Source organism: Dreissena polymorpha, unplaced genomic scaffold (assembly GCF_020536995.1).
Source record: "Dreissena polymorpha isolate Duluth1 unplaced genomic scaffold, UMN_Dpol_1.0 chrUn003, whole genome shotgun sequence".
NCBI lineage: Eukaryota > Metazoa > Mollusca > Bivalvia > Myida > Dreissenidae > Dreissena > Dreissena polymorpha.
Window position 1 is genome coordinate 1,313,789 of NW_026273317.1, and position 72,089 is coordinate 1,385,877.

Genomic DNA, 72,089 nt, shown 5'->3' on the forward strand with positions numbered 1-72,089 from the left:
TTTTATGGAACCTGTTTCATGAAAGTTGAGTAAACGGAGACGGCTTTGGTTTAATGAATTTAACTCAACTATACGCTTTGAATACTAACTGTTCCTGTTTATAAATGGTAACATAACAGTAAATAGTATGAATGAATATATTTGAAAAACATATTTTTTCCTGAGAGAGAAGTTCTATTATTATGTCACGGTTTACGCGGTTGTCATGAATCCGACAGGATCCGGCTGATTACAGACAACGTCTGTATTGCTCTCGCGTCAGGAAGTTATTCGGGTTTCCAGTGCATTCGCCTTAGACCGTCGTTGCACTTTCCATCCAAGAAATTCCGATTATGAAAGTAGAACATTCAACAAATACTGTCGTCAGAAGGACACGCTCGTCTTTTCTCGTCTTTTGAGGTAATAATGTAAGGTAATGTATTTTTATTATCAAGTAATTTTAAAACATTCCTAATTTGCACAATATTGTCACCATGATTTTGAACTGTATTTTGTCTATATTTACAAGCAGTTATCCTTAGCTAAGCTTATGACCTGGCTATAGCCTACAAGGATGCAAGTAGACACAAAACATGGAAACATCATACATACTGGTGGAGAGAAAAACTGTGTACAAAACAATATGTGTTATAAACCAAAGCAAAAAGCAAGCAAAATAAAAAGAAAATTACAAAGCAAATCAGGTATGAAAACCAAACAAACAAACAAAAGCAAAGCATAGTAAATACATACAACTGGGAATGCAAAATAAAGCAAAATAAAGCAGGGTATGCGCTACTGGCGATACAAAGAACATTTACATGTTGGGCCTGTGAAGGTGCGGACCAGTCTCCTGAACTCGTTGTAGTTGTTCTGACGCCTAAAATCTGGGGGGGGGGAAACTGTTCCACACCCGAGCAGCCTCAAAACGGAAGGAATTTGTCCATAACCTGTTGTCCTCACCGTAGGCACCTCTATCATATGATCATACCTGCATTTGTAAACAGAAGATTTGAATTTTGCTAGGTCTTGGATATATGGTGGGGATATTTTGTGCAAGCATTTGAAAATCTCAATGGCAATGTTTTATAACCTGTTTAAGGGGAGAGTTTGGAGTTTAAGCTTTTGTAGGAGACTGTCATATGATGATATGTAGTCATTGTAGACAATGCGCAAGGCTCTGTACTGGAGTTTTTCAAGCTCGTTTGTGTCGGCCTTGCTGCAGACATGTAACACAATAGGACAGAAATTAAAGTTTGACTTTATAAAAGACTTAAAGATAGTGAGCCTAGTTGGGACATTAAGGAAGAAGCTTGATCTGTTCTTCACATTGTATGATATTGCCGCTTACATCAAAGGACTTAATTTCTTTATCAGATTTAACCCATACTGAGATAGCCTGGAACTTCTCAGGGTTGGCTTGCATTTGATTGGATTTAAACCAGTCTATGAGGATGCTACTTTCATATTCAAGGGTAATTTTGACAACATTCATATTTTTATTCCAGAAAGATAAGGTGCTATCATCGGCATAGTTATATAGTTTGGACTTATCAATGAAATAGAAAATGTCATTCATAAAGATGTTAAAGACAAGGGGCCCGAGTATGGAGCCTTGGGGTACCCCTTTGATTATGTCATCCCATTGACCAATGCAGTCACCTAGTTTGACCTGTTGTTTCCTATTTTTGGAAAATACTGAGAAAAAAATAAATATTTAGATACCACGCTTAAACTGGCTTTATGAGGCTATATCATGTGAATTGCAAGCTATAAGGAGATGTAATGCAACTAATTCTTGCTTCAGTTAACTAATAGTATATCCACCGGTTCATTAGCAAACCGCTCGTAATAAACTTTTGCGGCAGTAATCAAAATTTAACTGATAGTTAATTGTGTTTTTCTTACATACACCACAAATAGGTGCTGATAAAGAGTTTATTCATGTGGACATCTATGCTTTTTATGATTGTACGTGTAGTGCAGTGTTTTGTGTATAGAGAATGTTTCATAAGGTAAATGTGTCACCAAGTGGCAAATGTAAAGAAGATATTACTTAGTTAGAGTTCAACATAGTATGCTTGTGCGCCAGTCTTTAAAATGGTCCTTTATCATGCGTTTGGTGTAATTAGACGCCGTGTGTTACTTATCGACGAAGATGTTATAGGATTATATTTATTGACGCTAAACGATGTTATATTTTAAATCCCATGCTTTCAGTCTTAAAACTCTATCAATATGCACGTTTTAAATCGCCATATATATCTGCAAAGTATGGAATTGTATAACATACCTACACGTCTCTTATGAGCGATGAAGAAAAAAATTGAAGCAAATCGTTTTTCTTGATGCTTTATTATAAGATAGCCTTTCATGTACAAGTGACCAATGTCCAATGCCACACAGAGCTCAATAAATATACATTATAAGATTTCAGTCCAATCAGATTGCAAATTGTAGACATTTCTATGTTATATATAAAGCGCGCATTCAATTATGTTGAACAGTCAGCAATCAAATTAATGTTGCTCATTTGAAGTTGTTCAAATTCTGAAAATTGGAATTAGTTTGTTTTTGTCCAGCATGATACTGGGATGAAATAGTATTGTTCATTGCTAAAAAAGTATAACCACAGTTTATTTTATTTGCTAATGTCGTTTTGTTAATGCTATATCTTGTCCGCACACCCCGCAAGTCTGACTAGAATGGACATTCTCAAATCCCGGCTGTTAATCACGGGCGCTATTTCTTTTTTGAGATGCATAATAAATGAGCCAATACTACTTTCAAGGTGACGCTCAGGCCCGGATATTTTGAAAATTAACGGCTAATTTTACATGGTGATTACTTCTAATATGTTTTTCAACACATTTCGCATAATTTATTAAAAATCTGCAAATGAAGTGCGCTTCAGCGATTATAAATGCATCTAAAAATATACAGAAACATACAATCACAACCCACTTGGAAACGCAAGGACCTTTACAAGTTATGGCATGGCAGAATTCGTAAAAGCCAATCAATTTCTTTTGCCTGTTTGACGACCAATTCCCAGCAAATTAAATTGCTGATTACATAAAACGATTGCTTTGAACCTGTACAAGTTAATGCGTCCACAAAAAACATCGGCTTCTAGCCGATATATTAGATAATATTGCATATTGCATTCCAATGAGGTGGCGCTCAGATAAGGAGTTGGCTCCAATGCACTTTTAAAGCTATTTTAACTTGAAATAATTTATGTTATGCTTACTATTATACTTACAGGACTTACATTATGTTTTGTAAGTTGACTACTTCAGCACAGTTGAGTCGCGAGCGTTTTTAATTAGAAAAAGTAGTTTTTTCATAATGTCTTGATGGATTGAAACGTTCGTCTTTGTAAGATAACAACATGTAATATTTATACATACAGAAAAGTTTATCGAAAAAGACCGCGCTATCTTCATTTTTTGGAGTAAATATTGGGAAAAACAGCATATATGAGTTTTATTAAGATTCGTTGAAATTGGCCTTTTAGCAAATTAGGCATTCGGATTAAGGGCCACAAATCATCGTTTCGAGAAGAAGTATTATTTTATATTTATATCGTGAATTATTAAAGTGTATACAAATTTCTGTCAATTAATTAGTTGGAAAATGCTGCAAATTAAGTTATTGGTTTTATTGAGTTTTACACATTTTTAGTATCTATCGTACAATGTGTTTTATTCATGTTGGTGTGTTGATCACTTATATATTTAAAAACTACATCTTATTTATTATATATTGTGTTTATGTTCTGTAAAGATTAGGGCCTTCTTATGTTCGTTGAAAAATAAATGAAACATAACAAATAACATTATCTATCAAATGTATGTGATAATGTCATTGCGGTACGACTGTTAATTTATTCATCCTGCATTGACGCCACCTCCTATCATTAGCGCCATCCCCTAAGCATCGGCTCCATCTGTTTTGGAAAAATGCAAAATTATCTACGACGTCGGCGAGAAACCAATATTTTTGTGCATGCAGCATATAATGTATGTTGTACACAATCGTTTGATGTCGTTAGCGATTTGATTGGGTGGGAATTTCTCGTCACACAGGAAAAACTAATTGAAACGCTCGGAAACCTCCACCATGCCACAATTTATAAAGTTCCTCATGTTTTTAATTGGGTTGAGAATGTATGTTTCTGTACATTTGTGGGTGAATTAATCTTCGCTGAATCGCACTACATTGTCCGCTTTAAAATACAATGCGAACTATGTTGAAAAAAAACTAATCACCTTGTACAATTATTATTGCATAAACTCTATCTATAATGCCCTCTTGCGGGGTGCAGAAATGTTGACAAAATGAGAGCTTGAACGGGAGAAATCGTGTATTAACAATACGATTCACGTGCCGTTCAAGCCCTGTTATGTGTTTTTCATATCCATAATCTGGTCCACGCGCAGTTACTTCCCTTCTCCAGCCTTCGACGACTTTCCAAGCATAAATGGGGAACTGAATAAGCACCAGTTTCTTATGCATGCAGGGATAATGACTATTTCAATCAACCTTTCAAGTTATACCATCTGCACTCTCTTGACAACAGCTTTATTTTATTGGCAACGTCAATGAAGTTAAGGTTATTTACTCAACACTTTCAAAAGACTATGCTGTAAATGTAAGTGTTAATGTACCTTCAACGTTCTTAGCTGTAAATTCCAAAATAATTCCTCATTTCTTACTTTGCGCGGCTGCATTTCAACTTTGCATTAATCCACTGTTAAAACACATTTTAAATCGAAAACTGCCTATCCGAAGGTAAAGCCTCGTCATTTCGGATGATGAACGAATGAGGCATATGTAAAACACAACCTTGAACTGTATTGAAATAATCGAATTATTTTGTCGATGTCGAATGAACAAAACATATTGTTTTCAATGTTATTTAAAATGATTTTGGTATGTGTGATTTTTTTATGCAATAAAAGCGAATATACACATTTTCTCCGACATGATCATCTGCGGGCGCTCTCAAAATCCGTTCCTGTCCTCGAGCTGCGCACTCGGGCAGGAACGGATTTTTCGAGCGCCCGCAGATGATTATGCCCTCGAAAACGTGTATTATCCCTATATCCATGACATGTCAAAACAGTCGGGCCTATGCGCGTGATTAACGGCCGTGCAAATGTATAAAAAACATGTTCATTCAAATCAACCGCTGCATATTAAGAACCATGTAAAACGACGACGGGACTCAAATACCACCAAATACCACCAAACACTCGTGTTTTTATCATTAGACATGCAGTTCAAGATGCATTTTGTTTGGTATGCATCTTCCGTCTGATGTTTGATTTTACAAAATATGTATTGTTCCAAAACTTTCGTGCATATATATGCAATTGAACACCCAATAACATGGGTTTCAACTTCTCCTTGTTATGTTAAAATGAATAGTTCACTCCTGCAAAAGCATGTGTTTCTGTGAGGTATAAATGTAATATGTGTAGGTTTTTATTTTTATGTTTTACTTATTATTGATATAAACACTTACATAAATTATTCAAGTAAATTACTTCAAGTATTTTCTTCAAAATTGGTCCGTTGCATAAGGTATTTACCAAATCGGTTACCGATGCAGTTGCATATAATAATTTAAAGATAAATAAGCTTTGAATTAAACACCAAAATACCTAACGAATATATGTATTGCATGTTTTGATGTGTATTTTTTATGTTTCTTGCCGTGACCATCGCATTATGTTAAAAGCAAATTAATGCGTAAATATCAATTTTTTCATATCATTGGATAATATCTAGATTATCTGTACCGAGTCAGAAGGATCGCTACATGATCCCAATGAAAATAATCTTAGTAATAGAATAGATAAGTGTTACTTTGTAGCTTTACACGAAGTTCCCCAAGCGAGATCACCTGTACCAAGCAACTAATATCGCTAATATTGTTAAAAAATTAAGACGCATTTCGTTCATAATAAATAATTAGTTTTTAAAAGTAAATAACTGTAAGTCATTTATTACATCGATAATATAATTTTTATTAAGTTGTATGAATATAGTATAGGTAAAGTTAACACTAATTTCATAAGTTTTATAAAAATGTTACTGTATTATTTACAAAATTGTAAATGAACGCGGAACTGACTTGCTGTGCGCCACATGTAAATTCGGTATAAATACTACCCTAGTGTATTTGTGGTTACAATCAACTTAGATTGTTGTTTTTTTCTGAACGTGGTATTTAACGCTGCAAAGTAGTTGAATGAATAAATGATAGTTTTGAATGTTTATTTTGACTCATGTTATTTTGTTAAAACATCGTGCGATAATGAAGTACCGGTTTACCTCTAACCAGAGTTGCGTACCAATATCACTAATAGGAATTGACTGTCGAGAGTCATGTCGCTGCCAGTCGTTAGATCCGCAACCATCTTGTACCATGGCAACCCGTTCAGGTCGATCTCGCCATGTTGATCTGCCAAGTATAAGAAGACAACCTTGCAATCTTCGTATTTTAATGCGTGTTTGTTTATCGATATAAATGTACACATGATAAGAAATAGTTTCATAGATTTAAATGTTATATCTAGACCGTGTGTGTACCTTTAATGAAATACTACATATTTAGGACAATTTATTTTGATCTATACAGTCATTTTTGACACGGTAAACGATAGCGTATCATCCGTGTATATATCATCTTGTTGTGAGTTGTTTTCTGAAAATACTTTTCATGCTCAATATCCCTTTGCAAATAATAAGTCCGCGTGTAATACATGCGTCATTGAATTACACATGGAAACTATGAATTACGACGTTCATAAAAAGGATACTCACGTTAATTCTTTTAAGACAATTGCCAAACGCGTTTTTAATTACAAAAACATATATTTAAGATGTTCTACGCGTTTACACGTACATTTTAGCATTTATATTATATAACATAGTTACTTTGGTTGAGCTGGACGGTTCAGCATGTGTCCCTGTACAGTTGAAAGTCGAATTGATTCAGATCACACGTTTTTGTATTGAGCTTGCTTCGCCATAATTGCTTAAATAAGTATTCTTTTTTTCTATATTATTTTATCTTTAAAACGCTTACAAGGAAGATATATCCCGCTAAAACTGCCTCCCTTGAAGTTGGTAAATTGGAAATAAAGTAATGGTGATGTAAAGCTTAACTAGCGTGAATTTATACAAAATTGTAAACAGGTGTCAATGAATTTAGCATTATCTACAAAATGCTTTACAGCCAGATTGATTGAAAAGATAATGGATAGAATTTTCCTAGTAAAACATGTAATTTTATCAAAGACGTTTGTGGGTTTTGAGGGCAATGACACACCTGGACTGACACGTAGCCATTTAGCTGCTCTGAACTTATACATGTACATAGACATTTAACAGCCGACTTGTCACATTGGCAATCGAAGCATTCTAATAGAATCAATCGATTTTTTAAAACAACGTTGATAATATTATTTATGTATACATCTGCATGTATTCTATTGTATTTTGTTATTGTCAACAGCAAATATCCACGATTAAAATACGAAAAATAAAAGGTCTTTGTAACTGCTTATCAAATACTTTTTTTAATGCATGACTGTTTGTGCCTCCTGTTTTGTATGGCAGTGTCATTTAGTTTGTATGAAAAAAAAACTCTATCAAATTGAAAAGACAATTCATGTTTGTGAAGGAAGTACAATAAATAAATACTAATTTAATCTATAGAGAGTGATCATAAAGACATTTAGGTTTGCTAACTGGTGGATGGGTGATACCGCCGTATTTTACCACTTATTTCATTTGAATCGCACGTGATTGAATCAGAATCGATGAGTTATATAATATGGATGAAACCCTAGTGAAAACAGCTTTCCTATCATGAGAATGCAGCAACACTTGGGATAATTAACATGACAAACTCATAAAGATCGATTTTGTTTTGTAAACACCGATAGTTTTAGCGAATTACCATGTGTACCTTATGTTTATCTTTACCCAAGGACACGAATATATGCATCCCGGAAAAGCAAAATTTAGGAAAAAAACAACACAAACCTGCTGGTACAAATAAAGCTGACTCATTTATAATCCTTTCAAAATCACACACCGTTTCAACCGTTATTATTTAAATCAAGCTATCATCGGCTGATAAAATGGACCAGCGTTGTTTGTACCGATGGATGCGTGGGTTTTCTAAACTCGAGCAAAGTCCGTGATCAGTCTATTGTTGGGGGGATGGTTATTTCTGTCTTACATAAAAATGCGTAAACGTTCAAGCCGATACTGATTCTAAGTATATATATATATATATATATATATATATATAATATATATATATATATATATATATATATAGTATATAGAGAGAGAGAGAGAGAGAGAGAGAGAGAGGAAGAGAGATAGAGAGGAGAACGAGAGAGAGAGAAGAGAGAGATTCCAATATATATATATATATTATATATCTATAATATATATCACTATATACTATATATAGATATATATCTATAATATGAGAGCGCAGACGAGAGAGAGAGAGAGAGAGAGAGAGAGAGAGAGTGAGAGGAGAGAGTAGAGAGAGAGAGAGAGAGAGAGAAGAGAGGAAGCGACGAGAGAGAGAGAGAGAGAGGACGAGAGAGCAGAGAGAGAGAGCGAGGAGAGAGAGGAGCGAGAGAGAGAGAGAGAGAGAGCGAGAGAGAAGCTAGAGAGAGCGGCAGAGAGAGAGCGAGAGGAAGAGAGAGGAGAGAGAGAGAACAAGAGACAGAGAGACAGAGAGAGATAGATAGAGCTTACATCTTCCCAACATCCGCGCATAGGTATGACTGGTTCCGAGCATAGATCTATCATGGCTCTACCTCCATGGTATGGTGATGGTCGATTACACTACTTTTTTACTTTGGAATTTCACACGTTGTTCATTGAACGTTGTTTAGTTATCTATAAATCATATGTAAAAATTTCAATTATTTATTAAATGAAACGGATTTGAACAAAATAAGAAAAAAAGTAACAAAATGAAAATACTTTCAAATGTTTTACGTGTTATGCTTTGTACACCGTTCAACCCTAAGTTTAATTAACTAAGTTTAATAAACACTACGAAGGAAATAAGACCTATCACATCTCTGTCACTATTAAACATCATATGCTTGATTTAACTTTTATGCACCTATAATATAATTAAGAGCATTATATATATAATTCTTTTCTTTTCCGTCGATGGTATCCTACCAATTAAAAGTTACATTATGTAGAAAATAAAACATTTTCGTATAAAATTAATACAGAAGACAGATAGGACATATATATGGATTGATTTTTGAGAATGAGTGTCTACCGTTTAACCTAAAGGGGAATCAACACTGCGAGAAGTTTGCAATTTTTATATTTATAATTACTGTGTGACATGAGTTATTGGTTTAATTATATAGCAATCTGAGCACGATATTGACATGAGAAAATAATATTATTTAATTGAACTCAAAGTTCATCTTATGTGATATGAGCGTGTTGTAAAGTTTATATCGATAAAATCGCAATAATTAAAACATGTTAGCTTCTTTAGATTATCGTTGCTCACAAGGGAATTATTTTCTGTATTTCGTATTTTGTGTAGAAATTGCATTTAATGTTTTTAGTTTAACTCTTTAAAATATGTTTAAAATCATAATTATACAAATACCAGAACAAAACACGATACTCGTTGACAGCAATAATAATCATACCAACACGACCGGAAGAAATAGTTTATATTAACAACAATCATGCTATGGTCGCTCGTCATTAGATAATGTGTGGTTGATTATATTAACTGGAAAAACGTATAGTTTGCATAACAGTAATAATTCAATATTTCTGTATTATACTACGACACATTTTCTAGTATGCTTGAGCTCATTGCGCATAGGAATGTGTGTGTGTCATTCTGTAAAAAAGCTTTGAATGTATAAACATAGCAAAACTTAGCGTGACCTTACTCTGTCAAAATGATTGCAGTGTCTCGGCAAACCCACACAAATACTTCATGTATGTGGTAAACATTATGCGTAACACCCGTGTTATTATCAGGGAAGAATTATAAAACAATGTTGTAAACATTATAATGTAACCCAATGTTATTACCGGTGTTTACGACTCTATTTTGAGAGAGTAGCTAAACACTGTAAACAGATAGCACATTCTTGAACGAAAACTGGGTCAATAAGAAAATATCGCCGATAAAACGGATAAATATACGCGTTTTTCGTGAGTTTGATAAACAAAATATTGACGGTACTTCGTATTCGTTCACATTCAGTCAACGGCTGTTATATACGTCCATGAAAACTCAGAAATACTCGGATAGTTTATTTTCCTGTCTTTTCCTGTCTGACCCTTGCATACATATTTGCGTTGTCTTAATCGTATTTTAATAATATATAAACTAGAAACATGTCCTTATGACTGGGATGGCCGTACGTTCAGCTTATTCCTGAAAACACCACTTATATATCTCAGAAACCAAAGTTAAATAAGGAGGTAATCTAGATCACACGCTGGTGAACTTGTTTGTAAAGTTTTAGTCTTCAGCAACAATTACTGAGATACGAAAGACACAATTTGAAATAGGATATTTTTCCCTTAATGCGAACGTTATAACGCCGGTTAAATATTCTTACCTAAACATAAATGTGAGCAACTGCACATGCTTATAAATATTTGCGTACAGTTTTAGCTCTATATAGCATTACGTTGTCATTTATGGGCATACTACGTGACAATATAATTATTTGTTTAAAAGGGGATCACAACAACAGTATTGACAAAAATATCCCAAGCAAAATATAGAATATAGATGTCTGTAAAGTTTCAGCCGTCTATCAAAAACACTGTTTGAGTCGCCGGAAACTTATGTTTTTCTTATAAAAAACAGCCGTAACTACATTTGTGTCGAATCAAAATGCAAACCAAAATATTGAGGTGTATACTTTCACATGCTGATTACTATTTTTTTTTCTCAAGAGGCACTAAATTGTAAGGTACATTTGACTCAATTAAAACGTATATATTGTGCTGAAACGGGACTATAACTTCGCTTATGCATAAGATCTCAACCAACAAATGGATATGCGCATATATCGCGATTTTCAATTTGCATTTTTCTACTGTAATTGAGCTCTAAAATAGGTGCAATAATAATTTCATACATCTCCTATTGTTCTACTTGTATCTTGTGCTTATGATTATTTGATATATTTTATACTTATGTTCGTTTTGTGCTTATGATTATTTGTGATATTTTGTACTTATGTACGTTTTGTGCTTATGATTATTTGTGATATTTTGTAACTATGTAGATTTTGTGCATTTGCTTTTTGTGATATTTTGTACTCATTTACATTTTGTGCATTTGCTTTTTGTGATATTTTGTACTTATGTACATTTTGTGAATATGATTATTTCTGATATTTTTACTTATATACATTTTGTGCATATGATTATTTCTGATATTTTGTACTTATGTACAGTTTGTGCATATGATTATTTCTGATATTTTGTACTTATGTACATTTCGTGCCTCCACACTCTCTGTCTTATCAACAACGTGCTTAAAAATGATGACCTCCCTTAAGTAATCATCAACCTGTTTGTTACTTTTGGTGCATTCCGAGCGTGGCTGTTTATGCATTTTCTATGCGAAACTCTGCATACTGTAAAGGGCACACAGCAAACCCGCGTATGATTTGAAAGCTGTGCCATTAGCTAAAACACGACGATAATCTACAACTCATGTTTCCCACGTTTAACGAGGCATGTAATTATAATCCAATCAAAGCAAAATGATCAGCTCATGGTTATAATTAGGCATAACATATGAGCATTTTAACAGTGGGATAAATAGAATAATAGATTAGTGTTGATTATAGATCAGGTTTATCCTGCTCGGCACGAAAACGAAAAAGCACTCGCCAAGGCTCGTGCTTGTTGTTATCTAAGCCTTGCAGGATAAACCTGATCTGTAATCAACACTAACCTATTATTCTCTATTTCCACTCTACCTAAATGATATAACTCGGCTGTACATAAAACCTTTTTTAATTTGATATCTCGAGTGTGTATTATTAGCATTTTATTATTAAGACAAGCTGAATAAAAACCTTTAAATGATTTGAAGAATATATTTGAAGAAAAAGCAATTTTTATTCTTTTAACCGCTGCAGTTTCTACAGCCTCTGAACGCATGCACTAGCAAAAAGTAGATACGCTATTGAATATTACCCCTTGCAGAAAATTGTTTTCTTTTAAGACTTAGTATTACAGCGTATGTTGCGTATGATCAGCTCAGAATATTGCTGATTTTCTGGTAGTTTGTTCCGTGGTATGCCGGGTCATGTCCATGTGAATATACATAACGTTACATATCTTTATTTACTAAATAATTCACAATCAATTTTTTTTTGGATTTATTAAGACACGCATTTAACTTAACTTATAACCACAAGAAACATTTAAAAAATAACGTTAACGATGATTCTAGCACATATCATTTAAACGTCACAAGTTAACACAATTTGTGCAAACTGATTGGATGACGATTACTGTTTTTAAGAAGACCTTTAACCTGACCTTTAACCTTACTGTGGAAAACTATCTCATTTAGTTTCAGCTGTATTAAAGTATTAGTTGTGCATTGTTCCGGTTGATCTGTTTTTGGTTGTTTACTTAAAATTGCGTTTACAAGTACACACATGTCGTTTCAAGCATGATTTGTACAAAACATGTGCAGTTGCGTACTAGTATTCTCAATACAAAAGTAAATTAAGATTGTAAATAGGCAAACTTTTGCTTAAAATTGTTTAATACACCACTTTTCTTTGAACAATAAGTTTTATTGGTCATGGTGACATGTATTTACGATTGTACTAACACATTTAATCGTATCAACCTCTTTAATATAGTTAAAAAATTAAGATCATACACCTTTAAGTGAAAATAGTCAAACTCAATCCAAAAACACATAACGAAAGAACGGCATATGTATATTTGTGCGTAAACTTTTGATGCGAAATCTCCACAGCACCATGATAAAAGTTTTAGTTTACACTGCGATGTAGGCTTAGTTTGGGAGGTTGTCATATGTTGATACCAAACACAATCTTCTTTAAACACATTGTTTATATAAATAAATCGATTCTGATTGCTCGATTTCGAAAATGATATCGAAAAGAATAATCAAGCCTTACGACAGCAATATTTATTGTGGAAAGCTTTCTGGATTTGTTTAAACTAATTGTAGCAAATTTACGATCTCAAATTACAATTCGTTGACATTTGTTTATTTAACTTTATTGTAAAGTGATATTTTTCTCATTCGATGTTCATAAAAACTTATTCAGCTTTGCTTGAATTATTGCCAGAATTAGACCAAAGTACTTTCTCCTATTGTTTCTGGAGAATCATCTTTTCATGTTATTTACTGCAACATTTAAATGCATTTTACAAACAAGTTTGTATAAGCAAGAGTTTTTGTCTATGAATGTCTTTTGTTAGTTGCATACATGATTATTTGGTGTTTTGTGGTTCGATTTTCATTCCAAAAACATTTTATAATGTGTAGGTTTGTTGTATTGCGTGTACACAGCGCAAAGACTAGGTTCAATGGACTGCTTAATTATGGTACATTTGTCATCATTTTGATCGGATTACGATTTTCGAATTAGTAATTACCTGATAGTTTGGCGGCATGTGTTACCTTTACAACTTTGGGTCCATATTAATAATATAAACCGAACGTTATAACGTTTCATTTGGCGAAGTAGCATTTTACAGAGGTCTTCACTATTTACTGTAAGTTTTACGCATAATCATTATATATATAAGATAAAGCAATGCTTTATACGGACCTAGTATTCTTAAACTTAATTTAAAGTTATTGAGAAAATGCAACGTTTTTATAGAAATATATACAATATGTATACTTCTTCACACAAATTAATATATGGGTTCGTTAAATCTTTGGAGTTATGTATATATTAGTAGTGTATATGTAATTTTAAGACCGGTTTGAAACAAACACACAAATATATGGATCTCAGTTTTAGAAACCGTTTCAGAGCCGGAAAATACGCAATATGTATCATTTAATGATCGTTGTGTGGTCATTACTGGGCATATCGGTGGCATTGCCAATATGTAACGAGTTTGCCACGACGAAGGTGGACATAAGTGAGTTTCAAACTTATGTAAGTACCCTTGGTTATTACTGTAGCATTCTCTGGATGTGCTCGTTATCTAAAGAGTCGACCGTTTAAGATAATTGACAAATTTATTGAGGTTAAAGTACTGTCCATATATTCGTTGACATTGAATATACGGTATATTTTAAAAGGGGTTAACGGCCCTGTCAGACGACAAGTATTCAATGCAAGATAACATGACTTACGTTTGTATGGATAAAAATTATAATGTTTTTAAAAGTTTGACAGCTTATGAAATGTTTTACCTTCAGTACATTTTCTTCGATTGTATTGAATTAACACGATTTACTCCAGATGTATCAAACGCTTTCACTATGAAGAAACTATACAATTATGAATAACCAAATCGTTATTAACCGACCGGTTTACTTGCGTTGTTTTGTATATTTGTCAATAACGTTTACATTACAAATGTTAACGTAAAAAATCCCAAATGATTTCTGACAATACATTTCTGCAATGGGCACTACGCATCGCAAGATTATACTTATTTCGCCTTGTTTTTCAATTAAGCTTAAGAGAAACTCTCTGAACGTTAGTAGTGTGTTAGCTTACCATGCCGCGAAAGCAAATGTATGCTTTTCATCCTGTAAACTGTTGTTGTTTTTTTCAACGTTTTATTGAAGTAGGCAATGTTAGTGTCGTATATAACGTGTATCAAATTATTGTTTCTGTTAATGTTGTATTGACGTTTAGTGATCATCATAGTACCGTATTTGTACATAATTATTTAAGATAAAACTTTAGAAAGCATTACAATTGCATGTACTCCACCTTTAAGTTAATCAACATATTTTGATAGTCATTCAATCCAAAATCACCTTTGCCACACAATACGTGCACACGTAATTTATCTGGCACATGAGTGTTCAATGTTACATAATTTGTCGAGACACAAAGAGATTAAATTCTATTGCATGAGCACAATTTACATAGTATAATAGCAACTCGCGCTAGTTAACTACATTGCATAAATACACAATTTTCCGTAATCGTATCAAAAGAAGTACTACGCGAAGCTAACGCTTTTTCAAATAGTGAAACTAAATAAGCACACAGTTCAGTTTTCTACATGAAATAAGTAAGTCAAGGTTCGCGTTTTTGAAGTCACGTTGTTTTCTATTACATTGAGTTTCCCGATGGAGACACATGTTTTTTTACATTGTTTTAAGGTTGCCAGTGGAGACATGCTATTTACATTTGTTTTAAGGTTGCCAGTGGGGAATGGCTTGGTGTCTGGTCTGTGGAGATCGGATCTTCCTCAAATTTCGGAAAAACCCACAACAAATGGTACAAGTCCCCCCGCGGTCCCACGTACCGGCGTGATACCGTTACCTTGTAAGTATAACATCTCGCCTTACCCCTCATGTATGTAAGAATGTAGAATTTGGATATATATTAATCCAATCTGACTGTTTTTAAAGAGGCAATATAATTTTTCACGAAAAAAATTCCAAAAGTTAACATGTATTGCGGCACCCAAAACGTATTTCAGTCAGAACACTATCAATCTGATTATCATGAAAACAATTGTAACTATCAACGCAGCAGCACGCATAAATGGCATTGTTAACGCATTATTCATTAAATCGGATTGACTAGTTTGCTGTAAAAATGAGATTTTAATTATAAATGTGAACATATATAACAAGATTAATTTATTCAATGGGCATATTTTAAGAAATAGTACTTTCACGCGGGTGTTGTTATTTTCCCCTTATTATGTTTTTTATTGCTCAGCAACCAGAATAACAAATCATGTGATTCAAGATCATTCCACTACGATCTTCTTGAAAATGCGTGCGGTGTCAGTCTTCATCAAGGTTAGTACAGCAACATTGTCAAATTCGTAAACAAACGAGTCAACATTTGACGTCAGACTGTATGCTTATCATACTTCGAGAAAACAGTATTTACATAACAGGTATATAATACTTTAATGTTTGTTTCTCCTTTTTGTTTTCAACCGAATCGTCTCATTGTTTTTTTCGACCAGTCGATCCAACATACATTTTGCACTACTTGTTATTTATCGCGCATATTCATGCATATATAAATATGTTTTTGCAGTAAATGGGACGCGTATTGAGCAATTCTTTAGCCAGAATATTTCCAAATACTTCTGGTGGTATATCTGCATATCTCCAGACAGTGACGGTGGCTGTAATCAGGGCTTTTTTGACCTGCAAATCAGAGACTTGCGCAGTGCGTACGACTTTGGTATTGTATGTTGCATCATGATGTATTATGGTAGATGATTTTATAAGAAATGGAAAAACAATGACACATTGGGGATTGAGCTTTTTTCAAAATCAACGTGTAACCAAAAACTCTCATTTTATTATCTAAGATATGCAGACACATTTTTGTACAAATGTAAGACACATTTAAACAACTGCTTTGTTTGTGTTGGTAACATATAATCGTTAGGAAAAGTCTTCCCAATATCGTGATATAGAAGTTACGCACCGGCTACATAACCCAAGGATCATAGTTTCCATTCACTTTACTTACTAATGAGCCATTCACATACGACCTAAAAGCAAGTTTTTATGTACTACGAGTAATGCGCAAAACACTCACACGACCCAGGTTCCTCTTTAAAGTCCGCTAATATTATACGTTATCTAGATTAATTTCTGAAAGTTCTTTATACTAAAAAAAACACACAAAATGATATCATTCGTTTCACATAATTGATTATTTCAATAATTACAGATGCTGTTACATATGATATAATGTGTGAGTTTAACTGCGGGATTTGGTTCCCCTTCTTCTCCCAAACTCACATTCGTTTAGTTGGTTGTCCATAATCTTGAACGTAGTTTAGTAAACGGGCCGATCCAAAATAATACTGCTGACTCAACACGACATAAGCATCACTTCAAACCACATGACCGCGGGTTGTATTCTTTACCCGGCCACAACCTAGCATGAGCATGAAATTATTTTAACTACGCCAAAACAATATCCCTCCGCCGTTGGCGGGTATAAAAAGAACGTGTCAGTTACTTGCAAAAGTTTTCAAACTGAAATGACCTCACATTAAGGACAAATAATATAATTATCGATTAGATTTATCTAACGTCTACTCAGTACATCATGTAATTCCATGTGTTTTTTCATTTGTATTTTTTAAACCTATTACAATTCATATCGTTACATCTTGGGTTTTATTTAGTAAACAATTACAAAACTCTTGTCGTCCCAGTTTTGTTGGGATAAAGAAAGTGTCTTCTCGATAGCGTGATATTAACCAAAACATAAGTACAATTGCAAACAAATCGATTAACAAGCTCATGGTATTCTTGTTAAAAGTTCCTTTACGATTTCTGCTTTCAGAAAAGACCACAGATGACATAGACTTAAATGGACTACCGCTGCATTTTATTGCTGGCGATCTGTATAACTTAATGGGCAAGCTATTTGCAATGCCCGACGTTCAATACGTATGGACTGGTCAAGGTGAGTGACTATTTGTAAATGTGACATTATGAAAACCTTGCCTGTAACAAAATAGTTTTTTAATATGCGTTTGCTGTTCAATTGAGTAAGAATACACATATTATTTGATACGCACATCAATAATGATCGGAAATGCTTTATTCCCGATTCTTAGAAGACTTTGGTCTGGTTGCTAGCGAATGAGTATCAATATGTTTGCACTGTCCGACGACTAACTTTCTACAAAGTACATTCACAAATTGCACGTGTAATTATTTGGAAATTATTTCGTTTGATGCGCAATATCGAGTAATCCAAAACCATATCAAAGCCATATGGCTCATTAACAAATGCTTGTTTTCCTAAATTGCCCGTGGAATACAAACACCGTGTCCTGTTAGAATCGGCATCAATTAAAAAGCACTAACATAATAAAAAATATTAGACGTAAGCGTAACAAATTTACGGATGAAAATGATATGCCTATTTTTTAGCTATTTTAAATATATATTTCCTATTTAAAATTGAAAATAAATAGTTTATGAAATTAGATTTCATAATTCATATAAAAACAAGAGCTACATGCTCACGACGTTTAAATATATTTAAAATGAGTTCGAATGACCGACGAACCGTACTTAGTTGGATTTTGAAAGTGCATACTTGCAGCAAGTGCACCCTCTTTCTTTTTCAGAATGTTTCTTCAAGGGTACGTAGGTGCGATGGATAATCCAAGATCGAAATGTTACTTTACTTATGCTGCAAATAAGACAACAAATACGCATATACATGCGAATTGTGTTGATAATCCAACCTCAGTTGCATTTTAATAATTTAAAGTCTTTGTTAAATTAACATTTACACAAGTTTGCCTGCATCATCCGAATGAAATTCTATGTTCAGCGTTCTGGATAGTTGTGCCAAATAAATACACAGACACATATATATATATATATATATATATATATATATATATATATATATATATATATATATATATATATATATATACATAATTTGATTATTATTATTAGTTTAAAATTTTAAGCAGTGTTACAATTTGTTTTGTAAGTAATTGTAAATGGATTCTAAATGCGAAGATATGGCAACAATTGACAGTATTTTAAGCAAATATGTAAATATGTAAGCATAGGTTTATCACGTATACTGATTTCGTCTTCATTCCATGATTTGCTATTTGCTTTGTTTCCCCTATAGTCATAGCGTTAAAATACTTTATTGATACCGTCTTATGCAGTTTCAAACATCTTTGGAAATTAAACTTGTTTCAAATGTGAATTATCACAACAAATGAAAAAAAGGTATACATGTATATTCATATTACACAGAAATGCACTTAAGATTAAGAACCTTTAAGAAACAATGGGAAGGGAATTGCACTAATTCACGTTCCCGAAAGGAGAATTCATCATCATTTAATTATATAACACAGACATGACCATGATATTTTATCCGTTATGCTTGACAAACTTTTTTTAAGACGTAGGAACATGTTTCTTTTGAAGGATCATTCGCCTCTTTGTCCTAGCAATGGAACATCAAGTTATTACCTTCAAGACGAACTACCATCAATATTATGTATTGATCCAATTATAACCAAGACAATTGGTGGTTATATTTAAGGGCTTGTCAGTTACTTTCACACGATTTAGAGTAATATTTAAATATCAAAATAGTTTGTATCTATATAAGTACAACTCAACACAACTATTCAATCAAAATTATGTAACTAACCATGTATTTATAAGTTATTAAAGGTATGTAATAAATAGCTTATTAAGACAATGTTCTCTCTCGCGAGTGTATTTTTCTAATAAACGGTATACATACATTTAGATTGTGCAGCAGCGTGGGGCAAATTTTCTAAAATACATATGTTCTTAAAGGCGATAAAGTTTGATCATTGTTAAAAAGTGAACTTTACAAAACAGGCAAGCACGTTGTAAAATAATAATATCGCTTAACATGTAAGAATTGATAAAAGACACATGTATGGTATGCATCGTGGATGCAATAATAACATATACTGACTAAATCCTTAGATAGGGCATTTTGTATAAATTTAAAGGGGAACTTGTGGTCGTCGAATGACGTGTAAAAAGAAATATCAATTTCTTTATTGTATAAAAAAACTTTCATTGAAATCTTGACCGTCATATCACCCTAAAAATCATATTGTTTTCAAATTTACATAAATTAAAAATTGACTGCATATCTCGCTGTAAAGCAATTTATGTATATAACATATTTTGCTTTATCTCCACAAAATAACACAAGAATTGTAACTGAAGGATGCGTAAACGATAATGCTTATAGTAATGTTTCCTCAAAGGTATGCATGCACTAAAGAGTCAAAAGGACTTTTTACCAAGATTTTGTGGAACATTATGCAAAGGTATTACACATCTTTTAATTATACATTTTAATAATAATATCGCTTTACATGTTAGAATTGATAAAAGACAGATGTATGTTATGCATTGCGGATGCAATTATAACATATACTTACTAAATCCTTAGAAATAGCATTTTGTATGATTTTAAAGGTGAATTTGTGGTCGTCGAATGAAGTGTAAAACGAAATATTCATTTCTTTATTGTATTGAAAAACTTTCATTGGAAACTTGATCGTCATATCACCTTAAAAATTATATTTTTTGCAAATGAACATAAATTGAAATTTGACTGCATATCTCGCTCTAAATCTGAATACACGTGATAAGGCGCGAATGGCGGCGTTTTTAAGTCGAGAGAGGAAAAAGTTTTATTTACTGGATTTATAGCATATTTGTGAATGTTAGTATAGAGATTTAAACGTGCCTAATGTTCTTTTACATGGATACAATGGTGCACGATGAAACATTCAAACAATAAAAAGAGAAAACAGAGGAATAGTAGTGACAATGGCCAAAACAATAGCAACAATAGCAACAATAGTAAAGTGCATAAACAAAGAGGCCCGTCCGGGAGTTCGAGTACAGAATCTACTCCGGTAAGCGATTTGCTTAATTGGACAAATTCGGTGTTGTACGGAGATCAACTGAGTGATAGTGTGTTTGTGCCGGTGGATGCAAAAGTAGTGTCACAAAAATGGTGGACGGTGGCAATTCCGAACCTACGAATAGGGACCTTATGGAGATTATGAAATCAATAAGTAATCGACTAGAGTCCGTAGAGAATAAATTAAAAGTGTTGAAGGCATTGAGAAGAGGATCGGGGGCATGGAAACGGACATCAAAAAGTTGTTAAGTGGCATTGGACGAGCGGGTAAAGAAGGTGGACGATCGAGTGAAGCGGGTTGAAGAGAAGGTGGACGGGACGAACATTAACGCAGCGCGAATGGCGTCAAGTATCGACGAGCTCGTAAAGGAGCGAGGAGCCTTGCGCGATGATGTTTCGTATCTCCAGTCACAGAGCATGAGAAATAATCTTATGTTCACCAGTGTTCAGGAAGACAACGCTTCAGGTAACGAGACGCCGGAAGTAACGGATCGTAAGCTTCGTCAACATCTCGAGGACGCTTTCCACATTGCACGTGAGTTGGTTGATTCCATTAAATTTGAGCGTGTGCATCGTTCACCTGGCGCACCGACTGCGGGAAAAGTAAAGAACATTGTGGCGAAGTTTTCGTACTTCAAAGACAGGGAAATGGTGCAAAAGCGGTGGAAAGAACTCGATGGAACTGTTTTCAGGGTGTTTGAGCAGTTTCCACAGGATATGATTCAGAAAAGGCGGAAACTGGTTCCCAAGATGAAAGACGCGAGGCGGCAAGGGAAGCGTGCGTACCTTGCTTACGACACCCTCTATATAGATGGGGTACCGCAGCGGTACCCCATCTTGTCTTGGAACGTTAATGGTTTAACAGATTGTAAAAAAAGTAATATTAATTTTGTCAATTTAATTACTTCTCATGATATCTGTTTATTGTACGAAACTTGGAATAACAAGTCAATCGTTAATTCTCTTGATGGTTTTATATCTCACAATTTTTATAGAAAAACTCAACACAGAAATGCGCGTAGATCTAGCGGTGGTGTTGTTGTTTATTTTAGGGAACATTTAAAGGATGGAATAACTATTGTACGCAATCACTATAATACTGTTATTTGGCTTAAATTAGATCGTGAGTTTTTTAACTTAGATGAAAATATTTATTTATGTGCAGCCTATATTTGGGCTGAAGATTCGCCTATGTATAATACATTTAATATCGACCTTTAAGAATTTTTAGAAAATGATATATCATACTTTTCTGAATCCGGTCGAGTATTTATAACTGGGGATCTAAACAGTAGAGAAGGCAACAAACGTGATTATATTGTAAATGACTGTATGAATACTTTTAACGATGCTATAGATTATTGCCCTAATCAAGTCTCTGTTATGGCTTCTGTTGATAATGTACATAATAGCCATGGTTGTAAATTGCTTGATTTGTGTAAGTCAACAGGTACATGTATTGTTAATGGTATAATAGGTGACAGTAATAAACATACATTTTATGGTCATAACGGGACATCCATGATTGCTTACGTCTTAGCTAGTGAACGAAATTTTTCATGTATTGTTAATTGTACAATAGGCGAATTTAATGAATGGAGCGATCATGCCCCGTTACATTTGTCTCTTCGTTGTAATAACTTTTCACCCAAACACGAAAAATTTACTGATGTAAAATACAAATGGGACAGTTCCATCAAAGATCGATTTCGAACAGAAATCATTGCTAAATAACCTGTTTTTAATGATATTGTAGGTAATGTTGATTATTTGAATAGATTGTCAGTAAATAATGCCATTAACGAGTTTACTGATACTATCCACAGTGTAGCGGACCCATTATTTTCACGTACATATACGTTTAGTAATAAACCGAAGTACATGTTCGAATAATACGGTAGTTTAACTAATGCTGACTGGTTTGATAGTGATTGTGAGTCTGCCCGTCGTTTATATATTGATGCCTTAAATTGTTTTAATTTAAATAAATCAGACGCTAGTAGATCAATGCTTTGTCATTATAAGAAACTTTATAAAAATTTAATACGGTAAAAGAAGGGATGTGCATACCGTACAAAAATGTCTGATATTGAAAACTTAAAGAAAAAAAACCTCGGGATTTTTGGAAATTTTTCAAATTAAAGAATAAACTAAACAGCCATAACATTTCATTGGACGATTTTAAATTATTTTTTTGAAAACCTTAGCAACAGTTTTTTTTTTATTGCAATAATACCGAGGCAGAGCATTTTTGTTCCAGCTATCATTTTAGTAAAGATAATGTTGTGTTTCCAGAGTTAGACCAGCCTATTAGTGTTGATGAAGTTATATGTGCAATTAAAAAACTAAAGAGAAATAAGTCAGCGGGTGTTGATTTTATATTAAACGAATATTTTATAGAATGTAGCGATATATTGTGTAACCATTTATGTGATATTTTTTACTGTATACTACAATCTGTTTTTTTTCCCTGAAAAATGGACACACGGAATTATAATCCCATTAAACAAAAAGGGCTCTGTAAACGATATTAATAATTACAGACGAATTACACTTGTGAGCAGTTTCTCAAAACTATTTACTACAATAATTAGTAAGCGAATCGAATGTTTTTGTGAGAATAATAATAGTATTTCGGATGCACAGTTCGGATTTCGTAAGGGTTATTCAACAATCGATGCTATATACATATTAATGTCTATTGTACAAAAATATATTAATGACAATAAAAGGCTCCATGTAATATATGTAGACATGATGAAATGTTTTGATAGTTTTTATAGAAATGCATTTTGGTTAAAATTGTATAAAACTGGCATTAGAGGTAAAAAATTGCAAATTGTTAAAGACATGTATGAAAATGTTAAATCGTGTGTTAAGTCATGTTCTACTTATTCTGACTACTTCCGTTACTCGGTTGGTCTACGTCAAGGGGAAGTTATGTCCCCTTTGCTATTTTCTCTGTTTGTAGAGGACCTAGAGATGTTTTTACAACATAATATAGAGTCTGTATTAACTATTGACGATGTTTTACTTATATTACTCCTTTTCGCCGATGATATGGTCATATTGGGTAAAAATCCTGAAGAAGTACAAAACCATTTGGATAATCTGCTTGTGTATTGTAATACTTGCGGCCTTAAAGTAAACACTTCAAAAACTAAAATTATGGTTTTCCTACGCCAAAATGAGGCATGGACATACGATGGCCAAATCATCGAAACAGTTGATAACTTTAATTATTTAGGTACTGTTATACATTATACAGGTAGTTTCACATTCAACCAAGAACATTTAGTAGGTAAAGCCATTAAGGCTATGAATACTTTGCTATACAAGTGTAAAATGTATGCCAGTTATTTGATGCATGTGTTGGTTCTTTTCTTAACTATGCCTTCGAAATATGGGGTTTTACAAAGTCTAAAGAAATAGAACGTATCCATTTAAAGTTCTGTAAACGAATGTTACAAGTAAGACTCAACAGTTGTAACGCATGTGTTTACGGAGAGTTGGGTAGATACCCACTTTTACATAAATCGCTTTATTAGAATGTTAAAATAAAAACTTAAACCAATTATAAGGAGTGTGGCTACGTCACAAAATGATGACCCGATCAGTTGTAAAAAATGATACTGTTTGATCATCTCGTTCTTGTTAAAGAATTTGAGATTATTTATACGATAGGAGACTAGCAATTGTAAAATAGTATCATCGCTAGTGTTAATTTTAAGACAATTAAATAAAGAAATAACTAAATCAAACAGATGTAACATATCACCATATGTTTATGACGTCATAGTACATACAGTCTCATTAATTTCAATCAAATCTCGAGCATAAGATAAATCCAATTAAACGATAATGTGTTGATTTCAGTTTCAATATCGCATTATCATTTCATATGTTGTCATAAAACGCCACTACACTAGTGTGATCATTCGTTTGTATTAATGGTTTCATAAATAAACGGAAGGTAAGAATTATAATATATCCCAGTTTGAGCGTTGTTCAGAACTGCATGAAAGTTGTTCTCCGAATATTGCCCCTTAAACGTATGCCGAACTTCATATTTAAATCCGAAAACAGTTTAGTTGGCAGCCTTTGACAATATGAACATTGTTTGCCTAAACATGTTTGTTTCAAGAACACGTAGCATCGATGATATGTTATACCAAAAAGAAAGAAAATAAACTACACATCTAAAAGAGAAATGCTCTAAATTGATATTACGAAAATAATTAACACTTTCGTTCGCGCTGCTTATCATGGTTCCTTGGTTACTTTATTAATGGTATGTCTTTAGTATAAAGTCTTCTTGTTTACAGAAAGCGTCTCTTTTGGACAAAATGGTTATGTTCACGTTTATATCAAATGAGGCGTATTTCAGCTTATTACGAAAGGTCATTTTAGGATTACGACAGCTTGAGTTCTCTTCACAAATTGTTATGTATCTTTTTGTCATTATTGCAGAAAGCCTTTGACCAAAACGTGTTGCTAATCAACAGCTTTGCCGATTTTTTTGGTGGTAATGAAATAATATCTACTTAATGGCTTAAATGCAATGGTCTTAGAGCATTATTTTCTATTAAAACATGTATTGTCGCTACTTATTATCGCAGCTTTTTTTTTGTTGTTGTTCATATTCAAAACTACGATAAATTAAAGATTTGTATGTTCCTCTATACCAACTGTCTTCAGCAAATGGAATAATATAGGAAAATACCGCATGGATTTAGTTATTTCATAACCTCGACTAGTCGGTCAAAAGGACTTGTTCTAACTTTGGCAAATTGACAAAATTGAAAACAATGTTTCGAATTTGCAAACGTTAGTTTTAGTTATGGTTTTTACGAGAAAACAGTAATAAGTGGCATTACCCATGCTCTAAAATATGCATTATATGCATCTTTTAACGATTTGAAAACCTAAAATTTTATACAGCGCGAAACGATATAGCTTAAAATAGGAGTTATGTTCGGGTTTCAAAATAGTATACAAGAGTGAGGTACGCTACTGTCTTTTTTGTCACAAGGAATTAACAACACACCTGGTCATTAGTCAGAAATTAGAAAGATTACATCTGACTTAGAGTATGCAAATTACACTGTATTAGTGGATGTTAATTGATTAAATAATATACATACATTTAAAGAAGATTCTATGCGCTTCCTTGTTATATACTTCAGCTAGCATTTTTTACAGGAAACTTTACAAATATTATATTATGAAAACCGCAGGATATCCGATATCGGGCTTTTTTCCTGAAACGTTTACCTAACTTGCATAATGATTGGTCATGAAATTATATCAATGCTATTCTCCTCCAAACTCTAGTCGCACAGGTATTTTCAGTTACTGTCTCAAGTATCATCCCTTCATAAGTAAATATTTGTAAATCAAGTAACCAAAAAAATACCGTAGGCAGAGGGCCAGATAAGATGCGTATTTGAGTAAAATACGCATGACAAAAAAGAAAATACGCATGACTTAAAATTGTGTTGAGTAAAACAACTCCTGACTTAATTCGGATTACGCATCGTGTGCAATTTAAATGCGTATTAGCCGTTTATACATGCATATATATTCATGTGAACATGACTGGTTTCCGTCATTGTGTTAACACCGGTAAAAACGTAGTGACATCACTATCTATGTATAGAATGTGGTTCCCGACCTAATTTACTCCTAAGTCAGAACGGTATCATTTCATTTTGTCCCACGATAAAGGCCGATGTTTACACAACGGGCTTCCCGCTGCATTGTTGAGAATCAATATACGTTTATGGTAAAAACATTTGACATCACATTCGATAAAACCCGAATCGCCAAACTACCAACTTCAAGCATATAATTCTTGCTATCAGTTCATCTCTTGTGTGGCACTATGGAACAACCTTTTACCTTCAAGCACTTTTTAATAAATACACATATAATAAACAAGTTTTGTGGACCAAGTTTCGAAGAAATTGATCGTGGCTGAACAGTGTGTGCTATAAACAGTGGCTTGCCAAATCAAGACGGAACAAGAGATTAATGGCTGCTTATAAGCCAAGGGCAAAAAAAATAATCAGAAAAACTGTTAAATAAAACAAAAGTGATTGCTTTATTGTGTACAAGACTGCTTGTAATAGCGAGTTAACATTACATGTACAATTTATTAATAATGCTGATTCTTTGAACATAAATACTCCTTAAAAGTATCGGATTTTGATTTTTACTCATCAATTAAAAATGTCACGAGTGAAATACCCCTCGGCTGAAAAAATTATCTGGAGCTCTGACCGTAGGTTAACTGATTGACATGTGTGAATGAAATACTGTTTAAGATAACAACAAAACCTTATACATAGCTTTTATTATAAGTTTTAGTGTCCATTTCAAAATTAAAAGTATGATAATATGTTAATGCAGATTAAATTACAAGGCAGTTGTTGGCAGCAATTTGACAGTGGTGCCGATATATGAAAAGAAGGGATACACATATATTCAATTATTCCATGTCGAGTATTTGCACTGAGTACATGGAGATAAACAAGGGGTATCACGTTCGATTGAAGTTCTTTGTTGATCCACCTTATCTAAAGTCGAGTTCCGCTACATCGCCCCTAACCCAGCTACAGCTTATGCAGAGCTGCGAGTATTCAAGAGGTCAGGGACCAAGGGCAAGCAACCCGGAAACAATACAGAGAATTATGTTTTGTGTACATCATGCTATAGATTTTGTTGTTCTTCTGGCTTAAAATATATAAATAAATAACATGAAAAAATTAATAGCTAGTTGTTAAATTTTGATTTATTATTATATTACACAGCAAAACAGTACAGCAAAAATGTTAAGTCAACAATTTGATATATACAAGTTTAGTTCAACACTATGCAAAGAATAAGCATCATTTAAAACCAACCCAGAATAAATTATCATATGTTATTGCATCATTAATTTTCTAAGAACATAATCGCCATTGTTTTCACGGTAAATGAGTAAACAATTCTACACTTTAGATTTTATTTGTGAAAAGTGTATGGGTAGTTTTAAAAACAAAGTGTGTTATTGATAAAACAAACAAAACTACTTGATATATAAATACTACTTGAAGCATAAAATGCATTATTAATTATGTTAACCAGGCTCACAGAACAATAAACATGAAAAATGGTTCAGATTCAACAACAGTAAATATACTCGTCTCTGTAATGTTCAGTATATAGGTGCCATACCACAGCAAAGCTTGTCACGGTCTATCAATAGAAAACCATGCACACATACCAAGAAGGTTGGCTTGAGGATGGTACTGGCTGGTCTTTGTCAGGGATTGCTGGTGGCTGTCCGGCAGATATTTCCTTTAACAGCTCATATGTTTGGTCAGCGGTAAAGTAGTCTATGATGTCCTAGAAAAGACATTTCTGCATTTAAACAAAAATGCAATAAGCACTGTTGAAGCATAATTAAAAAAATTATGTGTTTTGTAGCAACAAAAGCATCTCTCTTTGCCAGCCCCAATTTCTCTTTTCCTATTTTATTTGCTAATAGACCGGCTTATCAGCTTCTACACTGAGGTATTGAGGTTGATGAATAATATGTTACATATAAAGACATATAAAGACTTTGTTTTATGGTAAACGTTAATGAAATTAACTGTGGTTCGTTCGGTTTCCATGAACGATTAATTTCACAAAGAAAAATGGTGTTTTTTTCAAAGAAAATACAAGAAGCCTGAATATCTTAAAAAATTATCTTCAAATTTGTTCAATATTCTCAAATAAAATCAACAAAAAAAATGCAGCTACATAAGCATACTCTTCTGTTTGTTGCACCAAAGTGACAAAATCCAGTGAACCCTTCTTCTTGGCCTTATTATGGTAGTTTCCAATTAACAAAGTAAATAGAAACTATTTGTCACTTTAAAATAAATAAATTGTAAATATCTATCATTATTATATTAATAAGTTATCCCAGCATTCAGGGGAAAAACCTACCGCTGATGCGAGTCGATCTGCGACAAAGTAATAAAACGTTTTTTTAACATGCTGAAATGTATCAGAAAATAGGGAATATAGTGCATTTATCGGCGATAATTATTGACAAAAACATACCAACACTTAATATATGGTATTATATTGACAAGTCCCTTTAAATATGTTTGAATGTAACAGATATATTTTTTTACCCCAACATTTATTTAAATCTTTAAGAGATCTGATTTGTATGATCATCGAAAACTTTGACACGATTATAATATTCACATCGCAAAGATACAATTAAATAAGAGATATGTGATAAATGATGTTGTAACTTTAGGACACTTGAAGAAAAAACAAGAAGAAGAAACGATTTTTGAGAAATAAGTTTCAAATTTTCCTTTATTTGCAGCGAGCAAATCAAGCCCAGTGATACATAAAAGCATAACATAGAAATATATCAATAAAATATATTTTATATAAACAACGCTAACGAATTTAACATTGTTAAAATAAATTTAAAAAAAAACTATTAAAACAGTTTTTAAGACAATGTCTATCAAAACACCAATTCGTTAATCGTTGAACACTCTTATAGTGTTTTCTTTCTTATTATCTATCCATTTAGTTTACTATTTACTCTATAGTTGTAGTTAACTTGTCGTATAGCCTTTACAAGCTCTAATGCTATGTCAAAAGCATGGTCGCATTATAAAAACCATGAGAACAAACGTTTAACCAAATATTTTAAGCAAAAATACATTTAATAACAGTTTTCACGGTTATAATTTTATAGTAAATAATATAAATCAAGAACCTTATGTGTCCTCTGAATGTTTAATGCTTCATGTTTTACTAACTTTGTGAAGATATACGGTTTAACTGTATCTAAAAAACCAGTACGCTACAATGAAATTACAATTCAATTTGAAAATTCGGCTAGACGTTTGAACTCATGTCCGACCAAAATAAATACTTTTTTTATGTTTCAAAACAAGGTTTTTAGCAATGTCTTTTTGGTAACTATGTATTATTTTACGAATTAATAAAACATTTTCAACGGGAAAATAAGACTTGTTAACATATTTCTTTATATTGCGATAACGGTGAATCTTAGTAGAATAAACAAAACAATATAGAAAAATACTTAACATTTAACCGATGGAATTATCCAAATGCAAAACACGCGATGATGTAAAAATGTTTTAAATTCACATGTGAATGATGGAGCAATATACTTATAACATTTTGAACGTGAAATTAGAGGCTCAAAAGACGTAAAGTACCGTTTATAATATTAATAATGTTTTGTTAATAATGGATCCCCTCAATTTCTTAGTAAGTGTAAAATAAATGCTCTAAAATAAAACATCCAAAAGTGTAAAATAGATGCTCTAAAATAAAACATCCAATCTAATAAATAAATTACTAGAATTCGTGAATTCCAATTCGAATTAGCTGTATGCCATTTCATGCCGATTATTGAACTCCAGCATATTTAACAAACAGACTTTAAATACTTTATTCATGTTTTTCTTAAATGCATCGAGTTAGGAAACAATTTTTAATGTAAATGCGTATCGTTTAAGTGTATAAATAAATATATCTTTGGATAACGTTTTCTAAACGTTATTGATTTAACATATATACATTTTCTGTGGTTACACTGACTGCTCGTAAATGCAAATGGAAGAATACCAGTTTCTGTATTTTTTAAGAAACATAAATGTTATCAAAATATCCATAATGAAATAACCCAAAAATGGTGATACATTAATTAAATTGGGAAATAAAAACACCTGAGTAAGCGTCGTTCCGAAAAGAAGAACAAAAACGGTTGTTATTACATAGAGCAGAACAAACGTATTCTCAAGGACCAATAAGGGTGAGCCCGACGACAGTAAAATTATTAGGCCAATTTGTTGGGAGTTGTTAAGAGCTCCTATCTTCATCTGGAAATGCGTAAACCAAAATGTACAAATCTAACCGCAACAGGTAAGACATTCAATAATATAACGTAATCCTATAATTAAATGTCAAAGGACAAAACACCTAACCAAAGCATCAAGGCATTTGTCCATAGGGCTCATGTGCTCCTACATTCTGAAAACTTCGTTTATATAACAAACAAGATATTTTGGCAAAATTTGAATTTATTCCTCAAAGTTTTACCTCGAAATTTTAGATCATGGGGACCATTCGTATTCTGAAAGTAGTTATTAACTGAAAGTTATTATATTATTACTGAACGAATTACAACATTTCGGCCCTTATTAGTTTTTTTATGGCAAATTAAACCTATGATCTCAAGTTTGTCTGCACATTGTTTTCATTAATCGTATTGTGAAATATCAGAGTTAATGACACAGATTCATGCTAGAAAAGCGGTTTAACGGACAAAATTAACGTTATCTAACTTTAACATTGGAATTTAAGAAAGACAGACAGACAGACACACGGCAACACGGACGGACGGATAGACAGACAGACACACACACAACAGACGGATGGGCGTAGGGACGGACGGGCAGGAAAAATGACTGATAGACAAAGAGACAAAACAACTGACTGACCGACAGGCGGATTGACGGACGGACAGATGGGCAGACAGACTTAAATATACCACCTTTTACAAAGTGGTGAGAATTTGGCATAAAATGTTTCTTATTGCCTCGCATTTAAAATGTAATTTCTGTGCACAAAAAGAGTCAACTAGTTTAATATTGTATCAGTACTCATGTAATCAGAATATTAAGGTAGCGCACCTCTAATGGGCACATATCCAAATATAATCTAATTAATTATAATCTTAATCAGCATCATTTCACTGAACTACATGCAAATTTGTAGGTAGGCTTTCCATGCTTTTTAAAAAAATATACCGATTTTTTCAAAACCACCCCCACGCTCGTCTTTTGTCCAATTTATTTTCACCTCTTGGGTATATAAAAGTTCCATAATTCATTCAAATTTCCAAATATGGGCATGTAGTTGGTGTGTACAGATGCTGTAAAGGTGTTTAAAGTTTAAACAAGATGAAATAAGTATTCTTTTACAGACATTTATTTTTTACAATTTTTTATCTATGGAAGAGCGCCATGAAATGTAAGTGATTTCAGCCAAGTAAAAATTGGGTCGGTTAAAAACAAAGTGTCATAAAATTCAAAATAGTATCATTTAAGTCATATTTTAAACTTAGTTTTTATAGAAACACTATATACAGCAAAAATACCAAGAAATAGACAGATTTACCGTTTACTTTTTGAAATAAAAATAAAAATGCAACATGCATGGTTCGTATTTTCAACAGTAAATCACCCAATTTCGCCATAACGTTGTTTTAATTTTAATAATTGAAGAATGTGCATAAAAATTGCAACATATTTAACAATAAATATAGCTTATATGCCATATTAAATCAAATTACGTTAGAAAATAAATAAAACGCGTCGCAAAAAAGTATACGTCGTCGGCAGGATTCGAACCTGCGCGGGAATATCCCAAAAGATTTCTAGTCTATCGCCTTAACCACTAGGCTACGGCACCTAATAGTAGGCTCTTCAACCTTCGAAGAAATCGCGGGAAATCATTAGAGGTGCACTACCTTAAGTAAAACGTCAAATATCAATTATTAGTATTCTATTTACTTCATTGGTAGTGACAAACACATAAAGATTTGACCGAATAATGCCCCAAAACACATCTTGAAAAATAAATATATTTAGATTTGGTGACAGACGTTTAAATCCGAAATAATGTGCAACCGTTTGTTAAAGATTACGTTCATGTGTTTTCCTGGCTAGAAAGGCGCCACACGAAAGCAACATTCCGTCAACGATGAAGATGGTCCACACGCAGTAGGAGGATTGTGTCGAGACGCATGTGTGGATGAAGAAACGTACTTCCATGTGATTTCCGACCAGAGCTATCTATGACATGTAATGCACATGTTTATCACACTATCGGAAGTCGGTTATAATTGTATACGCATTTAGAATCAATCAAGAATCGTTCATAAACAGCTATTGACACGCCCCAGGATGTGGTTAATAAACCGTAATTAATAAACACTTTTCACAGTGAGTTTATGAACATTTTCTGAATGGATGTGGAACATTTTAGTATTGATAAATACCATATATATTAAGATTTGAGAAATATAGTTCAGGAACTGTTCAGAAACTGTTCAGGAACAGCTTTTAAATAGATCTTAAATGGTGCAGCAGTACCAGACGTTACAACACAGTTGTTAAAACGCCACGTACTTTAAATATAGAACGAATGTATGATGTTTTGTTTTGAATAATGACCAACGATGAACATGTCTACGATAACTGCCTGAGAACTTGAGAATATGCTGATTTCCAAATTTGTTTATGAACGTATGAACCGATCGGCGATGTTATTACCGGAAATCATAAGTGCATGAAGACAAGAAACAGAGGTCCAAAGTATCACTTCCCTTCATCTAGTTTTTAAAATGTCTTAAAGAAATGAATTTGTTATAAATAAGTAAACGATGATGAAAAACTGATAGACTGATCAGCTCTGTTTTGTGGCAAGTTAAATTGTTATAAAAGGCTCCCAATAAATTGACTTAAAACGAAAATAAACATTATGTACCGCATTAATCGTAATAAAGCAAAACTGATCTTAGCAAGTCTCGAAATGAACAACATTCTAAATTTGTAATGGTGCCTGCAAATAAAGAATTATATGTCGTGCCTTTTATTTTAATATTAACAACATTCAATAAATCATCCTATACTGCATTTTAAATTCAGTAATATAAAGGTTAAAATTAAATCATACTTGAACACGTTATGCTATGTAGTAGATGTAGTACATTGTGAGAATAACACAGCAGTAGAAAATGGAAATTACCATGCCTATACCAGATTTCAAAACTCCATAAAACTCCATGTAAAAGAATATTTATTGCTTATTCGGTTTCGTTTACGTATGAACAAACTTCGATTAAACGTACGCTACCGTACTTAATTATAGTAGTAAGGTTTGAGAGAAAATAATATTAATATCTTTTGGTCAATTAAACATAGATTCTATAGGATTATATCTGATGAAGTGAACATAATAATAGTTGTGTCATAACTGCCCTAGATAACTTTTGATCTAGATTTCTTTAGATGATATGTGCAGTGGAAAATTGAACGCGAGTAGAAATCAGTTAATTAATAGAGAATGCAAACATGTATATACATACATATACATACATATATGTATACACATACATACATGTTATTAGCATAACATAAAGCTAGCAGCAAAATTATTTATAAACAATATCAGCCAGGTGTATTTTTAAAATAATCAAAAATAGTCTTTATAAATTTTACTAAATTACAAAATTTTGATTTATCTGTTTCATTCATGATTCTTTTAAAAAGTATTGCATTTTTGGTATTATGTCTAATGTATGGGAGTAGTTGCTGTCGTTGGTTTGCAAAGAAGGGACAGTTCAAAATGTAAGGGAATTCATCTCCAATGTCATTTAAACTTTACACTTTCTTAGGTTACGTTCAATATTTTGCCAACGGCCCTTTTCAATTGGCAGATGGGGGTCACACATTCGGAACTTTATAAAATAAGGTAGATAATAATCAGGTACAAATTCAAAATAATTCTCTAGTCAAAACGTATCTTTAAAAATTCGATAGTTGAGAAATTTAGGCATTGAATTTATATCGGATGACCATTGCTGTATATATTGATCACAGAGAACTTTATTTAAATTTGCCAATAATAAATGCTTGGTGCAAGTAAAATATTGATTATTCCAGACGTAGCTCATTCCACACTGATCAAAGATACATTTCATGATATCGATCCATTTGAACTTAACATCGTTTATACTTGCATGAGAAAATATTAGCTTATACATGATCGCGCTGAGCTTATTTTGATCATTTGTATCAAGGTCATACCAAAACCCGACCATTTAATAACAATTGATAGCGGATGACGACCAAGATCCCCATAAATCATGTCATGTGGTGTACCTTTTTTAACAATAAGAATATGTTTTAAAAAATCTGTGTGAACCTTTTCAATAATTGATAAGTCTCCGTAACCCCATTCTTCGCACCCGTATGTTAAAATTGGAACAATAGTATTGTCGAACAGTTTCAATTGACATTCAATAGATAAATCGATGTTTCTTACTTTTTTATATAGACTAAACATTGCTTTTCTTGCCTGTTCTACTACATGCTTTTTTTGCTAATGAAAATTGTCTGTTTTTAGAAAACATCACACCTAAATATTTAAAATAATCAACTATCTCTAATGACTATTCATGTATTTTTATATCCCTTTTTCGTTTCATTGTATTACCAAAAACAATAACTTTAGTTTTATCATAATTTATATCTAATTTCCATTGGCAACAATACGAGTAAAAAGTATTCAAAACAGACACAAGCTTTTCTTGCGAAGTTGCAAATATAACTGTATCATCAGCGTTAAGTAGTACAAGCATTTTGACGAGTATATCTAAATCTGTATCGTATATCTCTATACTTTTATCATTACGTGTAGTAATAAAATGTTCAAGGTCATTTAGGTATAAGAAAAACAGTAGAGGGGATAAATTTTCCTTTGACGGAGGCCTCTGCTACACACAACGAATTCAGAACACTTACCATATATTTTAACACATGATTTTATGGAGCTATACATATTTTTAATACTATTTAGGAAGTTACCACATATATCTTATTATTTTTGACCACAAACCTTCTTTTTAAAGTCCACGAATGCGCAGAACAAATCATGTGTAATACAAAATGCGAACATATTGCGCTTTGTTAACGCTTACATGTAGAGAATGCAAACATATTGCGCTAGGTTAACGTATACATTTAGAGAATGCACACATATAGCACTTGGTTAACGTATACATTTAGAGAATGCAAGCATATTGCCCTCGATTAATTAACGTATTTATTAAAAGAATGCAAACATATTGCAAACATATTGCCCTCGATTATCGTATACCAATTGATGTTGCATGTTGCATGTTTATGATTTTAAACGTTTTAGATAATTCTATATCGGAAGAGCATGATATTTTTTAGGAATAGCTACTTGCCTATTAAAGCGTTTTGTAAGAACGATCAAAGACATGTTGAACAAGAAGTATTTAAAACAAAAATACAATTTCGTTATTTAAAACATAAATACAATCTCGTATGCACACAACTTAATACAATATAAGCGAAGATATATGACATACATTATATGATATATGATAGAAAAGACCGTGAAGTTAAATCACTGTCCTTTAATCTTTGATGGCAAAGACGAAAGGCTGGTTCAAGACAAAGCAAAAAAAAAGATGCATACATAACTATATTAAATCCGTTATCTTTCGAATTAATTCTTCCATTATTATTTTATTCATCACAAGCCCCACTTGCAAGTTATATTAAAATACTCGCTGGAATAAAACAAATATCATAGTAAATTCCGATAATTCATCAAACGAATATCGATTCTTATATGAACTGTCGTTATAAAATTGAAAAAGTAACAAGTTAAAAACTTGAGTGTAAAAAAACAACTTTACTTATGACAGTTTCAGAACACGCTCTGGCTTATTGTTCGCGAATTGCTCTTAAATACTGTTTCTATGTGTACATGGTTAATAACTATTTCAATGTTAATACGAATATACAGATAATGCTAAGTCGAAAGTTCTTGAACATAATATTCTTTGTCTGAATCTTCAAAGTGTAACTAAATTCAAATCAAGACTGGCTCGAACACCTTAATTTGTCATTTGATGTTTATTTAGATCTAGTGCCGTGTTATATTATTATTACATAATATATATTGTTTTCACGAACTCAACCTACCTATTTAATTCGCCTGTTTGTTTCTATGGAGGCGGGGAAATAGTCCATTTCAGGTTTTCAGTGTTGGGTTTTGATAATGTGTGATGAGTTCGCTCATATACACTAAAATAAGATTAAAAGAGTCACATATATTTTTATTTTGCGACAAGATTTTAGGCCGATTTCCTTTTCTAGAGTACCTCTTTTAACAGAACTTGTAATCAGAATTAAGAAGAGCTTTTAATTTGTATTTTGCAAAGAATTTACAACACATAATACACAGTAGTGAAAATAATCCTCTGTTGCTTTGTTTATGTTATGAAACATATTCATAATATGTCTCGAAGATGTTGTTTTTGTAATGTGTTTCTTTTTTTTGACGTGCATTCCGTAACAAACGAGCATTTTAAATATCATAAGAGCCCAAACATGGCAAATTTTAATGCAATCAAGATTCTATATTCCCGACACATTAAATTTCAGTGTCGGATAAAAATTATCAGTTTTCTAGCATTATAAGTTACAGTTAATAAAACAAATATTATTATATATAACTTTCCTGCAGTCTCTTTTATCATAAATTACTAATGTCAATACTGGTAGCGAATTGTGGGCGAATCGGAATGTTTTATTAACGGTTTAATATATTGTGAAAACTGAGCATCTTGATTGCTAAAAAACCTCTTATTACAATTTATATGACCATTAAACAATGATACTGCTAAACTTTAACAAATACATATTTTCAAACGTATAGTGAATTACAAAATCAATAAAAACTATTAATTAATAACCGATACTTACAAATAATTATATGACCTATTGCATTTATGATGGAATCTATGTAGTGTGATGTCTACTACTCTATTACATTTTCTTAAACTATCTACCATACTAATATCAAAATTATTAGATGTTAATATTATTTCAAAATATCTTTTTTAAACTCGTGCGCTAACAAGGAGATTGGACCTGTTATGTTCTCCGATCATGTTAGTCACTAAAGATCAAGTCAGGCTCGTCGGAACAGACTACTTAATCGTTTTTGAATCATATATTTTTATATTATAATATTATTGATGGCGCGTTGTTGTTTTTCGATGTTATTTTTCCGTTCGATATACGAATGTTTTTATTTTATTATATGCAAGTGGTGTAATGTATGAAATTTTATGTTATGCTTTCCGGTGGTTTATAGAAAAATGTATTACTAAGTGAATTAAAGCTGATAATTTCACTGCTTCAAACAGTGAAAATTATCAGTGAAAATTATCGATAATTCTCACTGTTTACTGTGGAATTACGTCATTTTTTTGACAAAATGCCGTCATTATTTCAGCGAAATTATATAGTTAAATTCTTTTAATATGTATATAAACTGTGGAAAAAAACATAAAATAAAAAGAAAAATTGTTGGATTCGGTGGATTATCGATTTTAATTCACGAGTGATCATAGACAATTTATTTTTTCAATGATCACTCGTGAATTAAAATCGATAATCCACCGAATCCAACAAAAACCCTCTATTTAATAATGTTCATTAAATACGAAACCTTCTTTTGATCCTTTAGATGAAATATGAAAGGATACTCTAACGACCGTTACCGGTTAAGGGAGAAAACCGCTTCGAGCTTGAACGCTCGAATGTTTTATCAGTTATGTTTCGTCGTAAATGAAGATGTATCTATTCCTATTATTCAGTCTCATTTGCCACCAAATCCTACATTTTGCAGTGGACCCTCATACCATATACATTTCGATAAACAAGATAAATTATACAACTCCTTGCATCTGCACTTCAAATACATTCCGTTAAACCATATGCGCATTCATGCAATATTTAAACGGACGAACTGTCAAAATAGCACTAAACAACACCGCCCAAATGAGTATCTGGACTCGGTGCAAATGCTGAACTCGGAGCTACTCTGGTTGCATACGGCATAAAAAAACTTTTTACTGATGCGGCTAAAGGAATACGCTAACCTATTCATACTTGGATTTAAAATATTCTCAACTAACAAGCATCGTTTCTGTTTTTAATAAAATGCGTCGATTTATACATGCTAATACACCACTCCCATTTAAGGGCATTTGTAACTTTAACCAAAGAAAAGTTCGCCACATCAAAACAAATTGTTTATTGAGCTCAAATACACACGGATATACTGATCTATTCTTGGACCCAAGTCGTGAAGGTGGGGTAATATCAATTAATTGTTTGTTTAATTATAGAAATGAAATTGTTTTATAATATAAATTAATATAAATGTTGTTTGTATGTGCACAAAGTTTATAGGTATAGTATTGATAACTCGCCTACAGCATTATCAATTTTATCGATAATGTTGGGGGGAAATGTGTTTTATTGTACAATACGAACATATATACAAATGTTTGTTTTCTTAGCGCTCAAATAGTATTGACCGTAAATATGAGTATTTTGCAAGTGATGAAACGTATTGAACCTATCACTAGAAACTTGTTTAGTCAAAGTCAACTAACTTCATCAGGATTTATGATGCAACCACGCTTTAATCAGCCTAACGCAAACTGTGTTTTGTTTGGCGATTACCAGAATATAGTTTTGTATGTCTAATAAAGAATTAATGATAAGATATCGTTCATACCTTTAATCGTTCAATCAGGCATGTAGAGATGCAGGAAAATACCTTCAAAGATCATGAATATAGCATTATTTAATTCCTTTAATTAATTGTATGGGACTAGCTTCATAGAAGAAATCATAAATGGTCCTTAATCTGAAATAACTGTTAAAATATGAATGATGCCTCAAACAAAACCTCACAGAAAATTCGCTTCCTTTCTTTTGTTTGTTATGTTATGTATATGAATCGGTTTGAAAATTTTGTATTGATATGTACGTCCGGCAGTGATATGTAAGACCATAACGTATAATATCTTTTTGATTGTATTTTTATTGTTCATTTTGAATGGGCTTGTACGACATTACCTTACCAAATCGAATAGTTTAACAAAAACCATCATCATATGCAATCCTTTACGTAGCACTTTTATGGTTAATGGAATGTTTGGTTTACTTTTATAAAAATAAGGTATTGCATTATCATTTTTTGAACGCAAACATTTATTCCTAAATAAATTCTAATTGCTTTTATCTTGAAAACACCCCCTCCCCAAAAAATAAACCAGCGCTATTTTCTTAGAAATTGTAAAATTCAAACACAAAATAAGACTAATTTGACTTAAAATAAATTAAACGTTCAGCAAAGTTTTAATACGGTGACAAAAAAAATAGATGGTTTTGATGGAACGAATAAAACATTGACGCGAGACTAAATCGTATTAAAAAACAATAACGATCATAAACTGAGTACTATAATCATATTTTTTACACAATGCGCCATTGAAATTGTAAAGTAAAGGTTAGTTTTTGATTTCACAGTATAACGGTTTGTTAACCATAATTTGTTGTCTACTGTCTGGTCTATATTGTCATTTAAAAGATTGTAAACATCAAACTAACATTCAGTTAAATTATTAGTTTTGAGTACTTTTTGAAGGAGACATTTTTTCAAGCTTAATATTTCGGATACATTATTTTTAGACAACTAACATATCGATCATCATCATGTTTGTAAATCAACGACGAGAGAAAGTTAAAAGACACTTTGTTCAACTTTCGTTATATCCACGTTTCAGTTTATGTGTTTCTGATTTGGATTTTCAAAACGTTTCTAGCTAAAAGGAAATTATATTGAAATTGTTGTTTTGTATTATTCTGTAAAAGTGTATATCCACTTAAATATTTTTAAATCTTGGTATATTGTGAGATTCGAACAATAGTTTGCGTTCAGCGTTCAGGTGTAGTTTGTTATATCATGTTTATATATTTGTGTTTGTTATAGTGACTTCTTGTGTGTTGTTTGAATATTTTTCTTCTGCATGGTAATATATGACTTGCGATGAAGTACATCGAGCTACACCATATTACTCTCCTGTGTTATGCAGCTAATATATTACAAAACAATATAATATTTGGAGAAAAAAAATCGGAGGGGAAATAGTAATTGGTCCCGTCCGTCCGTCTCTCTGTCCGTCCGTCCGTCTATCCGTCCGTCCGAAACTTTGTCTAGAGCAAAACTCCAAATCTAGTCAATGGATTTACTTAAAACTTAGAATATAAACAGATGGACACTAGGAGAAGTGCAGTACACAAGAACCATAACTCTATATACTTTAGTTTATGAATTATCTCCCTTTATATAATTTCAAAGTTAATTTTTGTCCGGTGCATAACTCTAAATCTACTGAAGGGATTTACTTGAAACTTGAAATATAAACAGATGGCAAGTAGGAATAGTGCACTGACTTAGAAACAAAACTCTATCGAATTAGTGTCTGAATTATCTGCCTTTATTTAATTTCAAAGTTTTATTTTGTCCGGAGCATAACTTTAAATCTACTGAAGGGATTTACTTGAAACTGCATATATAAACAGATGACAACTAGGAGAAATGCAGTGAACATAGACCATAATTCTTTTGGCCGGAGTTTTTGAATTATCTCCTTTAATTTTTTATTATTTTAATTTTTTATTATATTTGTTTATTATTTTAAATTATATTAATTTTATATATATAATATAAATGGTTTAGCTTTTCAATTTTGTAATATCTCCCTTTATCTAATTTCACATATTTATATTTAATTTTGAACACTGGAGAATACACTGTAGAATGAATAGTTGAGTTTACGGAAAAATACAGTGATCAAGAACAATAACTGTTTATAGTCTTCTTTTTTGATTACCTCCCTTTCTTTTATTCCCATATATTTTATTCTCTACAGCATAACCCCAACACTATATAATTAATTGATCATTGAAATATAAATTGATGACACAGGTGCCATGTTTTACAAATATTATTCTACTCTCTAAAACAAATGTTGTCATACAAGCAAACACATTAGGCGGTGATTTCGCACTACTGTTACAAGCCCCTACACTTATAATGATGGTATTCATTAATTTTCTTGAAACTTACACGCCAAACAGTTTAATAATTAGCATAACGCCTCTATGTATACGCATTTAACAACATCTGCAAAAAGACATATCGTTCGATATTTCGTATCCGAAGCTAGGCAGATATAAAAGTAATCATATTGAAAGTGGCGTTGTCAAATCAATATGCCAGCCTAGAATACTAACATTAAGAAACGAAAAAATGCCGTATTAGCCAAGCCATTATTATACCTTAGAATATAGGATCGACTAAAAAAAGGTTTAGCATTCAACAATATACAAGTTGCAAATTTTGCTTTAGAAAAATTTAGTTGTACTCATGAGCAAAGTGAGCAAAGTGTGTAGTTAGATAAGTTAAATTCAATGTCATATTGAATTCGTATAACACTATAAGAATATTACGGTTTGAAGAACAACATATTTATTTTAGACGCACGTGAGAATTTGTTGGTGTATACGGGCCAAGAACCAACAGAATTTAATGTTTGAATTGCAATCAAGGTCTTTATTTATTGAAAGATTTACATTGAAAATATTAACATTTAGAACATTTGACGAAATGATTTAAATAAATTATCTACACTAAATGACTGTTAATTTCAAACTGAAACAAATACAATAGCAAGGGTGTCCTTATTGCATCGCTGTTATCTGGTTTTCTTCATGCTGATTGCCGTGCATGCAATCGTCTTATGTAAACGGACATTCTGAAATGTTAAAGACTAAGGTGATCCACAGTGGGTATAACATTATAATAATGTGAGATATATGTATGACAATAAAGTGTGCTTTAATTTAATAACGTATTGTTTGAAATACAAACCGAACTCGGATGATTATATCTGAAAATTAACAATTAAGAAACAATAAATTCATCCATACCAGGTCCGATCCAGACATATGTGACGGCGGAGTTGTCGAATGTGAGGCCACGGATCGCTCTCAGGTCAGCGGCGATTCTGTCCCAGGGTAGGCCGACGAGGTTCAGGTCGCCCATCAGATCTGGAACCGTAATATCAATTCAATTATATCAAATGAACAGCCTATAGGTATTTGGTCAATTGGTCGGACTGTGTTAGACTATAATTCGCGTATCGTATGAATTATAATAAATTCACTTTTAACATTAAGAAAACGGACAGGCTTTCAGATTGTCAAAAGTGTTCAATGTGCTGACATATAGGACTTAACTTTTTGGAGTATACACACTTTTTCTAATGGACCGGCGTGCTGTTCGCACAATACAATACCTTTTATTTTCATAAAATAAATTGAAAAAGACATTTTGTTCAATAAAATTGAATATTAATATGCCGGTTGTGCATAACCATCCACGATATTGAATCAGGCATTTCAAAGATTGTATTACCACTTCTAGCTTATGGAAAATACGATTACCTGAATGTGGTATACCGTAATTACTCTAAGCTCTCGAACACTATAAATACCCTTATTTCGTAATTTCCGAAGATTAAGACATGAACAGTATTTTGTAAAAGTATAGGTGTCCGAAATGTTAGAGGCATGTATCTTATGTTTGTTTGTTATTATTATATTGAAATAAAAGCAATCAAACAGTGTGCAATTATTGTTTGTGTTGTATTCGTATTCTCTTTTTTAAATACAAGTGTACATCTTTGCTATTTCTTACATGAAAAAAAACATTCAATATTCTTCTTCGTTTAACGCTATTATTTCAAATGCTGTTATGTGTCATCATTGTTTATTAGCCGTATGCACGTTAATTCATCCATTAACACAAATGTAATGCTCAGTTTCCCTCAGGCATTCATCTGTCAGGTTTTATGACCTCCATCCGGTTGTAAAAACGCGTGATCGAAGTGTCACACGATAAGCGAAAGCAATGCAGACATTTTCAAAGCTTGCGGGTCTCAAATGCAGACAATGGTCTATCTGGATTTCCCCTGACGAAAATCACTCTGTATACTTAACGTAGAATAATAACGGTAGATATGAGTCTGGGTTCTAAAATCTTTTCAAAAAAGTTGAACTTAGCTGGTCAGTGCATTTATTTCAAACCATGGTCAAACTTGATGGTAAATATAAAATCATTGAGTATTAGTATTATTATTTAATTAAAAGTATGTTCTCTTACATGGCTTTGTAATTGAAATTCTAAAATGTTAATGCTTATAATTTATTGTGCGTTGTGTGATTAATTATGTAATACGTGTAAAGTTATCATGACTTTCTACCGAGATAAAGTTAACATGTTTTCCATTGATTTTTCTAAAATGTGTTGGATAAATTACTTCTTTATACCATGAACACATGTAAAATTGCCTAACATAAACACTGAAAGATGGTAACAACCTGTTATATCCATACGTTTATTAATCCTTTATTACATAACCTACTTGTACGCGTGTCTTTGATCACGAGGTCGAAGAAGCCGGACCTGCAGAAACCACGGGTAGTGCCTTGGATTTCACAGAGATCCCACCAGAAGTACTTGCTGGGATCTTGGCTGTAAAAAGCCTCGGATATCTGACCTCCGGCAACTGCATTAGAACATATACTATTGCAAGCTAAGAAAGTCATCGAAGAACAATATACCATATTATAACTATATTATTCAATCAGTACTCTTTTGGCACTTGTTCACTTTTCACTAAGTATGAACAGATCTTTACTGTTAATACTGACAAGTGTTTTTAAAAAGAAAAAACTTTGAAAGTGAAAGCTACCATTTCTGGATTTCTTTATTTAAATTTTGAAACACCGCTTTGAAGATTATGTTCAAAAGTATTTATGTAGACGTTAACTGATTATCGAAGCGCATGCACGGAGAGCGCTGAAGACTTCGGCATTAATCGACAGCAATTAAATAACTGACAAAATGTAAACACACATATATTTAAACGAGCAGCATTTATTTGCAATAAGACACGTTGAGGTTTTAAGGTGACTTTAAATTTTGTATTAACTGATTTAACGGTCACTTGAGAAAAAAGGTCAAATGCAGACAATGGTCATACTTGATTCCCCCTGACGAAAATCACTCTGTACACTTAAGAATAAAAGTCAATTGTCCATAACGGCCAACGGCCAGTATACTTCTGTCCGAAAGTCATCTTTGAACTTCAAAGAACGGTCACGCATCACTCGTTTCGAGTCACGAAAATTAAGAACTCAAACGACAACGGTGCATGTAACAATACGAATGCGTATTAGTAGCAATTATCGGCTGCATTCAAAACGACAATGCATTAGCGCGTAACAAAGTCAATAAACTGGTTTCCCGTTGAATATAACGGTTGAATCCGTTTACTATAATATACAGAGAGTATGCGATAGATAAGGGGAGGTATCCCATCTACAAAGTCAATAGATCTCTTTCGTTGATAAAGTGTTAAAATCAACACTAAGCTGGCGAGTGTTGTTATAAGAAGGCGTAACAGTAATAAGAAGGCGAATTATAAGAATGCTTAACCACGAGCCATATCAGGTTGTTGTCCGATTATTATAGGACAACATTTTCACATCAAAAGCAGCGTAGCATGAAGGTTCCCAAATGCAAAATGCAATGTCAAAATAATATGTGTGTTTAATTGTTTTGTCAAATATACACACCTACATATTGACCTCACGGGGCTAAAATGCGTGCATTCTGTGACCGGTCTGTTCAGAAATATGTTTTGTATTTTCAAAAGTTTATTTGTTAATTAACTGTTTTACGGTTTGAAAAGTAGATTTAAAAGGAAGTACAGCCAAGTTACTTTGCTAGAATTAACACTTAAACGATCGAGAACATATTTATTTTCATCTCAGGCCACTCCAAATTGATTTGTTGGTCTACGGATTTATTTTTTTAAGTGGAAGAGGCGAACGAAAAAATATTTTTTTTTTGGAAAACATGAAAATTATCAAGCGAGCGAAGAGCGAAGAAAAAAAATCACATTTCGATAGAAAAATATTGCATTATCAAAAAATACAGGTTAAAACAGCTATATTTTACATTCAAATCAATTCTTATACAAAGAATATATATTAACCTCATATGTATAGGAGTAGTTACATACGACCTTTGACCACGAAATATACATGTAAACCATATCATTGAAGTTAGGGACACATGTCTACTTACTGCTGCTTATATCTGTTTGAAGTTTTAAACAGTGAAAGCTGTGAAAAGGTATACTATGTTGCTAGCTGTGAAAAGGTATACCATATACCATACCAATACACGGACCTAGCTATTAAACATGTTCCGTCAACCATGTATTTTAAAAATTATAAAACATTGTCCCTGTGGAACTTTTAGAACCAGCGTTTAATGAATTTATGTTTATTTTTTGTTCACTTAAAATTGTGTTATAGGAAAAATGTGCCTACATATAGGGAAATACCGTCCATATGCCCATTTAATGAAGAAATAGTATAAAAAATCTAACGTCATGTTTCCCGATGGTTTTTGAAATTGAACATGCTTCAACGGTATCTGCTGATAGATGTATGTTCGAACGTAAACAAACACGTTCAAATAAGTCACAGAACGTAGAAGATGTGTATATATATTTAAGGGTTTGCTGAAGCAACTTTTCACCGCAATTTGTTAAACAGTCACGACAGCAAAACATGTACTGCTCGCGCGGGAAGCCATTTTTTCTGGTCGTCTCGATCGAATTTTTTAGCGTCTGCAGTAATCGATAAAATTGTTACGAAACACTATATTTGGCATTTGTATTCAGCGTTAATATCGTTTCTGCTTGATCGCGTTTTTTATCAAAAAATACATGCGCTATTGTTACAGAAGGACACAAAAATGAGTGCGAGCGGTAAAGAAACATTATTTTTTTCCATTTTGAAAAAAAAGGTGCGGCGAATCCGACGACCAACAGATCAATTTGGAGTGGTCTAAGGCCAATTCAATAAATTGGTATATTGCTAGACTGGAGTCAGTTCTTGTTAACCAACTATATACGTAAATGTGTGAGTAGTTAAACTGACCGACGTGATATAATTGGAATACTGTTGAAAACGGCAAAATATCACATGTAACAACGCAAACAAGGAAATACGCTTATTTTAAAAATGTCTAAACACTACGAGCAGTCTTTAACGTCTTTATGTCTGCCATAGAGATGCAAATCGAAATGTATGCGAATACATTAAGTTAATAAAAACAATTATTTGCTTCAAATGAATATGGCTTTTTATTCAAATCGTGTGTCTTTTGTAAACTGAAATAAAAAACAATCATATCTACAAACCTTAATCGAAAATGTGTGCATGAAAGCTAATCTAGAAACCAGAAACTTACTTACTTTAAACAAAGAAGTTAGTATAGTTATGATAAAAAACATTTAAAGCAGCATGTTCCAACATTATTTATTATAAGAAAAGTTGCGATTATTAACGCATATTAATAACAAAGAATACGACTTTGAATTAAAACTTTAATACTGTAATTATGTGTCTTGATAATAAGTGCATGAAAAATAACAAACAAAAATGTCCGATAAAGAGAGCAAATTCGAAAACTACCTTCGGTAAGCAGTACTGCCCCATTGTTTCCCATTCCAAGAGTGAAATTGAATTGTTCTATTGCGCATGTATTCGTATCTATATTCCTGTAAAATACATGGACATTTTTGTAGTATATAAAGCGAGTTTTGGAATTTCCTTTTCTTTTAACAACATGTGTATATATTACAATTAAAAAAAACATGTAGCGTTTTTTTGTTCAAAGCAATTGAAGGCATCATTACTAAATGCACGTTTATGTTAGCATTAGGTTTAATTCAACATGAAATTAGCGGATTATGTTTTAAGAAATATTAAAGAAAAGAAAACAGGTACAATATCAGTGAATTAAATATGAACATAGGTAGTTGATAACGTGGCAAAGACGAAATGCCGTTCGTTTCTATATATAAATATTAAATGCTAAGACGGATAGTCTTAAGGGCAAAACGAAAATCAATGATTTTACAGTAAACGTATCTCACCTAACCGCAAGCGTGCGGGTGACTGTGTTTCCAGAGACACGCCACGTACCCCTTCCCTTGCCGAAATAACCTGGCGTTCCGGTCAACACCGAGTACAAACCCAGCCATTGGCCCGTTGCTATCTAAAAGATTGAATAGCAATAGTGATAACAATTTATAATTTCGTTCAATGGTATAAATAATTGAGCGCTGATTTCGAATAATCAGAGTAAATTGATACATTTTAACAATAATTGTGAGTTTCGACGTTTGAAACAGTCCGTTTTCAGAACAAATAATTGTTTTATGGCTGATAATAAAATATAGATTTAATGATTTATTTCTATCCATTCTTACATGTTCTGGTGAATATATTTCATTAAAAACGAGATCTATATTGTACTATAGTGTGAAAAGTTTAGTGATGATGATGAGTTGTTATGTAAAAGAAATCTTGTTACAATGACAATAAGTTTGTGTACAATGTCTAAAATATCCGACATGTCATAAATGTGTGATACGGTCCTTGCTCATAGATTTGGAAAGACCGAGGCAACAGCCGTGTTCTAACCGAGAGGGACCAAGTGTTTCGCAGTATGCTAAACGTTCTGGCTGGAACACGAGGCTAGTTTCATAATTGTATTTTCATGTTATGTTTATGAAATTATAATATCAAAATGATATCCATATTATAGGTATTGATATGTGAATATTAGATTAACAAATACTATTAAGAACTCTCTCAATCCTCTTTAGTGTCGTTTGTTTCATATTAACCTAACATCATTAAACACGTTATTACATAACTCACATTCTACACACATGACGTACAAATTAGTTGTTGAAATTGTAAATAAAAAGTAAAATTATATTGTCTCTGTTAACAAAAATCTGTAGCAAGTTAGAGAGTTTTATGAACCTAGTTTGTGAAGAAGGAACCGACTTGCATTTCATGAAAATAATGCAGCCATTGAAAATTGTGCTTTGCGATCATTGGCAAATTTCGAAAACAATTATTGCGATGGTAATTTCTGCAATCGTAAAAATTGCACGACGAAATATGCCTGTTTTACACACAAAGTTTCGTACAAATTCATCGTCCAAAGTTTGCAAAAACTGTTTATACATGTTTTTTGAAGACAGCGTAATACGAAGCAAAGCAGAAATGCAAAGCAAATATCGCTTATGTAATTTACCTGAGACGTAAATTGTTGGCGGCTTACTCCTTGTCTGCGGGATTGGAACTTATTGTATTTGGGAGGACGACGGATTGGAATCGGGTTCGGGATCGGGATCTCTAAATTCGGCGGTAAGTCTTGTGCGAGGTGTGCGTCAATCACGGACACACACACAGCAGCGATGATAAGACCAATCACCCACTTCATGACTTCTGACTTTAAATAATAATCAGGTGTTAGTTAAAGAAAATACTGAGTCGAGCGTCCTATGAAATATTAGTCTTTGTCTAAATCTTGACAGTTCAACTAAAGGAATTCATGGTCGTAACACCTTTAGTTTTCATTTCATATATATTAAGTGATACGCTAATTATTCTTCAAGAAATTAAAGAACGTTGTTTGTTTCGCTTCACCCGACATACATGTTTTGACTTCATGTTTTTGTTAAATAAGTTTCGTGTTTTCTATTATGTATTCTAATTTCGTCAATATTCAATAACTTGAATATAAGGTTTTGTTGCATTTGACTATATTCGCTTAAGTAGCTTTTATCAAATGAAATGAATTGTTTAAGAAAAACTAAAAAATAAATTCGGTTTTGATTCATGTATACTGTCATTCCACATTCGTTTATAAGTGGGTAAATGCAAACAAATTAACGAAGAAAGAAGATATCTTATCTACACTTTTGATCTTTATCTATTTAACTTAAAGGGGCCTTTTCACTGATTTTGGCATTTTTTTAACTTATTCATTAAATGCTTTATTTTGATAAATGTAAACATTGGATCGTAAAAGCTTCAGTAAAAAATCAAGAATAAAATTAAAAAAAGGAAAAGAACATTGCCCGGAGCAGGGTTCGAACCAGTGACCCCTGGAGTACTGCCAGAGACCTGAAGTAAAAACGCTCAAGCCTACTGAGCTATTCCGCCGAGTACACATACTTGACGCATTTCATACCTTATATAAGCAATCTTCGTAGGTTCACACAATTTAACGACAAAAACAGAACTCTCCAATTTGTTCAATCGTTTCGCGTTGCAACGCTTTATAATTTTTAGGTTTTAAAATCGTCGAAAAATGCATATAATGGCTATATTAGACCATGGTAAATGTTCAGTATTACTGTTTCCTCACAAATATCATAACTAAAACGAAAATTTGCGAATGTGAAACAACTTTTTTCAATTTTGTCAATTTACCAAAGCATGAAAAGATCCCTTTAATAGTAACAATTTGTCAGAAACGAGCGGGTCGAAACTCAAATCAAACCCGGGCATTTTTTTCAGAATCAAAATAAAACCGATTGTGCGACGTAAACTGAACACAATTGCGCCTGAATTCAGTTTAAGTCAAACTATTGAACTTTAAATTTCTTAAAGAAGCGCAATAATTAATACCCAAATAAAAACAACGGCCAAATATAGACCTTCTTGTGTAAATTCGAAATCAAACTGAACTTGACATATATTTTTTTAAACCAAAAATGATAAATATACAATGTTTGTCATCGATTGTGTTTTTAAGAAGACGAAATAAAATAAATCATTAAACACTCTCCAATTTTAATGGGCTCAATTTACTGACAGGAGTTAAGTTACCGTATCAATAAAATCTATAAAATGAAATTTTAAACATCACAGCACTGTCATAAAGCATACTTATTATAAACAGGGCGCAGGATCACGTGACTTTATAGGTTTCCCAATTACACGTTTATGGATGTAAACAAACCGGTAAGTGGTGCTTGTTTTTTTTTCAAATAACTTTTTTAAACAATACCTCTTAATAATTTCAACTAGTGCATAAACGACAGATTTTATGCTGCTTATGACACTGTGAAAAACATCAGAATTACTTAATTTAATAAGCTTGTATTCTTGTTAAAATAATTCCTTGTGTACTGCACGGATAGGCTTCACGCGACGTGAGCTTTTGTCACCGATTTCAGACGTATTCAATGATGTATTCTTCTACCTCATATGCATTATTGATGTTTGCTAATGTTTTTCAATACCTTAAGATATTTGCAAAACTAAAGTTCCTAACGGTGTGTTTACATTATGTCCAGCCCGTGCGGACACCCCTGAAAACCCCGTTGATTATGCACCCTGTAAAGACATTGCAAGTTTCAGCTTCCTATGGCTATTTACTCCAAGGATGACGTTATATAACATAATGCACTCAATTAGATATGAGCCTCAGTTAATTAATATCTATGTTAACGTCGAGAACAAAGGGGTGTTGGTGTGCGCTTTGTATAGAAATCTGTTGACGAAGATTTAACTGGAGTAGCCAGAAAACATTAGAACAGGTAATTTTAAAATCTATGTTTTCTTCTTTGATTACACTTACGTATATTTTTGTTATTGATATTGTTACTTCACACGTCTTTTATTATATGGATTTGAATTGGTTTATACAATCATTCACACTAAACATTTAAACTATCTGATAAAAATCATCCAGGGTCACCTCCTAGCTTACTATTTTGAACATTTAACACCAGAAAAAATGGCGACCGCAATTCAACTTCAAATTATTAAAATCCGATTATGTGATTGCATTAAAACATCCGCGCGATATTTATAGAAAGCAGAGCTCTCTTTTGAAGTTGTTTTTACTTGCATGTTCGATAATTACAGTGTTTAGCGATTGAATCAACCATTTCGTACAATTAAGTAGACTTTACGTAAGCATGAAGACATAAAATTGGCAGAGGCACAGTAAAGGACGAAATAATTTTCTCAAACTGAACGGTTTTTCCACGGTTTATGTTATAAATTAAATTTGTATCATGTGTGTTCATAAATGAAAAAAACTTTTTGTTTGGATATATTCTTATTTCAAGCTACAAAATAATGCTTGAGAGACATGCCGTCTTAATAAGAGTTCAAAAAATATCTATACTTAATGTTTAACAGATTTTGCTTCACAAATAGCATAGCATATAAACAGTTTATTTTTCCTAAATTAGTTGTTTCATATAAAAAGAACTACAGCTTCAAACCTTGAAACTGCCCGTATATATTATAGAGCAATTACGCCAATAGCTGCAAATACATCTTATACCTTCCAACACGTTTCTTAAAATAACCATCAGTCATGAATACATAATATACTATGAAGCGTTTGAAACACTGTGTTAGTTTCGATTTATGTAACACATAATTTAAAATCTAAATGAATTAATAAAAAAAATCAGAGTTAAATAAATGTATGAAAAGTAAAGCACGTACTTCCAAAGATGGCTTAACAGTTGCAAATATTGATGTTGCTCCGAAAACAACCATTTGGATCTGACGAGTTAAACTCAATGTATACTTATTTAAATATGTTTTACTTCGGTCGTTGATACGTCATGGAGAGGCGTAGCCATATTAAGGCATTTGTGCACTGGCTTTCATTGAATGACAAATTTGTTTGTTAATGTACCATGATTATTTGGCTAAATTTCAAAATATATTCCAGTTATAAATATTACACTAATAACCCTATTAGTGTATGTTTTAGTGTTTACTATTTTTTATGATTTGCCTTTGAACAATATTTAAGATATTGTCTTTATAATCTTCAGTTAACAAATTGTGTTAAGGCACCGAATGCTGCATCAAGTTCACGTTCGTGCAATTTTATTATCATTCAATCTATGTATGGGTATCTTAACAAGAGTAACAGGCATCTTTCACATGCTTTATCTGTGATTTATACATTCTCGTTATGTGAATGTGTTTTTAAACAAACTTGTATTTAAAAGTCTAAAATTGACTTTTCCCCCCACATTTCTAAAACAGCGGGATACGCTACTGCCAAAATGGGATATACGTTTTATAAACTTGTTTCTAATTTTAGGACATGAACGAGAAAAAACAAAGTTATATAAAATCACACCTAAATGCCTCTGGGGTTTTTGTTGAGCCCATCCTAACATGGATCGGAATGTAACATATAACATTATTGAATAGCAAATTATAGAATTAAAATATGCATCTTCAAAGAATCACTCTTAAATTGAATCTTAATTAAAAGAGCACCCGTAAAGTAAAAGTAAAATTGTAAAATAAACACCTGCAGTCCAAAACACATGTTTAATTATCATAGATCATTGATGCATAGAGCTTTGTTAGTATATTTAAAGGGCAAGTAGTCGGTAACTTGACAAGTTTGAAACGAAAATAATTATTTAAATCGCGTAAACAGCAAAGGTATAACTTACTTTAAAACAATGCATGGTGAAACAGACTATATCTGTTATATACCTGTTAAATGTATGCAAAACAATTAAATTTGTACAATTGAAGTTCTATTTTTGCGTCGTGATAAATTGAATGTTCCAATATTATATCAGGTTCGGCACGGACTGAAAAAAGGCTCGGCAATCCTTTTGGCCTAACCTTACATACTGTAAAGACGACAGGACAATAACCGCTTATTCTCTGTATGTATGTGCAACATGTTTTAAAGGAAAACATTCATTGATCTCACCGAGTCATTTTACAACAAACCCAATCAAAATGTTAGAAGCAATCGACATAATCGACATAATCAAGCTAAAAATGGTTTGTTCTCGGAAATTCAGGCCTGAACTATGAATCACCTTGTGCATACCATTTCATAAGGAAATCGAGACTGTGTTGTTGTATTGTGTCCTATTGTAAACTATTACAAAGTTATAGTTCAGCGAGAACCAAATCTTTTTTGTATCGACTAACCCGCCCGACCTTTTTCCCACCTAAAACTTTATTTTGTATTCAGCTTTGTGTTTCTATCGTATGCTCCAACTTGACAATATTCAGTACATAAGATGAAAATTAGATTTTGTAACACTTGCTCATATTCGCCTAATTTACTTATTAAATGAAATTAAATTAAATACAAAAACTAAACTTAATGCAATATTGCTTCGGATAATTTTTTATGTCATTCCCTATTCTTATTATTATTTTTACCAGATTATGTTCAGTTATTACATGATTGAGGTAACCTTTGTGTCCCTCAATTATTGTTCCGTTACTTTATCGATATCATTCAATAAGTTAAGCAACCGTTTTTAACATGCTTTATCTGTGAGGATATTTTATTTTAATGAATGCTCTTTCAAACAACTTTTTAAAATGTTTTGTCTGTCGATGTCTTCCGAGTAAGACCGTTTAAGAATCTTTTAAATAACGCTTATCGTTGACTGTATCTTCCACGTGATTAAGACAACAAGTAAGATACGCTAATGCTCAAATGGAGAAAAATGTTTTATAACATGTGTGTATATCATGAGGATATCATAGAAAAAAAACAAAATAATAAAACAACACACCTTAATGCCTTGAGGGTTATTATGGAGTGAATTACAAATTCCAATCAGATATTTAAGTTGTATTCATTCTTACACGTAAAAGGTATTAGGGCATATAGTGTTTTAGGTATTGCTTTAATGCAATTCAGTTGTTAATATAAACACGCAGAACATATTCATGCAAACACATATGTCGATTCTAGCGATCAAGAACAGTATTAATTTAAAACAATTCACGGTTACGCAGACGATTTATGTTAATTGTATGCAAACTTGTTAAATTAGTTTAATATAAGTTTTTTAACTGTGTGTACGTGTTTAAATTGTAGCTGCTGGACTGCGTCCGGAAAACCATTCTTCTTCAATGACATCATGTAATATTGAATATACAAAAAAAGGAGTTTTAAGTTTAGTTTAACGTGTAGATTAGAGTCGTTAGAATTTATTACAGGCGTTAAAGACAAATTACTCTCCAATAGACGTTATTTCTTAAATATTTGGGACCGCGAAACATACGGCTACGGTTCCGGCGCTTATTCTTTAAGAAGTGTAAACCCTTACTAAAGCTTTGTCCTTGGTGAATATTGATGCATTAATTGTTTTTGTAGATGCAGATACAGAATGCCTAGGTAAATATATCTGATATAATCCCATTTGCAAAAGCAACATCTGCAAAGAAAATACGCCCGTTCGTTGTAAATCAAATCACTAACGCAATATAAACCGCGTTATGATATTCCATTAAAAAATAAATTTCGTTGTATTAAGTATCGCTTTAATTATTAAAGGAATTGTATCAGTTTCATTAAACAGTTTCTGACAATAATGAAATGCCTTTCTATGCATTTTTAGTAGCAAATTAAATAAGACAACAATCACATAAGCTCCATATAAGCTCCTGTCATGTCGTTTATCATACAAGACTGTAAATATTCCTTTAAGGGAATTGCTGAGGATATTTGACTTTAAGTAATAGTCCTATAAATTCAAAACCTGAGTTTCTTATACTGACCAAATATTCTCTTATGGCAATGTATATGACCATCAAAACCATAAAATTTTCCGACGTATTTGAGAAAGAAATACATAGCAAATACATATTTTTAAAAAGACAGTAAAATTGCAATATCAATACAAAAATAACAAAAACCAAATGTGTATGATAATTAGGTTCATAACAAGACATGTTGTATTTTAGGTGATTTATTTAACATAAGTCTATGATTCAATATTTGTTTTATCTAACTACCTACCATAAAACGGTTTTATCTTTGGATTTATCAAAAGGATACGTACACATATTTATACAAAAGAACTTGTAATCCAAGAAATATATTTGACCTATTCCGTTCTAACATACTAGTATCTCAAGATCAAATCAAAAACGTCATAACAAGTTACTTGCTCATTATTGATTCCGGTAGTATTAAATATTATTACGTAATACTTCAAAATGAAAATACATTTTTCTATTTTTTGTATAAGTTTGGTATTGAAGTGATAGTATGGTGAACATTTTAAAAATGTTTACTCAATACGAATCACACTTGTAATCCTAAAGATCTACTTTTAAAGGGTGAGACTACCTCAACAACAGTGGTTATCGGCGAGGGGAGGTAACCGCTGCGAGCTTAAACGTTCACATGTTGTGTTAGTGTTGAAAATTTAGTTTTATCCCATTTTCACCGCGACATTGACGGTATAACACGTTGTGGGATATACTTTTCTGTCTTCAACACTGTGGAATATACCTGTCGCGTGCACGGACTACTTTTCAAATGACGTCATGCGATATGCGCTAAAATTAGGTCGATATTGTTTGGTTTATTGATCGAATTTAAAGGTCACCCATTCGAAGAAAATGTGCATATTTTGCAGGAAAATATATATATGACATATTCATCAAAAGAAATGTTGAAATAAAATATAAAATTACACGATTTTTGTTTTGTTATTTTTTATTTATATAAAAAAAAATACATTTTGTACGGCCCTGCTCAGTTTATAGTAAAAAGTTGTCTGCTACAAAACTTATTGAAAAATAAATAAATAAGGATAAACATTGAAATAAACAAGATTTGTAAGTAAAATGTCTGAAAACACATATGGTTTCAATATTGTTTGGGATGATTTAAGTGAAGAGCAAGTTAAACCAGTTGAAATGACTTTTGAACAGTTTAAAAACGAATTTGGTTTTGATGCAGCTGAAATTGTTGATGAGTTTACACCTTGTGCAGATCCCATGCTCAATAATTTAGCAAGTGGCCAACCTTTAATTAATGATCAAAGTTTTGAAACAAATGAAACTCCAAATTCCAGTCTTGAAAGTCCCTTGGTTCAAAATGAATTTAAAGACATAAATGTTTCTGATGTTCAACAATTCATCAAAAATGAAGAAAATAAAAACACGGCCAAACAAACTTTGAACGACACCAACAAGTTCAAACGTTTCCTTGCATCGCGTGGCGAATACAGAGAAATGCACCATATTGAAGTTGATGTTCTTGACGACTACATTTCCACCTTCATATTATCACTTCAAAAATCCAATTGCACCGAGTATGAGCCCACTAGTATTCGAGGCATCCTTGGCAGTCTTGACAGAAAACTGAAGAGGCATCGTTTTCCATACTCGATAATGGCTGGCAGTGGGCCCCAATTTTCTCTTACAAGACAGACCTATAATGCCAAGAAAAAAAGCTTAAAGAAACAGGTAATCAATAATGCCATTAATGTTCAGACAAAAATTTGTGGGTACCCACACTCAAACTTCCAGGATTTTTTCCAATTAGCATTACAGTACTGTAATCCAAGTAAAAAAAGTAATATACCCTGACCCATCTGATTTTATTGTTTTTTAAGCCTTGAGCGAGGAAATATTAAATAACTAAAAATAAACAACTGTGACAATTATTATCATTGTTTATGTTATAATAAAAATGCAGCAGTTGATGATGGGTACATTACATGTAGCACATAATGTACAATTAAATAAATCAAAACAAAATGTGTATGTTATTTTTCTTTATTCATGTGTAAATTTATTTAAACAAAGCCCCCTTAAGATGTGTTAACATTCATTGTATTTTACCTATGTTTTTTTCGACTTCTTTAATAAGGCACCCATAAAAGATACCTTCAAAATAAAAAAAAGATTAATTTTCCCAATTCCCAGATGAAAAATTCCCAAAAATTAAGATTAGCGTGCGGGTATGAAAAAATAGAAATATTTTTTCAAAATAAACAAAGAGCTGTTTTACTGCTGTTGACCTTAAAAAAAGAAACAAACAAACAATAAAACTTTTTACATAAGGGTAAAGGGAACAGGCCATGTGAAGCAGCACCACTAACCGATGGAGAGCTTGAAGTCATGTGGCAGAAAGGTGTGCTTGGATCTCACAGCCCAACAGCGCTGGTGAACACTCTTTGGCTCAACAACTGTCTGCACTTTGGCCTAAGAGGCACTAAAGAGCAGTACAATCTGAGGTAATAAAGTTGAAGTTGTCCACAATCTGAAAAATGGAAAAATCATTTAAATAGCCATAAATAAAATAGTTACATGTGTATTAACATTATAAACCAGGTGTTGATTTGTTTTGATAATGTTTCAAGCACAAATATGCCATGCATTTGTTTGCAACATGTACATTTTCATTAATTTACCCGCCATTTATAAACAAGAAATATGTTTAAAAAAAATGAATTTACTATTTATAAACGCAATAATGGCCAGAAAAATGTGTTTTTCACAACTAAAATCAAATTTTATTACTTAAACTATTCTAGTTTTTCCCAATTGACACCAAACCTCCCATATTGAGATGTTAGGTTCTTTTTTTCAAAAATGTTTAAAATATATAAATACAAACACGCAAATATATGTTAATTTTTAACCCTTTGCATGCTGGGAAATTTGTTGTCTGCTAAAATGTTGTCTGCTTAATTTCTAAAAAAAGCATTTTCTTCATTTTTTTCAAAGAATACTATCGGAATAGCAAACAGTTTGGATCCAGATGAGACGCCGCGTTCTGTGGCGTCTCATTTGGATCTAAACTGTTTGCAAAGGCCTTCAAAATTCGGTTCCCGCACTGAAAGAGTTTACACAATTAATTGCACATTATACAGATGGGGTGACAGTACATTGAAAGCTGCTGTTGATGGAACAGAATATTTGGACTATAACGAACGGCAGACAAAAAACAGAACGGGTGAAAATGTGGCAGATGTGCGAAGAGTGACACCCAAGATGTTTTCAACTGGAAATAATGATTTGAGAAACCCTGTTGAAATTTATCAACTGTATGCACAGAAGCGGCCCACTGGTTTTTCGGGACCCAAAGACCCTTTCTTTTTGGCACCGAACACAGTTTTTGGAAAAGATGTTTCCGGGAAAAGTGGTGAGGGAGAGGTGACTTGGTTTATCAGACAAAGGGTTGGGATGAACAAAATTGGAAAAATGTTGAAAACAATGGCAAATGATGCTGGATTACAAGGGAATAAACGATTAACAAACCACTCTACCCGTAAACATCTTTTTCAAAAACTGAGGGAGCACAATGTCCCACCAACGGATATTATGGCAAAAACTGGGCATAGAAATGTGCAGTCGATTATTAATTATTCTTGTGTCAGTGCAGTGAAGAGCAACAAAAAAAATGCTCAAACATACTTGCCTGTCACACTCCACGTGCAAATAACATCAGCAGCTCTAGCGCCTCTACATCTCGTATAGCCCGTACTGCTACCTCTACCACAGACAGTTATGACTCCTTTCCTCAAACGTCCAACTGCCCCGAGATGCAAAATGTCAATACACCCCACCACCCGATCAGCTTCCAACAGCAATTTGCTAGCTCGCTTCAATCACAATTTTCCGGAGCAACATTTCACATTGCAAACTTCCATGTTCACAACTACCTTACTCGCAACTAACACGACAATACACATAAATAAATCCACAATGTACGAAACAGTGCCAAGCATCACATTTTTATTCATCTTGCTTCCTCCACTTTTTATCCCCACGCTTTTTGAAAAAAAGGTGGGGATATTGTGGTTATCTCCGCCGTCCGTCCGTCCGTCCGTCCGTCCGTCTGTCTGTCTGTCCGTCCTGGCCAACATCTCCTCCTACACTATTAGCACTAGAACCTTGAAACTTACATACATGGTAGCTATGAGCATATGTGCGACCCTGCACTATTTGGAATTTTGATCTGACCCCTGGGTCAAAAGTTATAGCGGTTGGGGTGGGGCCGCGTCAGAAATTATCACTCATTTTTTTAGGTTATTTTACATTTACTTCTTTATTTCTACACCGATTCACTTCAAATTGATACTGGACCTCTCTTATGACAATACGGTCAATCTCAACCATGCATGGCCCCATTCCCAACCCTGGGGCGCCCCGCCCACATAGGCCACACCCACCAAAAATTTCCATTTACTATAATTTTTTCATTTCTACACGGATTCACTTCAAATTGATACTGAACTTTTGTTATGACATTAGGGTCAATCTCAACTATGCATGGCCCCAATCCCAACCCTGGGGCGCCCCGCCCACATAGGCCACACCCACCAAAAAATTCCATTTACTATAATTTTTTCATTTCTACACGGATTCACTTCAAATTGATACTGAACTTCTCTTATGACATTAGGGTCAATCTCAACTATGCATGGCCCCATAACCAACCCTGGGGCCCCGCCCACATAGACCACACCCACCCAAAATTGCCTTTACTATAATTTCTTTATTTCTACACCGATTCACTTCAAATTGATATTGAACTTCTCTTATGACAATACAGTCAATCTCAACTATGCATGGCCCCATTACCAACCCTGGGGCGCCCCGCCCACATAGACCACACCCACCCAAAATTGCCTTTTACTATAATTTCTTCATTTCTACACCGATTCACTTCAAATTGATACTGAACCTCTCTTATGACAATACGGTCAATCTCAACTATGCATGGCCCCATTACCAACCCTGGGGCCCCGCCCACATAGACCACACCCGCCCGAAATTGCCTTTTACTATAATTTCTTCATTTCTACACCGATTCACTTCAAATTGATACTGAACTTCTCTTATGACAATACGGTCAATCTCAACTATGCATGGCACAATTACCAACCCTGGGGCGCCCTGCCCACATATGTCACACCCACCCAAAATTGCCTTTTACTATAACTTCTTCATTTCTACACCAATTCACTTCTAATTGATGATGAACTTCTCTTATGACAATACGGTCAATCTCAGCTATGCATGGCCCCATTACCAACCCTGGGGCACACCTAGGTCAAACATTCGGCGTGGGGATACGCGTCGGCCTCTGCCGCGCCATTTCTAGTTTGAAAATGTGACCAGTAAAGGTCATGACCGCATATGTTACACGCGTGTTGTGTATTGCGCTATAATTAGACATGTTTAATATCACTACGCATGTGTATTACTAGTATATTTTATTTTTGTTAATTTTGAAGTGTTTTGTTATAGCAAATGTTTTTGTTAAAGGTATTAAAAATTTGAAATATTCGTAAACAATAAATATTGTTGATATTTCTATTATCGTTTACTTCTTTACATAATTCTCGAACTATTTTTTGAATTTTACAGGTGTTAGCAGTTCACAACAAACATAAACAAGCAATCGTTCGCCGTGTTTAATTGTTTTTGAAGTTTCCAAACATGCCACGTTTGTTTATTATTTATCTTGTTTAATTAAACTTCGATGGGATAAATAGAATACTAGGATTAGCGTTGAATACAGAGAAGTTTATGTTGCTCGGCTCGAACACCGAAAGCGCTCGCCAAGGCTCGCGCTCCCGGCGTTCTAAGCCTCGCAACATAAACTTCTCTGTATTCAACGCTAACCTAGTATTCTCTATGTATTGCATCTAAAGATAAACTAATCCATATTAAAGTGTCTTAATTTACAATATATTGGAATGGAGAACCGTACGATACACACTTATTTCAACAAGATGGAGTAAACAACTATTGTATCTGAATTACATAAAAACTCTTCAAACCGCCTTTGCATTGATATGATAATTCATTACACCAACTGTCTATAAAAATGATATTATAAAACACGGAAAATCAAGGAAAAGAAATCGGTGCAAATTTAGACATCGGAAATAGTCAAACCGCAAACGGAATGAGATACATTTCCGAATGATGCGTCTCAAGAATTTCATATTTGGGTTACAAATATTATGATCCTAATAGTAATGTGAATCTAATAGCAATGTGTCTGTTCTTAACAAAAAGGGGTCGATATGAACAAAGAAAAAATAATCCGCTCCCATTCAATGGCATTCGTTAGTAGTATATTAGTAGTATAAAAAAAGCTTGCAACAACAAACACTTGTGTCCCAGCTCATTTACAAGCGAATATACCTTTATATTCTTTACTCCAAGTCGTGTAAGTGTGTTAATATCAATTCATTATTTAAATAATGAAATTAGATTATGCGTTTAACATCAATGTGGTTTCGACGTATACAATCTTTAAACATATATGTTATGATAACTTGCCTACTAGCATTATTGGTTTCTTCTAAACAAGTGGCGATGTCGTTTTCCATCAATAAATCTGTGTGTTTTACTTGACGTCAATTGACGTTAATGTGGAAGAATACTGTTACTTAGATTCAATTAAAATTTGTTAAGAACATGAAAAAATAAATAGATTTAACATGACTCATATTTTGAGTTTTAATAAATTTAGTACGTGCAGCAGATTAAACACGGCTTAAACTTCTAAGAATAATTGGATTCAAATTGAATTTTAATTTCAGAAATGTATATTTTAGTCGGATTTAACAAATAATATATCGAAACGTTCTATGTACTGACGCGGGAAGGCAAAATATTTAAACAAACAAATATATTTTATGATAGTGATTATTAATTAAATCTGTACTGTAATCATCTGATTTAACACAATGAACCATTGTGATTAATAACGTAATGATTGAATGTTGTCAGCTTACGTATTTAACACTATCATGTTTATCAATAAGTAACGAGAAGTAGTTGGAAGACAATTGTTTTGTTCAACTTTCACGATGTAAACGTTTCATTAATGTTTCTCTGGTTTTGATTAAAAATAAAGGAGTAAAAGGAAATTATTATATTGAAATGAATTGTTATGTTATGATTTAGTGTTAATTTACAATTAAATATTTCATTACTTTTGGTTTGCATAGATCGTTCAAATGTATTTTGTAAGCTCATGTTTGTTTTAGTTACTTATTTTGTGTCGTGCGTATTAATTTCTGCTGCATCAGACGGTTTGGCATAACATAACTTGCGATCGATACTGGGCCTCACTGTACTGTATAATGCATCTTGACATTAATTATACTATTATATTTAGACACATTCATAAAGTTACTTACAGTGTGAAATCATTATTGTATTCATTAATTTTCTTGAAACTTACACACACCCCAGTTTAGTTTAAACATATTAATTGGTTCAGAAAAGAAACATTACAAGAGCCATAGGCATATCAATAAATAATTTAATCTAAAATGGATAAAAGGCAAGCACCTTCGATGCTTATTCTTGTTCTTTTACATGCTGGAGTTACACAAGAAGAAAATGAAATATCGATAATTAAGGATGCTATTGTAATGCTAAACAATATGTAAAAGAAAAAAGTTCGTATTGCCACACACCTATATGGGATCAGGGGGAGGGGAGATATACGAATACGTTTAGCTGCTGCAATTACGCCTTGGACACGACGAAATAGATATTTGTTGTTTAAGCCGATTTCAAAGTAGAACATTGTTTAACGTCAATTGACAAGGAAGATTTGAAACAAAGTAGTTAAGTATGTTAGCAAAATTTGGGCACTGCAAGAAAAATTGCGATGGCGTTTCTTTTGCACAACAGACGCAAAAAGGAATATAAGTGATTTTTCTACGGTTTTACTTATTGTTTAATGTGTTACAACCTACAAATAGTCGGAAGTGGTAGATCTGCGACTTTCAATGGCCGATAACATAAAAATGTGGGTTTGTGTCTGTTTTTGATTTTATATTTGAATGCAGTTACCGTAGTATTGTTTCGTGTGGGCGATGGAAGAGAATTCCATAGTCGGATGACTTAGGGCAGGAATGAAGACCCGTACATCTGAGTGTTTGTGAATTTGCTGGAATATCGTTATTGCTACAAAGCGAATATGTGCGATCGGAGTGTACGGTATGATGGGTTAAGGCTGTTCGCCATTAACAAAGGAGCATTAACTTATGATTATTGTGCTATGTCGACTTGGGTTTCCCATTTTCGATCATCTCGGAGACAGTCAATGCTTCATAATTTGGTAGCGCCAGTAACGATCATTGCAACCCCGTTTTAGACGGCTTCAATATCATTACTAAATTCAGTTGAGCAATTTACCCACACGACATTGCCATTGTTTGGTTCCGTGCATTTTGAAAGTTGGCCCATGCTGTATAATCGTTTGAGGGTTTTGTGAGTATTTGTAGTCGTTTGCTCTTCAGAATCGTATTGAGTATTGTTTTGTTCATCCAATGTACATCGTTTCATACATACATTACTCCTTTGGTAGGTATATTTGAAGAGGCAGTAGCAAAAATGACGTTGGATAAGGTATCGTCAATGTTGTCCATATTTTTGCTATTAAGAGCTGAGGTCCAATCAGTAGAATAAGGAAGTTGCCTGTACTTTTTGTAGTCGCAATCTTTAGAGACCCATATATGACGCCTGTCAAAAGGCTGTGCTGGATTGGTGAGTTTAAAACAGAGACAATACGGAAGAGGAAACGTGTGAGATTTGGAATGAAGAGATCTGCAACAAAGCTGGAAACGACGTTTCGTGAGTGTTTGAAAAACTTAAGATATATGATATACTGTGAATGTTCAGTAATGTGCGTCGGGGAATTTATTTTTCGTTTTGCATTGTAGAAATGTAACAATCTGCTTATTTCATTTGACAGTAAGGCTCCAATATCCGTGTTGAAGTCGCCCGTTACAACTAATAGCGCTCCATATTCAATCACTTGGTGTTGTATGTGTCGGGTGGACGATATATTCCATCAATTTGAAGTTTGCGCCGGTTAATATGAATTGAATTTCGACCCACAGGGCCTCTAGACCATGTATTAAGAGATATGGCCGTTCAACCGCCATAATGGTGTTCCAAACATATATAGCAATTCCTCCACCAGCTTTATCTCGTCTGTCACAGCGAAACGGAGAATTAAGGTTTGGTATTCCCAAGTCGAATTAGACAAGGTTGCATTAAGCCATGTTTCAGTGAAGACGCGAATATTACATGGTTGAGATTCAATTTCAAGAATATCGATTTTCGGCGGTTTGCGTTGAACATTGCTGTGAATTATAGCCAGAAAATTAAAAAAAAGGTCCGGAAGGGAATGGAATGTGGATTCAGCCATGGTTTGCTGTAACGAATGACCGGGGTTGATTTCAACATCGCCGGATGCAAATTAAAAGATTGTGTAAACGCATCCAGGCTGATGGCGTCGTGGTCATTCGTCTTACAGGGGAATACATACGTTTGAGGTAACATGTCATGCTAAGAGATGTTTGACGCCATAGAGGAACAAATCAGACATATAGAGATGATGATACGGACCAGAAACCGCCCTAGACCGAGTGACAAGTGTGTGACATACTTAAAGAGATACGGATAAACAATGAGCATGCTGTCATGAAGCTTATGACGTTATGGGCTAATGTGAAAATCATTAGTTTCTCTAGTATGTTAACTTTCAGATTGAGCAAGTGAATATACATATATTTGCTGATCACGTGTATGTTATTATGCAGGAAAGATAAATATATGTAAGCATTTAGAAAACGGTTATCTAATTTACAAATTGGTTGTGAGACACCAGGGTTACTGTATATAACTCAATTTATGTTGGTGTTTAACGAATAGCAGGCATTGAGTATAATTCAAGCATTTGAAATTGTATCCTGATACAACAAAAATATTCACAATCGTTTAAGACTAAAACGTACTTAGTAAGGCTCGAACCATAATTCGAGCGAGAAGTACATCAAGATGAAGATAAAGAAGTTGACTAATATGCATGCGATACACTAAGTTGACATAAATATGAAGTCGCGTTTGCTGATAACTTATATAAAAAAAAAATTTTTCGTATGGTGTTAAACAATTTCAATTTGGCACAGAATTTATAACACCTAAGTGCACTATCATTATACAATTTGTACATTGCATAAGCATTGTTGAATTGAGCTGAAAAGATTTAACAGATCAAAAGAATTAGTTAAAATGTGGTAACTGATAAATTATCTACATCATCTAGCTACCAGTTGTTTATAAAAAAAATATATTATTTTCCATATTTTTCAGGACTCGCCCAGTCCTCTAAGTCGAAATAATCCGAAAAACAAAATTGTGTCTTTATGTCGTATGAACGAATCTGAATGAAAACTACATTTAGACTCACATCGTTCATTGAATCATTTCTGTCGTCAGTTGTAAAAACGAAAGTACGGTTGATATTCAAATTGATTATTTTTCTCTTTCCGGGATATTGTTTTAGTATGTTGAAGCTGCATTAACAAATATAAGTGTATATGAAGTGAAAACACCAAAAATAAACAACGGTTGCGCTAGACACCTATATACTGTTAGATGCCAATAGTATCACTTTAAGTCAACCCTCTCTTCTGAAGTCACATAATGCGTTGGCAATACGGGCATTGGCTGTAGTTTATTAATTAAAGTATTTTATTGTGGTGTATTAATTTGTAATTGCCACTCTCAATATACTTTTTTTAAATATCAACATAGCGTAGGATACATAATATAAAACGATTTTTTTTATTTTTTAAATATATATTATTTAACCGGTATATCGTCAAGCGTTATGTTAATTATCAAACTGTTTGAAATGTTACACATTTGCCACGACTATCAACACTAACTTTTCCATGGTTATGTCCTGGCACAATACGTTTGCTGATACCTTATATTAAAACTGTATTTTTCGTATGGTGTTAAAAAATTTCAATTTGGCAGAGAATTTAAAACACCTAAGTGCACTATCATTATACAATTTGTACATGGCATAAGTAAAGTTTGTAGCGTGTATATATTTTAAAAAATCTGAACCAATATTATTTTGTGCCACTCTTTAAAGTGATAGTATGGGCATTTTTCACTGTTGAATTGAGCTGAAAAGATTTAACAGATCAAAAGAATTAGTTAAAAAAAGGTAACTGATAAATTATCTTCAACATATAGCTACAAGTTGTTTATAAAATATATATATTATTTTCCATATTTTACAGGACTCGCCCAGTCCTCTAAACCAAAATAATCCGAAAAACAAAATTGTGTCTTTGTGTCGTATGAACGATATGTCTTTTTTTTTTAAATATATATTATTTAACCGGAATATCGTCAAGCGTTATGTTAATTATCAAACTGTTTGAAATGTTACACACTTGCCACGACTATCAACACTAACTTTTCCATGGCTTTGTCCTTGCACAAAACGTTATACGCTTACACATGATTTTATACGCAACCCTTTTCAGTTACTATAATGAACGAAAGCTTTTCAAATCTTAGTATGCTTTAACAGGCTCGCATGTAAAAATATTAGTGTATTTCTCGTGTCACAAAATCACATTCTAAAAGTGTATATGTTTACAATATGTTTTCACTGTAAAATTATGTTATTTTGAGACGTAATCGTAAGAATTTGTTGGTTAAAGGGACCTTTTCATGTTTTGATAAATTGGCAAAATTAAAAAAAAGTTGTTTCAGGTTCGCAAAGTTTCGTTTTAGTTATGATATATGTGTGGAAACAGTAATACTGAACATTTATCATTCTCTAAAATAGCTATTATATGCATATGTTGTCGATTTAAAAACCTGAAAATTATAAAGCGTTGCAACGCGAAACATGAATAATTTGGAGAGTTCTGTTGTTGTCATTACATTTGGTAAAACAACGAGGATTGCTTACATAAAGTACTAAATACATCACCCATGCTATGAGCACGAATGGTCGAGTGGTCTTAATGGATAGACTTTTACTCCAGGACTACAAGGGTCCGTTGTTCGAGCCCTGTTGACGGATACTTTTTTTATCTTTTCTAAAATGTATTCTTGATTTTTTACAGGGTGTTTTAGATCCAATTTTTACATTTTTTTTCAATATAAAGTATTTAAATACAAACTTCAATACATGCCAAAATCTGTATAAAGGCCCCTTTAATACGGGCCTCGAGCCAAAACTTTTTTAAAGTTTAAATTGCCATCATTGTCTTTATTTATGGAACGATAAAGATTAAGAATATTAACATTAAGAACATTTGACAAAATTAAATTCATAATTTTTCTTCACCAAACAATTGTTAATTTAAAATTGATACAAATACAATCTCATGATTATAGTGATTACAACGCTGGTGTTGGTTTCTCTTCACGCTGATGACCGTGTGTGTATTCGTCTTATGTAAACGAACATTCTGAAATGTCAACGATACAATTTATCCACTGTGACAATTTCCTTATGATAACGTGAGATAAATGTTCGAAATTAAAATGAAAATGCAGATACGTTTATTCTTAAGTGCAGGAAATATAAATATCTGAATCTAAACGCAGAAAAATACATTCAACTTTCAGACCAAAAGCATATATTTTTTATAAGTATTGTATAACCCTTCACAGTACTAACATAGTCATGGCTGAATTAAAAGACCGACACTTCATTATGTTTTTACAATGAGGATGCTTAATCTTAAAACATACAAATCTGCTATTAAGTACAAACGAGTCAGATCACGCTATAACGTGATGATATTGAAAAAGAATCAAAACAAATAGCCTCAATGGATGAACGTGATACATAAACGCATTTTGTCTGTGTAAATGTTAAAATCAGTAACAAAAGTGTACTTTCGAGTACATAACAACTATTAAATTTATTAAATTCATGAATGTATCAATAATGTGGAATACCTATACAACCAAAGTGCATATTATATAGTTTAGATTAATTAAACATATATATGAGTCAAATATTTTTTCTTAAAAACCGTACCATCATCAAAAAGCATTGCAGGTGATTGAATAGTCGACTAAGGATTAGAAAAGGTTATCAATCACACGAAATTTTACTATAATGTGTTCAGGAATCTTACCTATAATATGTTAAGGAATCAACCGCAATCTGCAACCTGCGAATTTATAAAAAGAAAAATTATAAGTGCAGAAACAAACATATTGCACAATAGGCATCATATTTTGACAAAGAATTCGGCATAAAATGTTCATTAAACCGTTAAGAATGTCACGCTTCACCGAAATCGTAAAACGCGTCAATGTTAATAAAAAATACATATAATTCCAAATAATTATTACATTGTTATTATTCCAAACTTCAACTGATTTGAGTGATATTTAATGGATAATGAGCCAAATGTGTATTTGAAAATTCCTTTTTATTAATAACAAATATATTTTGTAACATATAAGTTAACCACGCACAAATCACAATTTGTTTATTAAACCTTAATTTTTCCATTTTAAGTTTGTATTTGTAAAACTAAGAATCAGAATAGCATACCCAATAATCATCATTGAATGCATGTCTTCGGAAACGACTTAAACATGAAAAAAATAGAAACATTGTGGGACCATTTTCGTCATTAGAATCATCACTAGACTATTGTTTTGTTCTTTTCTCTATGAGTCAAATTGTATAACGTTACGAACAAAGTGACCGCGTAGTTTATGTTTGCCGACAAATGCTTGAGCTTCTGGTACAGCATTTTAATATATGATAGATATGCGTGTTAAACTGTGTGTATTGTTTGTTTGTTGTTGTGCTCTTTTTTGAAAATACAGAATATGAATAATGATTTCAAAAATTATCATTCAATGGAATCCTAAAAAATAAACATTAGTGTTGAGAAATGGTTTCTGCTTTCATGCTGAGCAAATCTATTACAGAATATCACGATTGAATCGACCTTTCCATACAATTTAGTACACTCCTCGTCAGAGGTCCAAATAAGATGCGTATTTGCGTAAAATACGCATGAAAAAAAAAAAGAAAATACGCATGGCTTAAAATTTTGTTGAGTAAAAAAACTCCTGGCTAAATTCGGATTACGCATCGTGTGCAACTTCAATGCGTATTAGCCGTTTATACATGAATACAAGTTCTAATCTCTTGCACGACGGTTACATTACATTCACCTCTGTGTTGGGCTCAGAACGGACTACTGATATGAAAACGTCTCATTCATGTCATGATCATTCCAAGCGTTTATCATTGAGGTTACAGTATACTAAACAATCTCTTGCACGACGGTTACATTGCATTCACAGCTAAATAGAAAACCATCTCATACCATGATATCTTATATCAGTCTTAATTAATTATTATAAAATTGATATGTTTTTTATGTTAAGAAACCAACATACATATATACGTCGAAGCAATGCCTAACGTAACTCAATAAAAAAATATGTACAATTGTTTACATTTGTGAAGTGCGTGGAATGATTCCATCTGTGTAAATGGGCAATAAAATAGTTCCAAAGAGTTGCATTAAAACTCACAAGTTTGTGCACGATTTATCGTAAATTTAAAAGTCATATTTCTTAATTTAATGCATGCGATCTTAAATATCCATTCAAATATACATTGAATGCGTTTGTTCGGTTTTACCTATTTGGTAGACAAAATGGCATGCTGAGCCTTACGCAGAGTTGTATGTGAGAGCAAGGAACGACAACTCTGCGTGGAGATTGTATAAGTTCATGTAATCATGACTGGCTCCCGTCATTGTGTCCACACCAGTAAAAACGTAGTGACATCAACATCTATGTACAGAATGTTGTTCCCGACCTAATTTACTCCTTTGTAAGAACGGTATCATTTCATTTTGGCCCACGGTAAAGGCTGATGTTGACACAACGGACTATCCGCTGCATTGTTGAGAATCGATATACGCTAATGGTGAAAACATTTGACATCACATTCGAAAAAAAACCGAATCGCCCAACTTCAAGCATATAAGTTTTGCTATCAGTTCATCTCTTGTGTGGCACTATGGAAAAACCTTTTTCCTTCAAGCACTGTTTAAATGGCAGCCGAAATACACATATATAATAAACAAGTTTTACGGATACCACCCGCTTACCATTGAGATAACGTGCCTAAGCACATGTTTAAACTGTTACATATATTAAAATCCGGTTTGCAATCAATGAATCCACTAGAATCATCATGTAATGCGAAAACATGCTGCTTGCTTGTTTTTCATATGACCGTCACGATCTGTGCCGCCCTGACCGGCAGTCCCTGTCCCGAAAGCGCTTTTCTTTTTGTGATATGTTCCGCAGCGCCTGCATGTGTTTGTATTTTATTGTCATGTAAATAAAACAAAATGAATGGCGAGGCAGTTATAAATGGTCGATCTCTATTAAGTCGACATCGTCATTAGTAACACCAGAAAAAATTGTACGCTCTATTATTGACAGTATATTAAATAAAAAAAATTGTTTGCTTTATTGTGTACACAACTGCTTGTAGTAGCATGTTAACACTACATGTACAATTTATTATTAATTCAGGTCCTTTGAACATAAATACTCCTTAAAATTATCGGATTTTGATTTTTACTCATCAATTAAAAAATTCACGAGTGAAATACCCCTCGGCTGAAAAAATTATCTGGAGCTCTGCTCCTCGTTTGAGTTAAGACATAAAACTGGCAGATGCACAGTATAGGACGTCAATATAAAATTAATAAAACTACAAGGTTTTTTCACGGCTTATGTTCTTAAATACATTTCTATAATGTATGTTCTTAATCGAACGTTTAGAGGCTCTTAAAAATAGTAGTCGCGTATGTTCTTATTTCCAATTACAAAATATTGTCTGAGAGACATACCGTCGTAATAAAGGTTCACAAAAACATGGATTAGTTATGTTAAACAGTCACATTTTGCTACAAAAGCCTAGAATATAAACATTAAGTATTCCTCATTTAATTGTTTTATAGAAAGGAAAATAAACTTCCTCTTCAAACCTTGAATCTGCCCCTATATCATCGAGCAATTAGGTCCATCGCTGCAAACATCTTATATTTTCCTGCACGTGTCTTGAAATGACCATCAGCCATGTGTATTTAACACACAAAAACCCGTTTGAAACACATTGATAGTTTCGAGTTATTCGAAGTATAATATAAAACTCTTCTTTAAATGAATTAATCCATATATTGTTAATAATTTAAATGTGTTAAAAGTAAATCTCTTACTTCAAATGGTTGCTTTACAGTTGAAAAGATCGATGTTACTCTGGCAAACAACTCTCGGGGTCTTGAGATTTTCAGTCAAATCAAATAAAGTTTAATATGATTGTTTTTGGTAATTGACACGTCGCTGAGTAGCGTAGCCATGTAAAAGAATTGTACGCTACGTTTTATTGAATGCAAGATGTATTGGTAAATGCACCACGATGACTTCAGGAAACAAAATATCAATTATATATTGCGCGAAGAAAAAAATGCAAAGACATGCGTTTATAGTCTGATTATTATACTAGATTCATCTAATACCGAATTATACATTTACCCTCCAATTACTTGGATATAATTCGTACGATTTTATATCACAAATAACACTTAAAGTGTATGTCTTTTCATTTTTTATGAATTGCCTCTGTAAGCATCTATTTCAATAGTGTTGGGTTACTAAACTTAATTTGGCACAGGATCATACAATAAGGTCGAATTCGTGTTATTTAATCATGGTTCAAATACTTTATGGATATTCTGTGCATAGTTTTGCATATGTATGTACATGCTTTATCGGTGATTATCATGTAGTCTTTTAGTACATGCATTTTGAAACAAACTTATATTTTACATTGTAACGATGTTATTCCGATTTACGATGTTTTTTGTTTAGGCTTATAGCGAACGTATAGCAACGACTGTTCATTCACAACAGTAGGATACGCCACTTCTTATACAGCGGAGACAGTTTTATAAAAATTGTTTACAAACTGAGGACATCAATCATAACCATTTAACGCCTTGAGGATTTTTTAAAGCCGAAAAAGTTCGGAATTTTGATA

General features: G+C 32.8%; 1 protein-coding gene across 1 annotated transcript; it reads left to right on the top strand.

Annotated features, from left to right (window-relative positions):
• Nucleotides 1-14,084: 14,084 nt before the first annotated feature.
• Nucleotides 14,085-17,585, top strand: LOC127863271 (uncharacterized). The gene is made up of 5 exons (XM_052402671.1): nt 14,085-14,207; nt 15,433-15,560; nt 15,963-16,045; nt 16,293-16,447; nt 17,565-17,585. The coding sequence occupies exons 1-5, from the start codon at nt 14,097-14,099 to the stop codon at nt 17,583-17,585; spliced, it is 498 nt and encodes a 165-aa protein (XP_052258631.1). The 5' UTR covers nt 14,085-14,096.
• The last annotated feature ends 54,504 nt before the right edge of the window (nt 17,586-72,089 follow it).

Bases quoted from the DNA above. Each gene is read 5' to 3' on its own strand.
- LOC127863271 (XM_052402671.1), top strand. From the start codon at position 14,097: ATGTATCATTTAATGATCGTTGTGTGGTCATTACTGGGCATATCGGTG. The intron at 15,561-15,962 runs GTAAGTATAACA...TTTATTGCTCAG, and splicing joins CGGCGTGATACCGTTACCTT to CAACCAGAATAACAAATCAT. The intron at 16,046-16,292 runs GTTAGTACAGCA...ATGTTTTTGCAG, and splicing joins CGGTGTCAGTCTTCATCAAG to TAAATGGGACGCGTATTGAG.